Source organism: Budorcas taxicolor, chromosome 10 (assembly GCF_023091745.1).
Source record: "Budorcas taxicolor isolate Tak-1 chromosome 10, Takin1.1, whole genome shotgun sequence".
Lineage (NCBI taxonomy): Eukaryota > Metazoa > Chordata > Mammalia > Artiodactyla > Bovidae > Budorcas > Budorcas taxicolor.
The window spans coordinates 19,224,002-19,281,323 of record NC_068919.1 but is presented as its reverse complement, the minus strand read 5'-3'; the positions used below and the strand labels follow the sequence as shown (position 1 = coordinate 19,281,323).

The 57,322-nt window shown below is 46.1% G+C and overlaps 1 protein-coding gene across 1 annotated transcript; it reads left to right on the top strand.

Annotated features, from left to right (window-relative positions):
- The first annotated feature begins 16,868 nt into the window (after positions 1-16,868).
- CELF6 (CUGBP Elav-like family member 6) lies at positions 16,869-43,904 on the top strand. Its single transcript, XM_052646638.1, has 12 exons — positions 16,869-17,130; positions 20,924-21,006; positions 30,774-30,822; positions 41,263-41,391; positions 41,494-41,573; positions 41,734-41,877; positions 41,994-42,126; positions 42,218-42,364; positions 42,575-42,637; positions 42,891-42,971; positions 43,058-43,201; positions 43,777-43,904. Exons 1-12 carry the CDS (start codon positions 16,869-16,871, stop codon positions 43,902-43,904), a joined length of 1,443 nt encoding a protein of 480 aa, XP_052502598.1.
- The last annotated feature ends 13,418 nt before the right edge of the window (positions 43,905-57,322 follow it).

The window sequence follows — 57,322 nt, the reverse complement described above, 5'->3', positions numbered from 1 at the left end:
TGGACTTAAAGGAGATCAGCCCTGGGATTTCTCTGGAAGGAATGATGCTAAAGCTGAAACTCCAGTACTTTGGCCACCTCATGAGAAGAGTTGACTCATTGGAAAAGACTCTGATGCTGGGAGGGATTGGGGGCAGGAGGAGAAGGGGACGACAGAGGATGAGATGGCTGGATGGCATCACGGACTCGATGGACGTGAGTCTGAGTGAACTGGAGTTGGTGATGGACAGGGAGGCCTGGCGTGCTGCGATTCATGGGGTCACAAAGAGTCAGACTCGACTGAGCGACTGAACTGAACTGAACATAAGTTAGAAATCTGAGTGAAAACATTTGTGGAAATCCATCCAGGGGAGCAAAAGTGCTTCTGTCATTTTTATGTGCTTGCTGTGTCAGGGGCTGGTATAAGCACTTGTTCAGATGTTAATCCTCATCCCAACCAGTGAGGGAGATCAATATTATCCTCACCTGACAGATAAGGAAACGGACATAGACAGGTTAAATGATTAGTTCATGGTTACCTAGCAAGGCTGAGTCAGGCTTTGTGCACAGGGCCTATGGATCCAGGCTCACCTAGTTCATCCTAGCCTATCCTGTATCAGACCACCAGTTGCAGCCTCACACTGTACCAGACATCTTCCTGCTCTTGAACTCCACACTCAGACACACACCTAAAGCTGGGTACTCAATTATGTCTGGGCTCGAATCCATGTCCTCCCACTTTTCAAACTCTTCCTTACAGATGGTTCCATTCTTTCAGCACACACACATGTACAATCTCCCTTATTTTTAAACAAATTAAAAACTCTCCATCCTGCTTTTTCTCAGTCAAGTTGCGTGCAACAACTACAAGAATATATCTCCATTTCTCCACTTCTCATTCAGTCCTCATGAAGGCTGCTCTCACTGAGGTGCACAATAACCTATAAGTTGCAAAGTCAACATATCTCAGTAATTAAAATATCACTTGCCCTTTCCTTGTATTTTGAGATTTTGATCACTCCTTTGAAATTCTTTCTTCTCTGACTTCTGTGACACCATTCTTCCCTGAGTTTTCTCCTGCGTCTTTCATGATTGTTTCTTAGCCTGCATCACTGATGACTCCAGCAAAATCCAATTCCACACCCAATTATTTTTAAGGTTTTCCTCTTCTATACTTTCTTCTCAGTGATTTCATTTACACTCAAACAGATCTTTAGCTATATATATATCTATATGTACAAAGCTCCAAACTCATCCACTTCATGTCTGAAGCTCACATGCCAAGCAGAACTCATCATCCTTCTTCATAGCTCCCTGCTCTACTATACCACTATCTGCTGCTCATTTCAGCCAAAATCTGGGAATCATCTTTAACTACCCACATCTATCATAATAGACTTCTAATCTGTCACTAAGTCACACCCATTCTGTACCAATAACTCTTAGAGCCACTAACTCCTCTCCATCTGCACTGCCACTATCTTTAATAAGCCCATCACATGTTCCCTGAACTTAGAATAGGATCCTGATAACACCGGCCTCAAGTGAAGCTCCAATACTCTGGCCACCTGATGCAAAGAGCCAATTCATTGGAAAAGACCCTGATGCTGGGAAAGATGGAAGGCAAAAGGAGAAGGGGGGCAGCAGAGGATGAGATGGTTAGATAGCATCATCAACTCAAAGGACAAATCTGAGCAAACTCTGGGAGACAGTGAAGGACAAGGAAGCCTGGTGTGCTGCAGTCCATGGGGTTGCAAAGAACCAGACATGCCTTAGCGACTGAGCAACATCACACTTGCCTCAAGTCATCTTTTTAAGCTGCAAATCAGATTTCCTGCTTCTGCCTTTTAAAGCTATTTAGTTACTATTTGGCTGCACTGGGTCTTGGTTGCAGCACACAGGATCTTCGGCCTTCATTGCAGCACGTGTGCTCTCCTAGCTGTGGCACGGGAACTCTTAGTTATAGCGCATGGGATCTAGCTCCCCAGCCAGGGATCAAACCCGGGCCTCCCGCATGGGGAGAGTGGAGTCCTAACCACTGGACAACCAGGGGAGTCCCTCAATTTCATGCGTTTAATTTTTCAAAACTGCCTCCTTGTCTAATTCACTTGGCAGGGTATATAAGTCTCCCACTTCAAGAGGATGCGTGTTGAGTGCTCCATCATCAAGTCCTGACATTCTACCTGTATTAGTCAAGACTCCTTTAGTTGCAGGGAAATAGCTCAAACTGGCTTAAGCAAAAATAAATGAACAAATTAAAAATGACACTGCTTCATGTAACTGCATGCCTCATGTCACAAGAGTCAACAATTATATAATCCTTGGAATAAATTTAATGAAAGACATATAGGAACTTTATAAAGTTGGAAAAAAATTTTCAAAGATATTCAGATCTCTTTTGAAAGAACACCCGGATATAAATATGTAACATGTTCATAAATGAGAAGACCCAATATTGTAAGGATTTTAAAATGATCTGCAGATTCAGTGTGATTCCAATCATAATACAAATTTTATTATTTAATGAATAACAGTTTGTCCAAAATAATAACTGCACTGTTAATGATTATGATACCTTATGAATAAGTGAAACAAATGAAAGCAATGTTGTGAAGGATGGGAGGCAGAGATTGGGAACACTCTATTATAAGGCTCTTGTACTACTCATGAAGCAGTACAGTGTTTGACAATAGACTTGGATAAATTGTAAATGTATTTTATAAATCTTAGGATAACTACTAAAGTGAAAAAAGAAGTATAACTGATATGGTAAGAAAGCAAAGCATTCAAAATGTTCAGTTAAAACCGTAAGAGGCAGAAAAAGACTAGAAGACAAAAATGGAAACAATGAACAAGGGCAACAAAATGGAAAAGGGTAACAAATATGTTAGATAATCATCCAATTTTATCAATAATCACTTTAAACGTGAATGACCTAAATAAAAAAAAAATTGAATGGCAACCCACTCCAGTGTTCTTGCCTGGAGAATCCCAGGGACAGCGGAGCCTGGTGGGCTGCCATCTATGGGGTCACACAGAGTCGGACACAACTGAAGCGACTTAGCAGCAGCAGCAGAATCAGGGTAGTTCTGTCTTGAACTCCTTTCCTGAAGGGAGCATGTGCATATTAGCTCATCTCAGTGAATTCTGTTACAATGCCCGGCTTGATAAAAATCTGTGTGCTTTAAAAGCCCATCCCCCACCCCCCACCCCCCCCCCCGGCCCCCCCCCACCGGCCCCAAGTAAAAAGCCCATCCCATCCGCTTTGTTCTTATAAAGTTCCACCAAAGGAAATCTGTATAACAGAGGACTTTGTATGAATTGGTTCACTGTGCCAGTTCACTTCATAAATTGTTTCTTTAAAGATATGATTTTCTTGTTATAGTTCTATGCACTTATTATCTGAGTAACTGTTTAAATATACTTAAATGTTTTCCAAAAAAAAGAAAAAAGAAATTGAAAGACAGATTGTCAGAATGGATTAAAAAACAAGGCTCGGGACTTCCCTAGTGGTCCAGTGGCTAAGACTCTGTGCTCCCAAACAGGGGGCCTGGGTTCAATCCCTGATCAGGGAACTAGATCCCACGAGCTGCAACTACTGGGGCAGCCAAATAAACAAAATAAATACAAAGCAAAACCCAATTACATATCTACAAGAAGCCCACCTTACATATAAAGACACAGATGGATTACAAGTAAAGAGATGGAGAAAGACATTTCATGTTACAGTAATCAAAAGAAAGCTGGAGTAACTGTATTTCAAACAAAGCCAACTTCAAAGCAAGAAAAATTGTCAGAGGAGAAAAACGGGGCCAGCCTTCAACAGTACCTGAACCGTGAACTTCCAGATGTTCAAGCTGGATTTAGAAGAGGCTAAGGAACCAGAGATAAAATTGCCAGCATCCGTTGGATCATAGAAAAAGCAAGAGAGTTCCAGAAAAACATCTACTTCTGCTTTCTTGACTATACCAAAGCCTTTGACTGTGTCATGTAGTCATGTATGGATGTGAGAGTTGGACTAGGAAGAAAGCTGCGAGCCGAAGAATTGATGCTTTTGAACTGTGGTGTTGGAGAAGACTCTTGAGAGTCCATTGGACTGCAAGGAGATCAAAGCAGTCAGTCCTAAAGAAAATCAGTCCTGAATATTCATTGGAAGGACTGATGCTGAAGCTGAAGATCCAATACTTTGGTCACTGATGTGAGGAACTGACTCATTGGAAAAGATCCTGATGCTGGGAAAGACAGAGGGCAGGAGGAGAAGGGGATAACAGAGGATGAGATGGTTGGATGGCATCACCGAATCAATGGACATGAGTTTGAGCAAGCTCCGGGAGTTGGTGATGGACAGGGAAGCCTGACGCACTGCAGTCCACAGGTTCGCAAAGAGTCAGACACGACTGAGAGACTGAACTGAACTGAACTGAATACATACTACCCAAAGCAATCTACAGATTTAATGTGGATCTAAACTATCCATGACTAGAACAAATAATCTTAAAATTTATGTGGGCCATAAAAGATCCAGAATTACCAAAGCAATCCTGAAGAGAAGGACAAAACTGGAGGCATAACCCTCCCAGACTTCAGACAATACTACAAAGATAATCCTAATCAAAACAGTGTGGCATTGGCGCAAAAACGGACATATGGATCAGTGGAACAGAATAAAGAGCCCAGAAATAAACTCACACACCTACAGTCAATTAATCTTTGACAAAGTAGACAAGGATATACAATAGAAAAAAGTTTCTTCAACAAGCCGTGTTGGCACAGCCTCACAGTCACATGTAAATCAATGAAGTTAGAATACTCTCTCACACCATACAAAAAATAAGCTCAAGATGGATTAAAAACATAAATAAAAGACATGACATCATTAAACTCCTAGAAGGGAAAACAGGCAAAAGATTCTCTGACATAAATAGTAGCAACATTTCCTTAGGTTAGTCTCCTAAAGCAACAGAAATAAAAGCAAAACTAAACAAATTGGACATAATTAAACTTGCAAGTTTTTTTACAGCAAAGGAAACCAGAAACAAAACAAAAGACAACATACAAAACTGAATAAAACATTTGCAACTGATACAACCAAAGGCTTATTTCCAAAATATACAAACAGCTCATACAACTAAATAATGAAACAAGCCAATCAAAAAAACGGGCAAAAGGCCTAAATCAACATTTCTCCAAGGAAGGCATACAGATGGCCAATAGGCATGTGAAAAGATGCTCAATGTCAGTAATTATTAGAGAGATGCCAATCAAAACTAAGGTAAAACCTCACACCAGTCAGAATGACTATCATTAAAATGTCTACAAATAACAAATCCTGGAGAGGGTGTGGAGAAAAGGAAACCCTCCTACACTCCTGGTGGGAGTGTAAACTGGCATATAGTCACTACAGAGAACAGTAGGAAAGCCCCTTCAGTTCAGTTCAGTTCAGTTCAGTCGCTCAGTCGTGTCCGACTCTTCGAGACCCCATGAATCGCAGCACTCCAGGCCTCCCTGTTCATCACCATCTCCCGGAGTTCACTCAGATTCATGTCCATAGAGTCGGTGATGCCATGCAGCCATCTCATCCTCTGTCGTCCCCTTCTCCTCCTGCCCCCAATCCCTCCCAGCATCAGAGTCTTTTCCAATGAGTCAACTCTTCTCATGAGGTGGCCAAAGTACTGGAGTTTCAGCTTTAGCATCATTCCTTCCAAAGAAATCCCAGGGTTGATCTCCTTCAGAATGGACTGGTTGGATCTCCTTGCAGTCCAAGGGACTCTCAACGCCACAGTTCAAAAGCATCAATTCTTTGGCGCTCAGCCTTCTTCACAGTCCAACTCTCACATCCATACATGACCACAGGAAAAACCATAGCCTTGACTAGACGGACCTTAGTCGGCAAAGTAATGTCTCTGCTTTTGAATATACTATCTAGGTTGGTCATAACTTTTCTTCCAAGCAGTAAGCGTCTTTTAATTTCATGGCTTTAGTCACCATCTGCAGTGATTTTGGAGCCCAGAAAAATAAAGTCTGACACTGTTTCCACTGTTTCCCCATCTATTTCCCATGAAGTGATGGGACCGGATGCCATGATCTTCATTTTCTGAATGTTGAGCTTTAAGCCAACTTTTTCGCTCTCCTCTTTCACTTTCATCAAGAGGCTTTTTAGTTCCTCTTCACTTTCTGCCATAAGGGTGGTGTCATCTGCATATCTGAGGTGATTGATATTTCTCCTGGCAATCTTGATTCCAGCTTGTGTTTCTTCCAGCCCAGCGTTTCTCATGATGTACTCTGCATATAAGTTAAATAAGCAGGGTGACAATATACAGCCTTGAACCAGTCTGTTGTTCCATGTCCAGTTCTAACTGTTGCTTCCTGACCTGCATACAGATTTCTCAAGAGGCAGGTTAAGTGGTCTGGTATTCCCATCTCTTTCAGAATTTTCCACAGTTTATTGTGATCCACACAGTCAAAGGCTTTGACATAGTCAATAAAGCAGAAATAGATGTTTTTCTGGAACTCTTGCTTTTTCTGTGATCCAGCGGATGTTGGCAATTTGATCTCTGGTTCCTCTGCCTTTTCTAAAACCAGCTTGAACATCTGGAAGTTCACGGTTCATGTATTGCTGAAGCCTGGCTTGGAGAATTTTGAGCATTACTTTACTAGCATGTGAGATGAGTGCAATTGTGCGGTAGTTTGAGCATTCTTTGGCATTGCCTTTCTTTGGAATTGGAATGAAAGCTGACCTTTTCCAGTCCTGTGGCCACTGCTGAGTATTCCAAATTTGCTGGCATATTGAGTGCAGCACTTTCACAGCATTATCTTTCAGGATTTGAAACAGCTCAACTGGAATTCCATCACCTCCACTAGCTTTATTTGTAGTGATGCTTTCTAAGGCCCACTTGACTTCACTTTCCAAGATGTCTGGCTCTAGATTAGTGATCACATCATCATGATTATCTGGGTCGTGAAGATCTTTTTTGTACAGTTCTTCTGTGTATTCTTGCCACCTCTTCTTAATATCTTCTGCTTCTGTTAGGTCCAGACCATTGCTGTCCTTTATCGAGCCCATCTTTGCATGAAGTGTTCCCTTGGTATCTCTAATTTTCTTGAAGAGATTCTAGTCTTTCCCATTCTGTTGTTTTCCTCTATTTCTTTGCATTGATCGCTGAAGAAGGCTTTCTTATCTCTTCTTGCTATTCTTTGGAACTCTGCATTCAGATGCTTATATCTTTCCTTTTCTCCTTTGCTTTTCGCCTCTCTTCTTTTCACAGCTATTTTTAAGGCCTCCTCAGACAGCCATTTTGCTTTTTTGCATTTCTTTTCCATGGGGATGGTCTTGATCCCTGTCTCCTGTACAGTGTCACGAACCTCATTCCATAGTTGATCAGGCACTCTATCTATCAGAACTAGGCCCTTAAATCTGTTTCTCACTTCCACTGTATAATCATAAGGTTCATTTAGGTCATACCTGAATGGTCTAGCGGTTTTCCCTACTTTCTTCAATTTGAGTCTGAATTTGGTAATAAGGAGTTCATGATCTGAGCCACAGTCAGCTCCTGGTCTTGTTTTTGTTGACTGTATAGAGCTTCTCCATCTTTGGCTGCATAGAATATAATCAATCTGATTTCGGTGTTGACCATCTGGTGATGTCCATGTGTAGAGTCTTCTCTTGTGTTGTTGGAAGAGGGTGTTTGCTATGACCAGTGCATTTTCTTGGCAAAACTCTATTTGTCTTTGCTCTGCTTCATTCCGCATTCCAAGGTCAAATTTGCCTGTTACTCCAGGTGCTTCTTGACTTCCTACTTTTGCATTCCAGTCCCCTATAATGAAAAGGACATCTTTTTTGGGTGTTAGTTCTAAAAGGTCTTGTAGGTCTTCATAGAACCGTTCAAGTTCAGCTTCTTCAGCGTTACTGGTCGGGGCATAGACTTAGATTACTGTGATATTGTATGGTTTGCCTTGGAGACGAACAGAGATCATTCTGTCATTTTTGAGATTGCATCCAAGTACTGCATTTTGGACTCTTTTGTTGACCATGATGGCTACTCCATTTCTTCTGAGGGATTCCTGCCCGCAGTAGTAGATATAATGGTCATCTGAGTTAAATTCACCCATTCCAGTCCATTTTACTTCGCTGATTCCTAGAATGTCAACGTTCACCCTTGCCATCTCTTGTTTGACCACTTACAATTTGCCTTGATTCATGGACCTGACATTCCAGGTTCCTATGCAATATTGCTCTTTACAGCATCGGATCTTGCTTCTATCACCAGTCACATCCACAGCTGGGTATTGTTTTTGCTTTGGCTCCATCCCTTCATTCTTTCTGGAGTTATTTCTCCACTGATCTCCAGTAGCATATTGGGCACCTAATGACTTGGGGAGTTCCTCTTGTGGTATCCTATCATTTTGCCTTTTCATACTGTTCATGGTGTTCTCAAGGCAAGAATACTTCAGTGGTTTGCCATTCCCTTCTCCAGTCGACCACACTCTGTCAGACCTCTCCACCATGACCCGCCGGTCTTGGGTTGCCCCGTGGGCGTGGCTTGGTTTCACTGAGTTAGACAAGGCTGTGGTTCTAGTGTGATTAGATTGACTAGTTTTCTGAGTATGGTTTCAGTGTGTCTGCCCTCTGATGCCCTCTTGCAACACCTATCATCTTACTTGGGTTTCTCTTACCTTGGGCATGGGGTATCTCTTCACGGCTGCTCCAGCAAAGCACAGCCGCTGCTCCTTACCTTGGACGAGGGGTATCTCCTTACCGCCCCCGTTCCTGACCTTCAATGTGGGATGGCTCCTCTAGGCCCTCCTGCACCTGCGCAGCCACCACTCCTCAGGATGCTATTCCCGGCCACTGGACCTGGCCTCGGGCGTGGGTAGCTCCTCCCAGCTGCCGCCCCTGGCCTCGGGCTCGGGGTGGCTCCTCAGTTAAAAAACTAAAAATAGAGTTGCCCTGCTGCTACTGCTGCTAAGTCGCTTCAGTCGTGTCCGACTTTGTGCGATCCCATAGACAGCAGCCAACTAAGCTCTGCCGTCCCTGGGATTCTCCAAGCAAGAACACTGGAGTGGGTTGCCATTTCCTTCTCCAATGCAGGAAAGTGAAAAGTGAAAGTGAAGTCGCTCAGTCGTGTCCGACTCTTTGCAACCCCTCGGATTATAGCCTACTAGGCTCCTCCATCCATGGGATTTTCCAGGCAAGAGTACTGGAGTGGGATGCCATTGCCTTCTCCTAGAGTTGCCTTATGATCTAGCAATTCTACTCCTGAGCATATATCCAGAGAAAATTCTAATTTGAAGAGATACATGGAGCCCAGTGTTCATAACAGCAATATTTAAAATAGCCAAGACATGGAAGTAAACTAAATGCCTATCAACAGATGAATGGATAAAGAAGATGTGGGATATATTAATATATATATACAATGGAATACTACTCATCCATAAGAAAGAATGAAATAACATCATTTGCAGCAATATGGATGGACCTAGAGATTATTATTCTAAGTGATGTAAGTCAAAAAGAGAAAGACAAATACCATATGATATCACTTAAATGTAGAATCTAAAATATGATACAAATGAATTTATTTTCCAAATAGAAACAGATTCACAGACATAGAAAACAAACTTATGGTTACCAAAAAGAAAGGGGATGGGGAGGATAAACTAGGAGTTTGGGATTAGCAGATACAAACTACTATATGTGAAATAGAGAAATGGTAAAGCCCTTCTTTATAGCACAGGGAACTATATTAAATACACTGTAATAAGCCATAATGGAAAAATATGAAAAGAATATACATATATAAATGAATAAGTGAATCACTTTTCCATATACCAAAAACAACACAACATTGTAAATATATATATGTTGTATATAACACAACATTGTAAATCAACTATACTTCAATAAAAAATGAGAAAGAAGGGGACCATTATATAATGATAAAGAAGCTAATTCTCCAAGAAGACAGAATCTTTAAAGTGTATGCCCTAACGACAGAGTATACATGAGAGGAACATATATGAGGGGAAAACTTTAAAACTACAAGGAGAAAGAGACAAGTCCACTACTCAGCAGGTGAAAATTAATAGTGACTTAACTGAACTGAGCAGCACCATGAGTGAGCTGAATCTATACATTCCTCTCGAGTTCACGTGGAACTTTCACCAAGATACACTACATTCTGGGACATGAAACACACCTTAATAATATTAAACGACTGAAGTAATAAGATATATGCTCTGAGACCACAATGGAATTAAGCTAGAATAACAGAAAAATAGCCAGAAAATCCCCAAATATTTGAAAATTAAATAACATACTTCTGAATAACACCTGGTTTAAAAAAATCTCAAGAAAAAATTTAAAAATTTTTAAATGAAATGAATATGAAAACACAATTATAATCTGTGAGATGCAGTAAAATCACTGTAGAAATGTATGGTATTAAGTGTGTATATTTAAAAAGAAATATCTAAAATCAATAATCTAAGTTTTCCTTAAGAAACTAGAAACAAAATCCAATATAAGCAGAAAAAGGAAATAATAAAAATTAGAGCAGGAACCAATAAAATTGAAAAATGGAAATAGAGAAAATCAGCAGAAGCTTCTTTCAAAAGATCAATGAAATCAATAAACCTCTAGCCAAGCTAACCAATGAAAAAGGAGATAGCAATTACTTGTATCAGAAATGAAAGAGGGGTCATCACTATTGATTCTCATGGACATTAAAAAATAAAGGCAGGAGGGATGGGTTTAATCCTTGGTGTGGGAACTAAGACCCCACATGCTGCATGGTATGGTCAAAAGAGGAATAAGTAAAAAATAAACTAAAAACTTGAAACAGTGAAAATATAGGTAAATATGGTAGGTTTTACTGTTCCTCGGGGTTTTCCAAGAGGAAATTGTTTTTGAATAATATTGATGTGGTTTCCAAAGTGTATAGAAGACATAGTTATGACAATTATACATGAGGGAAGATAAAAGGAATTATGGCTTCCCTGGTGGCTCAGATAGTATAAAGAAGATGCCTGCAATGTGGGAGACCCAGGTTTGATCCCTGGGTTGGGAAGGTCCCCTGGAGAAGGGAATGGCTGCCCACTCCAGTATTCTTGCCTGGAAAATCCCATGCACAGAGGAGCCTGGTGGGCTACAGTCCATGGAATCACAAAGAGTTGGACACAACTGAGTGACTAACACACACAAAGGGACTTAAAGGTAGGTAGATTTTCTATACTTCACTTGAACTGGTAAAATGTCAATACAAGTAAACTTTGATGTGTATTTACAGTGTACCTAAATAAGGAACAATTAATCCTAAGGAAGACTGAAAAAAGAAAATAGAGAAATGAAGAACAGAGGGAACAAAAAGAAGACAGAAAATTAAGTGGCAGATTTAAAACCCTAGTATATCGATAACTATATTAAATGTAAATGGTCTAAATACAACAATTAAAAGACAAAAATTGATTACATAAATTTAAAAAGCAGAGACATTACTTTGCCAACAAAGGTCCGTCTAGTCAAGGCTATGGTTTTTCCAGTGGTCAAGTATGGATGTGAGAGTTGAACTGTGAAGAAGGCTGAGTGCTGAAGAATTGATGCTTTTGAACTGTGGTGTTGGAGAAGACTCTTGAGAGTCCCTTGGACTGCAAGGAGATCCAACCAGTCCATTCTGAAGGAGCTCAGCCCTGGGATTTCTTTGGAAGGAATGATGCTAAAGCTGAAACTCCAGTACTTTGGCCACCTCATGTGAAGAGTTGACTCATTGGAAAAGACTCTGATGCTGGGAGGGATTGGGGGCAGGAGGAGAAGGGGACGACAGAGGATGAGATGGCTGGATGGCATCACGGACTCGATGGACGTGAGTCTGAGTGAACTCCGGGAGCTGGTGATGGACAGGGAGGCCTGGTGTGCTGCGATTCATGGGGTCGCAAAGAGTCGGACATGACTGAGCAACTGAACGGAACTGAAATTTTAAATATGACCCAACTGTCGGGGGACGTTAAACTTTAAGGGATCCAATACGCTCTTCTTTCGTGTGCTGTTTCTCAAGGACTCACTATTCCTTATCAGTTCCTGGAAAACAGGAGCGAGCATGAGCTGCACGCAGGACTGAGACCATGAGAAGCGGCACCTGCTTGGATTCCTTTCAGTGACTCGCTTCAGTGACTCCCTTCAGTGACCTTACTCCAGTGAAATTTATTCAGTTATGCCCCTCTTACTCAGGATATGAAATGCTTTCTGGCCCTTTGAAGATTGTTATTTGCTTGGCTTTGTTTTTGCTCAATTTTTTTTTTTTACTGCCTAAAGCTGCCTTGTATGAAGATATATAAACATGTTTTTCTGCAAATAAAGCACCTTTGTTTCACTTGAGACTTGGGTTGCCTGCGTCCTTCTCGTCGACTCCAGTCCCTAGGTCCCAGTCTACAAAGACTGTGACACCCAACCATATGCTGTCACGTCAAATATAACAGGATCAGTAGGTTGAAAAAAAAGGATAGAGAATGATATACTACGTAAACATTAACCAAAAATAAATCAAGCATGGCTATATTAGTGTCAGATAAAGCAGATCTCAAAGTAAGAAACTTGTCAAGAACAGAGAATGACATTTAGTTCAGTTCAGTTGTTCAGTTGTGTCCAACTCTTTGCAACCCCATGGATTCCAACAGGCCAGGTTTCCCTGTCCCTCATCAACTCTCGGAGCTTGCTCAAACTCTTGTCCATTGAGTCAGTGATGCCATCCAACCATCTCATCCTCTGTCATCTCCTTCTCCTCTTGCCTTCAATCTTTCCCAGAATCAGGGTCTTTTCCAATGAGTCAGTTCTTCACATCAGGTGGCCAAAGTATTGGAGTTTCAGCTTCAACATCAGTCCTTCCAGTGAATATTCAGGACTGATTTCCCTTAGAATTGACTGCTTTGATCTCCTTGCAGTCCAAGGGACTCTCAAGTCTTCTCCAACACCACAGGTAAAAAGCATTAATTCTTCTGCACTCAGCTTTCTTTACAGTGCAACTCTCACATCCATACATGACTACTGGAAAAACCATAGCTTTGATGAGACAGACCTTTGTTGGCAAAGTAATGTCTCTGCTTTTTAATATGCTATCTAGTTTGGTCATAGCTTTTCTTCCAAGGAGCAAGCATCTTTTAATTTCATGGCTGCAGTCACCATATGCAGTGATTTTGGAGCCCCCAAAAATAAAGTCTGACACTGTTTCCATTGTGTGCCCATCTATTTGCCGTGAAGTGATGAGACTGGATGCCATGATCCTAGTTTTCTGAATGTTGAGTTTTAAGCCAGTTTCTTCACTCTCTTCTTTCACTTTCATCAAGAGGCTCTTTAGTTCTTCTTCATTTTCTGCCATAATGGTGGTGTCATCTGCATATCTGAGGTTATCGATATGTCTCCTGGAAATCTTGATTCCAGCTTGTGCTTCATCCAGCCTGGCATTTCACATGATGTACTCTGCATACAAGTTAAACAAGCAAGGTGACAATATACAGCCTTGACATACTCCTTTCCCAATTTGGAATTAGTCTGTTGTTCCATGTCCAGTTCTAACTATTGTTTATTGACCTGCATATGGATTTCTCAGGAGGTAGGTAAGGTGTCTATTATTCCCATCTCTTTCAGAATTTTCCACAGTTTATAGTGATCCACACAGTCAAAGGCTTTGGCATAGTCAATAAAGCAGAAGTAGATGTTTTTCTGGAACTCTCTTGCTTTTTCGATGATCCAGTGGATGTTGGCAATTTGATCTCTGGTTCCTCTGCCTTTTCTAAATCCAGCTTGAACATCTGGAAGTTCTCAGTTTGGATACTGTTGAAGCCTGGCTTGGAGAATTTTGAGCATTACTTTGCTAGCGTATGAGATGAGTGCAATTGTACGATAGTTTGAACATTCTTTGGCACTGCCTTTCTTTGGGATTGGAATGAAAACTGACCTTTTCCAGTCCTGTGGCCACTGCTGAGTTTTCCAAATTTGCTGGTATATTGAGTGCAGCACTTTCACAGCATCATCTTTCAGGGTTTGAAATAGCTCAACTGGAATTCCATCATTTCCACTAGCTTTGTTTGTAGTGATGCTTCCTAAGGCCCACTTGACTTCGCATTCCAGGATGTCTGGCTCTGGGTGAGTGATCACATCATTGTGGTTATCCGGATCATGAAGATCTTTTTTGTATAGTTCTTCTGTGTATTGTTGCCACCTCCTCTTAATATCTTCTGCTTCTGTTAGGTCCATACCATTTCTGTCCTTTATTGTGCCTGAAATGGTCCCTTGGAATCTCTTATTTTCTGGAAGAGATCTCTAGTTTTCCCCACTCTGTTGTTTTTCTCTATTTCTTTGCATTGATCACTGAGGAACACTTTCTTATCTCTCCTGGCTATTCTTTGGAACTCTGCATTCAAATGGGTATATCTTTCCTTTTCTCCTTTGCCTTTAGCTTCTCTCCTTTTCTCAGCTATTTGTAAGGCCTCCTCAGACAACCATGTTGCCTTTTTGCATTTCTTTTTCTTGGGGATGGTCTTGATCACTGCCTTCTGTGCAATGTCATGAACTTCCATCCATAGTTCTGAGAGACATAGGCACTCTGTCTCTCAGATCTAATCCCTTGAATCTATTTGTCACTTCCACTGTATAATCATAAAGGGATTTGATTTAGGTCATACCTGAATGGTCTAGTAGTTTTCCCTACATTCTTCAATTTAAGTCTGAATTTGGCAACAAGGAGTTCATGGTCTGAGCCACAGTCAGCTCCTAGTCTTGTTTTTGCTGACTGTATAGTGCTTCTCCATCTTTGGCTGCAAAGAATATAATCATTGACATTACATAATGATAAAAGAGTCACTCCACCAGAAAGACATAGCAATCCTAAATGTGTATGTACCAACCAAGAGAACTGCAACATATGTGAAGCAAAAACTAATAGAACTGGAAGGAGAAATAAATTCGCAATTACAGTTGTAGACTTAAACTGTTGAGAGAGACTTACCCCTCTCGCAACAGTTGAGAAAACAAGTAGACATAAAGTCAGCAGAGATATAGAACTCAGCACCACCATCAACCAACAGGATCTAATCAGCATTTACAGAACACTCCATCCAGTTACAGCAGAATATACTGTTGAAAATATTCTTTTCAGTCACCAACAAAGCGTTTACCAAGATAGATCATATTCTGAGGATCACAAAACCTCAACAAATGTAAAATAACTGAAATTGTACAGAGTATGTTCTCAAACTAGAAGTCCATAAAAGAGAGACAACAGGAAAATTCTCCAAACAGTTGAAAACTAAAAAAATAGACTTATAGAGAAAGTTTCAAAGAAATTTGAAAAAATACATCAAGCTCAGTGAAACAAATATTCTGGTAACCATTCCATAATCAAGTAATTACAAGGAATAACTTGCTAAAAGTAAAAAAAAAATTTTTTTTTAAATTTTTATTTCTGAATTTGAATATTGTAACATTTTTGTTGATTCCAGTTGGTACTTCTGCTCTTGAACAGTCATCAATGAAGACAGATTAGCAATGTTAATGAAAGAAGGCAAGAAAAAATTATGAAATAAACATATCTTATGAATTATTTATCTTTATTGTACTACTTGTGTCCAAATATCACTGACCCATCAAGAGAATACTCAGACATAAGCAAGCGCAATAAAAATTCCATCAGCTCTGATATTGCCAACTTTCCATCATATAAAAGCAGTTTTACACATATTTTTCATTTTTATTATGGAGTATTTGCAGAAATAAGAAATAAACATATTTTATTTAACAACTTGTAACTTGATTTATATCTTTTAAATATTTAGACACACAGTATGTGTATTTTCATTTCTTCTTTTGCCCTGGCCCCAGCAGATGTTAGGGATCGGCTTGGTGCTAACCTCCTTGACCCTCAGACCCTCAGCTTCCTTTTCTGGAAAAAAAGTGAGCTCACAGCATCAGGATGAACTAGGTGCGTGAGCAAATATGGCTATATAAGTTCCCTCACTCTCCTGAGGAGGAATTCATGTTCCAGGAGTGTTTTGGAGTTTTTGTTTTGTCTTTCTTTAAAATTTTATTTTTAGTTTTTGTGGGATCCGTGGGAGACGAATGTTTTTGAGTCTCGTGCGTAAGGTAGTTGTTGAGGAGAGAGCTGTGTGATAGGCGGGGTGGGATCTGCTCCGAGGACTGGCTTCGGTAGTGGGAATGGAGAAGAGGAATCCCCATCCACCCCCGCAGGAAACGCTCCAGTGATTGGAGGTGTGTGCCTGTGTGTGCTGGTGTGTGAGGAGAGGGGTTAGGGCTGACTCCCTCAGACATTACCACGCATGACAAAGCTACTTCCCCTCACGCAGCCCAAGGCGCACACGCACGATCCACGGCCACGCCCGCACATACTCTACAGACACAGGGCATCCTAGGGTCCGGTTGCCATGGCGAGCAGGAAGGAGCGCTAGAGCCCAGCCGCCCCTCCCGCCCCCGGCCGAACCCGGTCAACTCTATCTCTGATTGGCCGTTGCTTCCTCATTATGCAAATCATTTGCGTAGACCAGGCGGCCAGCTGCCCTTACGTCATCAAACACAGGGGCTGGGGCTCGGGGCTCAGCTCCGGGAGAGCTCGGGCGGGAGCCCAGAGAGCGCCGCGCGGGGACCTCAAGCCAGACCCCAGCGTCCCGCCGCCTCGGCCGGGCCTGCCCCGCCCCCTGCCCCGCCCCCTTCCAGCCTGCCCCACCCTTTCTACGCCCCTCCACCCGGACCCCGCCCCCTGTGCAGCCTCCCCCCCTGCCCTCTCCGCCTGGGTCCCGCCCCCTCCCCCCCGGCCCCCTCCACCGGTCCAGGGAGGGGACGGCGGGACAGGCGGGGACCGGCGGGAGGGCGGACCGGGCGGGGATATGGCCGCGGCGCCCGGAGGGTCTGCGCCGCCCGCCGGCCCCGGCCCGCGCCTGGGTTTCAGCACCGCGGACAGCGGCATCGGCATGAGCGGGCTAAACCCGGGTCCTGCCGTGCCCATGAAGGACCACGACGCCATCAAGCTTTTCGTGGGGCAGATCCCGCGGGGCTTGGACGAGCAGGACCTCAAGCCGCTGTTCGAGGAGTTCGGCCGCATCTACGAGCTGACGGTGCTGAAGGACCGGCTCACCGGCCTCCACAAAGGTGCGCGGGGTCAGCCCAGCCCAGCCCTGCCCAGCCCTGCCCAGCCCAGCCCCAATCCGATTAGAGTGAGGCCCAGCCCAAATCCCAGCCTCAACTGCAGCCCCAACCCAAGCCCTACCTAGAGCCTGTCCAACACCAGTCCAGTACCAGCCCACTTCAGCCCAATATTTCTCCCGGATCACAGAACCCTCAACCCAGAATTTTCTGACACCCTCCTTCTTTCTGATCATCACTCCGGCCCCCTGACGTGTTCTCTATTCTAACCTCAAACTCCCTACCCCTCGGCTCTCACACCCTAACAGTCTCCGCCTTTCAGCTGGACTTCGCTCCATCTTTCCCATCAGACAGCCCAAATCTAGGAATTTGGTAACTTATTCCACCTTCTAAGTCTCTGACACCCTCAGTCTCCCAAACCCTGGACCCAATCACTCCTGAATCACCACCCACCACCCCCAACCTGGTGCCAGCCCATTCAGGGATAACCACATTTACACACATTTTGGACTTGCACCCTTCATTCTTGCCTCCAAGACCTGGCAACATCTGGAGCCTTTTTTTGATTCAGATTGCTAACCTAAAATCCCACAGACCCAAACTGTCACCTTCTTCAGAATTCAGGCCCATCTAAATCACAAAATCCAATTCCCTTCCCAGGAGGCTCTCAGCACCAAATTCCACCTTCTTGCTTAGGAATAGCCCCAGACTCTCCATTCCCATCCAGAACCCCAACACTATCTTCTTCTGATCTGAGTCCAGGACTCTGACCTCAGCAGGAACTCCAACCATCTGTGCTCCCTCATCCCCCACATCTCAGGTATCCTCTCAGCTGAACCCACACTTCTTTTACCCTCTAATCTCCTCACTCCCGTGCCACATATTTGTCCCTTCCCAATCCTCTTTATGGCCTCCCAATCCTCTTTATGGCTTTCCCTTCCTCACAAGCTGGTCCTAGACCAGAACCTGTGGACCAGAGCCTCAGGGTGGGTCAAGTTGAAGAGGCAGAATGTGGTCTTCTCCCAGGCCCTGTTCAAAAGACAGGCACCATGGTCCTGTCCTGCCACACATCTTTCTTCCTGTAGGGAGAGGGAGGAGGCTTGTTTACATGCAGAAAAGTCTGTCCAGGCTGGGCTGGAGTAAGATGGCCAGAGTCACATGTCATACATGGGCACGGGAAGGAAATTATTTGAGAAGAATCACCTTTTTCTCTCCCCACCTTCACCATGCTGTAGTTTCAGGATTTGTGGAGTACGGGAGGGTCTCCAACTATCCTCCATGATCTTTCCAGGAGAGAAGTGGTGGGCCCTGGGTAACAGCTACATGTATTTTCCTAAGGGCTGAGAGCTGGAATCAGGCTGCCACCTTTTCAACTCAGAGGCTTTGGGGAGTTCCTAGGCACACTAATGTAGGAGTTTCAGGTATATGCCCATAGAGGATCCAGGACCAGCTATGTAGCAGTGCATCTTAAACCCTTTGGAGTGGGGTCATTTTTAAAGAGGCATGAAACCACAAGACCATACCACCCAGATCCCTTCTAATGCAGTCCAGTTGCCCAACTGCCAGTCCATCCATAGCAACTTATGGTCTTATTTTTTAGACATTTATTTCAGTATGTAAGTACAAGCTGGTCTTGCTGAGCAATCTGTGTAGTAAAGAAAGTGTATAGATTATCTTTAATTCTCACTCTTCTCACTCAAACACCATCAGAGTCTCTGAACTGTTCCCTAATCCTTTCTCTCGCTCCACTTAGTTCTAATTCTTCCTGTTTTTTTTTTTTTTTTCCATTCATCTGTCCCTCAAGCCATGCGTCTCTGTCTTTTTATCCTTCCATTCTTCCACTCCCTGTCCACACAGGGCTCCTTTTGGCAGCAACTAGGCCCCTGAGCCTTTCAGACAGGGCCCCAGCCCTGCTCAGTTCTGACGTCAGCTAATATGGTTTGGTGGTGGAAGATGGAGCAGGGATGTAAGCGGAATCAGGTTTCGGTGATTTTTTTCCCCAAATCAACCCACAACTCTTGAAGGCAAGGTTACTTTGCAAGGTCCATGGGGAGGGTCTCCCAATCAACATATTCCCCACCTTCTCCCCAGCAACAGTGACGTCCAAAAGCCAGAGTGACTCATTTTCTTTTAGATGGCTGAATACTGAAGGGGGCAGCCACAGTGCTTTGAAAACAAGCTCAGCCTAGAAATTGGAGATTCCAAACCCTGTGCTACCACTGGCATACTTTCTGGGCATCAATTTTCCTATTGATATGATAAGTGGTTGTTCCAGGAGTTCTCTAAGGTCTCTTTAACCCAGTGAATGGCAGGTATCTGCCCACCTTAAGAGGACAGCCACATAGAAGACAATGGATAAAATGTTCCCATTCGCCTTTGCAGTCTGCTGAGGTCTAAGTGGCAAACTGCACCAAGCTCCTAATGGTTTCCCACATCCACTTTCTCTTCCTTTAGTCTTTCTCCTTCCTTTACTCAGAAGGCTCTTCTTGAAAACACAGACCTAATGTCACAACCCTGCTTAAAACCCTTTAGTGGCTCTCCACTGTTCTTAGGACAAAATTCAAAATCCAAACTGAAGTTACAGATGAGCTGATCCCTGCATGCTCTCTGGCCAATCTGCCCCCAGTTACCAACCTTCAACCATACTGGCCTTCCATTTGTTTCCCCAACACACTGAATTCTTCACTCAGTCCTCATATGTACTGTTCTCTCTGCTTGAAATAATCACTACCCTTTCCATCACCTCGTTAACCCCCCTTTGTTATTGAGAGCTCAGTGTGTTCTCTGAGACATTCATTCCTCAATTGTGTGGACTTAGATACGTCTCCCTCATGATCCTTGACATGATTCCCATGAGGGCAGGAAATGTGTCTGTCTTGTTACCACTTTACCTTCAAGCCATCATAATATACAAGAAGAAGTAAGTATTCAATAAATCTTTTCTGAGTAAGTGAGTGTTCAATGACTTTTGGAACGGAAGAAGTCTTGGCCCTATGCTTCCTAGCAGGCTACAGGTTCTGAGGCCGGACAAAGAGTGGGTAGGACTGAACCTTTGGTTCAACTTAGACTCCTTCTCTCCCGCTTTAACTACTCATTCTTTTAGAGAAGTCAGATTTTATGCCCCATCAGATTTGGGGCATAAAAACACTTTAAGAGGCCCTATCCTGCAGTCCTGGGAGGGTTGATGGATCAAGTACTTTGGATAGGACTGGAAGTCCCTAGAAGCTCCTCTCTATAGGATGTCCTTAAACCAGTTCCATCTCCCAAGCCTCAAATCAATCCATTCCTTAGACTCAAACTAGGAGGAGGTATCAGGAAGGAGTTGTGGGGTCCTGGGCTTGGTTCCCAACCTTCTTCCTCCTCTTCTGTCTCCTCCCATCTGAAACTGAATTGGGAAGGAATTGAGGCTGATTCTTAGAGACTTTAGGAGTATGAATCCAAAAAGGAAGGGGGAGGTTGGGGTTAAAGCTGAAGGCAAAGCCGCTTAGGGAGTTTTAACCCCAACAGGATTTATGGTTGGTGTGGGGAGGGGAGATGTGGGATTGCATGAATATGTGATTGGGTGTCGGTGCACATGTTCCCTAGGCAAAAGGCCAGGAGCGAGTGAGGGAGCCAGAGTCTGTGACATGGGCACATGAAGATCCTCCCTTCAGAGAAGGTGGGAGGCAGAGAAGCTTCTCAGAAGCAGTACCCTTGTTGAAAGGAGAATGGCCTTGAGTTTGTCAGTGTAATAGGGTATTTCCAGGAAGAGTACCTGGGGGTTTCAGGAAACCCCCTGAGCCAGCCTCTTCCTCCCCAGGCTGTGCCTTCCTCACCTACTGCGCCCGGGACTCTGCTCTCAAGGCTCAGAGTGCACTGCACGAGCAGAAGACCCTGCCAGGGGTAAGTCCACCAGGGCTGGGGGGGTGGGAACCACCTCCGGCTGGGAACATGCCCTACGTGCTTGCCAAAGCAGCATGTGGTGGCTGGGCTGGGATCAGGAACTAGAAGAGTCATCTTTCTGGCAGAGGACTTACCTGTACCCTTAACAGCTACATGTTATATGTTATATTCAGTCTTCTGGTCCAAAGAAATGGGCTTGAGACTCTTGGGCCAAGTGTACCATTCCTATCTTTTAGGAAAGGCATTACTCTTGTGAGCTATGCTAGAATCTGTCCATGTTGGCTAAAATCATGGCGTTAGGTGTCGTTTGTCACTGGTGTGAGCATATTTGAAGATCCACAGGGGAGAGGCTCTGCTGGGCTGGTACCCCATTTCTTCGAGTTCTGGGGTCCTTGATGATCCTCTTCCTGTAATGCTGTTTTGGGTGTCTTGACTCACCAAGATTGCTTTCCTTCCACACCCCCAAACAGTTAGCTCAAGGTTAAGGTAGACCTCATTCTACAGGGAGCTAGGCCACTGTACATCAGTGGCACTTGATATGGCCTTGGCTAATGGCTAATTGCTGGGCAGAAGACAAAGCAGGACCTCCTGCTGAAGGAAGAAAGTGGTGATTGTTAGGAACTAGTGTTCCTAACACTTGGTGAACTAGGGTTCACCAAGAGCAAGGGTGAACTAGGGTTCACCAAGAGCAAGTCACACTACACAGTTTCTCTTGTCCAAGGGGTGACATGTCTACAGCAAGAATGCTATTGTCCTGGGCAGGCCAAACCTGGGAATATATCCAATTCCAGGCCTCAGGATTAAGAGGGTCATGAGCCTACCAGAAAGAGACTTGGATGGTATAGGGACATAAAATATATTATGGAATGATAATTTGAAGAATCAGGGATATTTAGCTGGACAGGGTTTAGTGGGGGCTACAATAGGGAGACATCATAACATAATAATTACAAATACTAGTTTTTGAGTCTCACAGACTGGAGTTGAATCCCAGCTCTGCCATTTAGCATTTCTGTGTCTTCAGATACATTACTTAGACATTCGAGCTTCAATTCCTCACCTATAGGGAGTGAGTAATACTAACGCTTAGCTCACTGGACTATTGGGGGGATTAACTGAGGCTTAGCAAGTACCTGGCACAGAGTAAGATCTCAATACATATTACTGCTGGGGTGGGTACCCGCCTTCAGATCCTAAAGAAGGATTTGGTTTTCTATGGGTGTCCCCATAGGGCAGGACCAGGATCAGTGGGGTATAAAAACCAGCCACATTAATTTCAGCTCAGTGTAAAGAATTCATTTCTCATCATCAGAGCCCTCCAGCAACAAAACAAACTTTAGAGAATTCTCTGGTGGTCTAATGGTTAGGACTTCACACTCACTGCTTGAGGTCCCCAGTTCAAGCCCTAGTTGAGGAACTAAAATCCTCCAAGCCGCATAGTGCAATCAAAATATGAAAATTAAATTACATTATTTTAAAAAAACAAGCTTTACTTAGGGCTGATCAAGCTGTTAATGGGGTGTCAGGTCCTAGAACCAATCCTTGTAATTGAAGGAACTTGAGCCTGGCTCTTGAAGGCTCAGTGTCAAGTAACACCAACGTGGGCCTCCTGGATGACTCAGTGGTAAAGAATCAGACTGCAATGCAGGAGACCCGGGTTCAGTCCCTGGGTAGAGAATATCCCCTGGAGAAGGAAATGGCAACCCACTCCAGTATTCTTGCCTGGAGAATCCCATGGACAGAGGAGCCTGGAGGGGTATAGTCCATGGGGTCGCAAAGAGTCAGACAACACTTAGCAACTAAAGTCCACCACCACCACCGCAACACCAACTTATCACCCTCACCAATCCTCTGTAGGGAGGCTCTGGAGCTAGACAGACCTGGGTGTCAATCCAGGACCTACCACTCACTAACTCTGTGACCTTGGGCAAGTCTTTACCGCTCTAAGGCTAGCCTTTCCTCCTCTGTGAAATTGAGCTTGTAGGGCTGTTATAATAATTAAATAAACTAAGTCATATAAAGTGCAAACCTTGTAAGTATTCAGTACAGGTCAGCTGATGGTAGTAGTAGTAACAGCAGCATTACTAGGAGTAATAGTAGAAGTCATTATGGATCCACCCTTGGGAGTAAATGACTTCTGTCACTAGAATTAAGAGTCAGGGAGACAAGTGATAAGGCTCCATATATGGGGAACATCATGGGAAAGGTGCAGAGACAAGAGGAACAGATGGGTGTGAAATGGGGCTGGGAGTGTAGAGGAGGGTCCCCACATAAGCACGGGCCAGACCGGAGAGAAGATCCACAGAGGGCAATGGTGGAAGGGGAAACTTTAAATCCCAGGGTGAAGGGTTTGGACTGTATCCTGAAAGCTAACGGAAGACACTGAAAAAACTAAGATGAAATCTGGGAGAACAAATCCCCCCCAGGGACTTCCCTGGTGGCCCAGTGGCTACGACTCTGTGCTCCCGATGCAGGGGATCCAGCAGAGGAGCATATAAGGAAGATACGGCACATATATATGATGGAATATTACTCAGCCATTAAAAAGAATGAAATAATGCCGTTTGCAGTGACACGGATGGACCTAGAGAGTGTCACACTGAGTGAAGGAAGTCAGACAGAGAAAGAGAAATATCATATGATATCCCTTATATGTGGAATCTAACAAGAAATGATATAAATGAACCTACAAAATAGAGACTCACAAATTTAGAAAATGAACTTATGGTTGCCTGGGGAAAGGGATAGCTGGGACACACTACTATATTCAAAATGGATAATCAACAAGGACCTATTGTATAGCAAAAACAAAAACAAAAAAAACTGCAGGGTATCTGGGTTTGATCCCTAGTCAGGGAACTACAGGGCTTCCCAGGTGGCACTAGTGGTCAAGAACCCACCTGCCAATGCAGGAGCTGTCGGACACTCTGGTTCTATCCCTGGGTTGGGAAGATCCCCTGGAGGAAGGCCTGGCAACCCACTCCAATATTCTCGCCTAGAGAATCGAATGGACAGAGGAGTCTGGTGGGCTGTGGTCCATAGGATCACAAAGAGTCGGACACAACTGACGCAACTTAGCATGCACATGCATGCAGGGAACTAGATTCTGAATACAACTAAGAATCCGTATGCTGCAACTAAAGATCCCACATGCTGCAGCTAAAACCGGGGGTAGCCAAATAAAAAAATAATAAAGAAAAAAATCCCCTCCTCAACCAGCCACAGGGCTCCACAATTGAAGGGGTACCTGGTGGACTCTATTGAGCTGAGGGCACCTGAGATCAGGACAGTGAAGCACTATGCTACTAGGGTGATTTCTGGGAAGGAAAAGAGAAATAATAACTAACATGTATTGATAGCGACAGTGTTCCTAGCACTTGACACGTTCAAAGTCATTTAATCCTCTATGAAGAAGGTATGGCATTCACATTTTATAGATGAGGAAATTGAGTCATGGAGAACAAGTGACTTGCCCAAGGTCGGGTAGTTACTGATGGGAAGATCAGGGCTTTGAGCCTAAGTAGTCAGGCTCCAGAACTCATTCACTGCACTGTTACCTGAGCCAGGCTGGTGGCAGACAGGGGTCAAAGGTTCTAGAGCAGATGATGACTGGGTACACCTGGCCCCTCTGACCCTGTCATCCTCAGGCTTCCAACATGGCCCTGACTTCCTCTGATACTGCCAGGATTGGCTTGATTCACCCTCCTCAGCTTAACAAAGTGAAAATTAATATTTAATTATTCTCCTAAATGAAAATCGATGGCCTTGTTGGCTAGCCCCAGCATTGGCCGAGCCATCCATCTTTCCTCTGGGCCTGCCAGGGGCAGCAACGGCTTTAGTCACCTGGCCTTGGGGCCCACCAGCATGGAGGGGGAAGGTGCCCAGCTTCCTATAGGCTCAGGGTCCTGGGCACACCTGCCACCTGCTGGAGAAGCAGAGATAAGACTTGAATCTGGACTCCTACAGGAGACAGTCACACTGTCACTGTGGGGTTAGGAAAAGCTGGGTCAAATTCAAAGAGAAAGCCTGAACCCCTAGGAGAAATTTCATGGTGTCTGCCCAACTGGTGCCTCCCCCAGCCCCTCTCTACCACCTATTAAAGCTTGGCTCCCAAATCAGGACTCCCTTCAGACCTCAGTGGTTGTCCCAGCTTCTGCAGCCTCTTCCCCAGGAAGCTGGAGCGGCTTCTTTCAGCCTCACTTCAGGCTCTGGAATCCCCCTGGAGAAAGTGAGGCCCAACCTCGGGCCTGCCTTCCAGGTTTCAGAAGGTGCCCCCTCCCTCACTTGTCTCTCTTCATGCTCATGATCTTTTCCCTGGGCATCCATCCCTTCAAACACTGAGTACACTTGCTTTTGCAGGTTTTGTCCTGCATGAAAGAGCTTGAGTGAAAAAAGCAAATGGGGGCTGCAGTCTAGCCATGCTCTGTTGACCCAGCCATGCTCATGATCATAGGACCGTGTCAGCCCCGAAGGGGCACATTCTTCCTAATTTGTCCACAGTATCTAATTTGCCTGTCTGTATCTCACACAGATGCACTGTATGTGCTAGCGCCTGCTCATTGCGTGAGCTGGCGCCTTTGCCTTCAAGGAGCTTCCAGCCCAGAAATAACCCACTGCACCTCAGTGGGGTTTACCTCTGGGCACATAAAAGAGGCATCAGGAGTGGAAAGGGCGGAGCTGCCATCTGAGCTGAATCATGATCATCACGTTTGAGGGCCTAGAAACCTAAAAGACAAAGGCTACTTCTGGAATCCTGGGGACAGTGTGAGAGCTGGCAGGGAAGGTGTCCAGTGGAGATGGCTAAGGCTCCAACTGAATGGAGAGGATCACATGTACAGGACAACAGGGGAGGCAAGACCAACAGGTTCAGGCTCCCAGTCTTAGGATCTCGGGCTTTATTGGAGGCTTACAATGGGGAAGTGTGAGTACATTTGGTGCAGGGAAGAGTGAGGGACTGGTATTAAAAGATCACTCTGGATATGGTGTGAGGCTGGCTTGGAGAGGAAGCACTGCTGGAGGCAGGTGACCCTCTGGACACCGTTACTTGAGTGCAGGTGAATATGACACTGGCCTGGAGCTGGGGTTGAGGCAAGGATGGAGGAGAGGATGGACTTGTGATCTGTTCAGAAAAACCATACAGACCCTAGAACGAATTGGACTCGGGAGTGGACTGAATTAGAGGAAGGGGGTGAGGCGGAACAAAGTGCTGACAGTGGTGGTTTCCTTTTTATCTGTTCAGCTCTCTCTTGCAACCATGACACCTCTCTTAGACCCACCAGGAGCCCCTTCTCTGGGGAGGTTCCAATAAACAGTCTTCCCACAGTGAGGGGAAGGGGCTGGGGGTATCATGAGTGCCGAGTGGAGGGAATAGCTGGCATCAGGACAGAGAGTCTGAAGAAGGCGATGCAGAGTCCAAAGGCAGGAACTGTAGGCGAGCCAAGCAGGGAGGAGGAGTAAGGTATGGCCTTCCTTGCTGCTCACAGGGGCAGAAGGATCAGGACCCAGTGTGTGTCTGTGCTGCTGCTGACCTTCTCCATTCCATGACCTGGAGTGGGTTGTTCTCTCCTTTTTCTGACATACTCTCCCTTGACTTCCCCTCCAGGGCTAGGTCCTGAAGCAGACATAGGCCTGGACTTGGGAAACCCAGGGGAACAAGTGTTCAGCCAAGGGCAAGAGCTCCCCTGAGGTCCCATGACAAGTGCTTGACCAAGGAGGCAATGCCTTCTTTTCTTCAAAGGGGAATCGTGGGCACTTCACCCCATTCCCACATCCCTCCCCTGGCTGTGGAAGGAATGAAGCAGGGCAGGGTTGCCCAGGTAACTCATGCGGGCAACTCTCTCCTTCAGTCACAGACAACATACCCAAATCCTGGATGCCCTCCCCAACCACTTCCCAGTGGAGACTGAAGGTCAGAGCCTAGGGGAGCATTCCTTTTCCCAACTCAGTCATCACCATCTTGGGCTCCTGCCCTGCACCTCCTACGTGCCAAACTACCAACTTCCCCAACAGCTAAGCCAGAAACCTGTAGGTCAGAATTTCCTCCTCTCCCTCATTCCCCATATCCAATACTTTAGTTCAGTTCATTCTTCCTCAACATCTCTTGAATCTGTCCATTTCCTTCTGCCCTGATCCAGGTCACCCTCAACCCTTACCTGTATCACTGATCTTCCTGCCTCTAAATTTTCCCTTTTCAATCCTTTCTCTGCATAATGACAGTTCATGGGATCCTTCATAAGACAGATTCTTCCCCTGCTTCCCTGGATTTCTGCTGCCTTTGAAATACAACAAACTTCCTCATCATAGTTTTTACAGCCTGCCCCAATCTGGCTTCTTCTGACTTTTCAATTTCATATCCTTCCATTTAAAACACACACACAAAACAAACAAAAAACGTATTACATCTGGTCCATCTACGAAGATCTAGCTTTTGTCACTTACACTACACCCCTTCAAAGTAGGATCATTAATCCCCTTTTACTAATGTGGCTACTGAGGCTCAGAGACCTTTAAGTAAATTGTACTGATGAAGCCAGGATCTAAATCCACATCTATCTGACTGGGAGAAATTTGTACTACCTTAGCCCCCTAGTGGCTCAGCTGGTAAAGAATCCGCCTGCAATGCAGGAGACATGGGTTCAATCCCTGGGTTGGGAAGATCCCCTGAAGAAGGGAAAGGCTACCCACTCCAGTATTCTGGCCTGGAGAATTCAGTCCAGATGAGAAAGTTGAGGCTGGGGGAGGCTATACAGTCCATGGGGTCACAAAGAGTTGGACACGACTGAGCGACTTTCACTCACTAGCCCCCTCAATGTCAGGTGCCCACCTGGAAACCCTTACTCCTTCGGACTTGCGTCTCTCTCTCCATACCCCAGCCATCTGGAATGTTCAGCCTCCAGCCCTGCTCCTCCCATGATGGCCCAGTGACCCCAGTGCTGCAAGACCCAGCTCAAATCCTGCCTGCTCCCCAAAGCCGTCCCTGAGCCAGCCTCTCCAGCTGGAGTCAGCACTTCACCTTGCACCCCTCCCCTGGTCCTGGCCCCTCTGTGCCTCATTTGTGTTCATGTCTTCAGAACAGAGTTGAGCAACTCAAGGGAAAATCATGGACTTCAATGTCAGACAGACCTGGGGGCAAATCCCAGCTCAATCACCATGTGATCTCAGACAAGTGATTTAGCCTCCCCCAGCCTCAACTTTCTCATCTGTACTATGGGAACAATGACATTCTCTTGTAGAGTGTTTGGAAGGAATTTAGAGACAGTGTATATACAGTGCCCCCAGGAAGGGCCTGGCACACAGCGGGCTCTTGGGAAATGGTGGCATTATTTTACCCTTTAAGGACAGGGTCCCAGGGTCATTGCTGTCTCCCCTGAAGGGCCCAGCTCAGGGCTCTTCAGAGTTCTGAGAATACTGACAACATGGCTGAGTGGTGGAAAGTCTAGGTGCTCAAACTCTGAGACCTGCACTCGGCCAGGTCCACGTGGGATGTTTATGTAGCGCCTAATGCCCACTCTCCATCAAAGAGTGGTGCAGTGGGGGAGGGGGGACGGGACATCCTCCAGAGCCCCAGTGAGCTCCATCTCCCCAGAAACCCAGCTGGGGAGGCAGCTGCCATGGAAACTGCTGTCACATGTGCTCATCACTCTAGGCTCCAGAGAGAAATTCTTAGAATCTATTTAAGAACTAATAAAATAATGATGGGCTTGCTCACCCTCACTGCCCCCCGCCCCAGGCTTCTCCCCTTCTGCCACACTCCACCCTCCCTTTCCTATGCTCCCTTCCTGACCCCTATCCTCTCAGTTCCTTCTCATCTCCACCAGTATTTCTCTCCTTGCCCCTTGCAGGTCCGTCTTACTCTCTTAGCGTTTCTGTCTTCCTGTGTCTCGTCATCTCTCCCTGTGTCCCTGCTCTCCATGGCTCTGTCTCTTGGTCTCTCCTCCACAGTCACAGGTGGCCATGTCCAGGGAGGGGTCCTGTCCCCCCGGTCCCTGGTCCAGGCCAGTCCAGACCTGTCCAGCTCGCCCTGATCTGCTTGGATTGATCTGTCATCCCCTCTAGACTGCAGCCTGAGTCCTGTTGGCGTCTCGGCCCCCACCCACAACCTGGGCCACTGCACGTGCTCCACCACCAGTGGGCGGGTGTGTCAGAGCGCATAAGAACCTGAGTCCTGGGCGGGAGGGGGATTGTGCTGTTTCAGGCTTGGCCTGTTTTCCTTTTTTTTTTTTTTTTAAAGCCCTCCCCACTCCCCCCTCCTCCAAATTTGATCCAAAGGAAATTGCTCAACTGTGACTGCCAGGGTGTTACCATGGTTACTGGGTAGCACTTGTGGCTATGGTAACAGGAAGCTGCCCGTTGTCTCAGCAACAAGCACACTGGTAGAGGATGGAGTGGCCCCTGATTGGTGCAGAAGCATTGCATTTCCTGAGGGGAGGGGGTCAGATCATCACCTTCTCAGGCCAGATGGGCATCAGTACCCCTTCCTCCACGAACAGGAAGGCTGCGGTTCATTCCTCCCAGCACTCAGCTGTCTGCCCCCCCAACAATAATTCCTCACGTCCTACGCACCCAGCTCCTGGCAGTTTACAAAGACCTTTTGCGTCCCCATTATCTCATGTGATCCCCACAACACCCATGAGAGGAAGGTGAGATGGGGATTCAATCATGAATTCTCTCAGGGTGGTTGGGGGATGGGAGTGGGTGGGGTGTATATCGAAATCACCTGGGAGCGTTTACCAATGAATGATACAATTCCCCCAACTTGAGAGTCTGATATGGTTCCCGGGTGATTCATATCTACCCCTGATCAGGGAACCCCTGAATTAGAAGGTGAAATCGGTTGGTGGGGGAAGGGAGGGAGGAAAGAAGGAAGCTGCTTTCCAGGTTTACAGCTTGGATGACTGGAAGGATCAGGTCTGGGCAAAAAGATGAGCTCTGGTTTGGGTGTGTTCAGTGGAAAGTACCAGTGAACTTTCTAGTCGGGGTGTCCAGCAAGCAGCTGGCCAGAAGGGGCTCAAGCTCAGGCGGGAGGTCCAAGCTGGAGACACAGAGCTCTGAGTCATCCCTGTGGAGACAGGAGCAGAGGCTGTGGGTGTGGATGAGACTCTTCAGGATGAAAGGGAAGAGTGGGGTGAGTGGGGCTGAGGATGGCACCCTGGAGAAATCCAGCATCCTCAGGGGTAGAGGGTGCCCAGAGAGAGGACTGGGAGGGTGAGTGTAGACTATAGTGACACAGAAGCTTGGGGGAGGTTTTTCTCATTTGACAAGTTGAATCCAAGCGAGGATGGCTTACTCTAAGTCATACAACCACTAAACGGCAGAGTTGGGGGTAGACAACACTAAATCTTGGTTCCCAGATTGTTTAAATGACACATAGAAAGTATATTCTCAGTCTTAGACACAAACCACAAATCTGCAGTATCAGTTCTACCCTGCTACCCAATTCCTCTCATCCAGAGGAAGTCCAGGAGCCAGAGGGACAGGCCTCACCTGGTCTGTGCAGAGCCCAAGGCAGGAGAATCTCTTTAGCCTCCACATTCCCTCCTCTACTTGCCCTGAGCTTCCTATGGCCTAATCCTCAGGCTTTAGCACTTTCTAAAGTCCTGCATTTAAGGGAGGAATCTTGGAGAAAATCTATAATTCCTGTGTGAGAGTGGTGGGGTATAGAGTGGTGGGGTGAGGGCTTAGATCCTGAGAAGTCCAGGGGTGGAGAAGCCGGGGCCCCAGGACTAGGCGGTCGTGCTGATGGGGTGTGTTGGTCCGATGTCTTTCAGATGAATCGTCCTATCCAAGTGAAGCCGGCTGCCAGTGAGGGCCGAGGAGGTAACTTGCCTGCCTGACAAATCTCAGGGTATCATCCACGTCGGGGATGGTGGGCCCACTCCTGAAGTCAGGCTTACCCATGTTTTATTGCCAGAGCCCCCCTCCGCCTACCTTGGATAAGGGGAACAAGTAGGGAGGGACCAGATTGCTCAGCCCCAGAAACAACTCAGCCATCCCAGATCAGACTGAGGAGGGATGGGGTCCCAGCATCCCCAGACCCAGAAGAGGGAGGAGATAGAGGCTGCACATAGAGGAAGGGAGTTCTTGCCACCTTGCCCCTGGAGAAAGTTCATTCTTGTTTTAACAGGTGGAACTTCCAGATTTGTTTGAAGAACCAGGCTAGAGTTATTCTCCTTTTCCAGGTTCTTCTGATTACAGAAAATCCAGTCCATTCTGGGCTGGAGCCACTCATATTCCTTCATTGCCTTTGGAAGAAGATGAGGCTGGTCAGACAGATTTTTCAGGCCATATTAAGAAATTTGACTCTATGTTGAGGACCATGGAAAGTCTTCAAAAGTGATTTTTTTTTTAGCTGCACTGTTTCATAGTGCAGAAAAAAACTAAAGCTCCTTAAGAACAGAGGATTTGAGAGCCTGTGCTTTTTGACAACCAGCCACGTTATGGCCAGCTTCTAAGCTAGAAAAGCAAAACTAGCTTCTGGTGTCAGTTCTTGGTGTCTTTCTTGCCCTTGGGTGTTAAATCATTCCAAAATATCTGCCTGTAGCCCTCCCTGACATCTGCTGACTCTCTCTGATCTCTGATTCTGGTCTCTGATTTCTTGATCTCTGATTCTCTGCTTCTGGTCAAGATACTACCATCCCACTTTGTCTAGAGAAGCTATTTCCAAGCTTCCTTCCTCCCCCTTCATACACACATCCTCCTTTTCTATCTCATTCTTTCCAGACTGGTTTTTGAGAAGTTCCAGGCTGCACACCAAACCTCTGGTTCACTTGTCCCAAGAATTTCTGCTTCTTGGGAAACTGTTAGGCATCACGGCCAGTGTTGGCCATCTTCTCAGCCCTGCTCACAAACACTAGACAGTCCCACAGCTGAGAGACCACCTGAGAGTATTTGAGTAAGCTAAGAAGCAGACAGGTTAGACTGTAGTTTGTTCAACCATCCAACCAATATCTTTTGCGTAACTTACTCCACATTAGGAATGCAAGGCAAACCTGCCTCCTGGCCTCATGAAGCTCTGGAGGTATAAGGGGATATAAACAGTAAAGGAAGGTATTATTCAGTGTGATCAGAGCTTTTCAAGTCCTGGGGGTTGTGGGGAAACAAACATGGGGCACCTAACTTAGTCTAGGAGGTCGAGGTGGGCTCCCAGAGGTAACACTATTTAAGCTGAGACCTCCAGGATGAACAAGAAGTAGCCAAAAAGAAAAGGGAGGAGCAAGGGAGCAAGTACGTCAGGGAGAGGGAAGCTCATGTACAGGGCTCAGAAGAACACGATGCAACTTGGAGTGTGGTTCAGGAACTGAATCCAGGACACTGGGGACACATTTGTTGCCTGGAGTCTAACACATCTTACCAGGATGAGGGCCACTGCCCAAAGGAGACCGCCACACCAATAATGCTTCTGCTTAGCCTGGCCCAGATGTCTTGGTCATCTGGGCCCCTAGCAGTGGCATTAGTGTGAGTTTTATAACTTTCCTCCTCCTTTTTGTACAAATGTTTCCAGTGTAATATCACTGACAAATTCTGTATATATGGCATTTCACCTCTACACCTGTTCAGATTCTGAGCAGCTCAAGAGAGCAGGAAAAGCAAATCTATCTGAAAAGAGGTCTGCCTGGCAGTAGGATTCATAATTTTAAAAAGAAAAATAGTGAAAGTTTTAGCGACTCAATCATGTCCAACTCTTTGTGACCCCATGGACTGTAGCCCTTCAGGCTCCTCTGTCCATGGGGATTCTCCAGGCAAGAATACTGGCATGGGTAGTCATTCCCTTCTCTGGGGGATCATCCCCATCCAGGGGTCAAACTCAGGTCTCCTGCATTGCAGAAGGATTCTTTACCATCTGAGCCACTGGGGAAGCCCTTTAGTAGTCATGTGTAACATAGATATTTCTTGACAAGTGATGGTTTTTAAGGAGCATATATTCCAAAGGCATCTATGGATAATCCTTCTTATAGTTTTGGATGACCAGATCTCTCAGTTCCTTCCTGCTCCCACTCAAAGTCACCAAATGTTCCCTGATACACATTTGGGAGAGAGGAGGCATATGTACTAAGTCTTGCAACAGTTGGGTCTTTATAAATATTTTACTTTTCCAGTAACATTGGAAAAGACCCTGACTCATTGGAAAAGACCCTGATGCTGGGAAAGACTGAAGGCAGGAGGAGAAGGGGATGACAGAGGATGAAATGGTTGGATGGATATGAGTTTGAGCAAGCTTCGGGAGCTAGTGATGGACACGGAAGCCTGGTGTGCAGCAGTCCATGGGGTTGCAAAGAGTGGGACACGATTAAGCGACTGAACTGAAACTGAAGTATTTTACTACTAACTGATCTGTTAAATACTAATCAAAATGTGCTCCTTCTCTTCAGTGCTATTGTGTATCTCTTCAGAAGCTCTCTGCTGAATTTTAACACAAATTAATGCTTTAGAAATGCAATTTTTAAAATGGTATTGAGTTTGAATTTTGAAATGTAACATTTGACACCAATGTAGTACAGCTTGTCCCATTTAAATCTTATCTCTGTGATCCCAGTTCTATAAACCTTCAGAGTTAATGATCATACCTGCCCTGATATAGGTAAGCCTGTGACCTTGCATATTTTTAAATTATTCCTGAAATTAAATCCTTTGTATACAGATGATTAATGACTTTTATATCTGACAAAAATACTGGTATCAATGCAGACATAATCTGAGGGGTATCAAGGCAAATATAATCTTCCAAAACTTTGTCATTTTTTTCTGGAAGAGATTATTAGCTTTTTTTTCCCATAAAACAGGGATCACTAACTCAAATGCTACAGGAGCCAGGTAAGTAACCCTAAATGGTTGAGACTGTCATGATTTAATTTAAAAATTTCCCTTTAATATATTAAATGTTGGCAGCTAATTCCAGTTTTAAAAGTGCACCAGCACTGTGACAGCCTAACCCTGACCTATCAAGCTAGCTTCTTTGGCCCAAAGACTTCCATTTTCCCTCTGCCATACAGGACTATTCTACTGTGTACACATGCATGCGCTTTTTGACAAAAATGGTCACTTCACACACATTCTATCTCTTGAATTTTGATGCCAATGCAACAGAGTAGTATTACTATTATTTTTAATCAATAGACATGAGGATTGTGGTTGAAATAACCTATATTTTACTTTATTTTTTTATAACTTCTATTGTAGGTCTGTTTTATTTTCACTTCCAGCCAATGTTGTAGAAATCAGATTGTTAGCACAGCAGGGGAAAGCCTGGATAGAAGTAGACTTGTTTTCATTGAAAAAAATGTTTAAAGCAAATTTATAAAAACATTTTTCATAATAGCTTGGAAAGATGCAGAGATGTTCTGTCTTCTTTCCACTATAACATTACCTACAACATCATTGTTCTTGAAACTACCCATTTGTTCTGAGACTGAACAGCTCCTTATGAATCTGAATGATCATAGGACTCTCTGTATAACCATGCTCTACAGGTCACAGACCCATCTCATGAACTTAATTCTGGCGTCTTCTTCTTCCATGGCCATCTCTGGTAGCATTGGTGACACTTGGGGTGCATCCAAGTCTTCATGGACTACATTACAGCAGCATTTTAAAAAACTTTTTTGGCTACACCCCACAGCATGTGGGACCTTACTTCCCTGACCAGGGATTGAACCCACATCCGCCTTCATTGGAAGGCACAGTCTTTTTTTAAAAAAGTATTTACTTATTTATTTTTGGTTGTGTTGCGTCTTCATTGCTTTTCTGTAGTTGCAGCAAGTGAGGGCCACTCTCTAGTGCACAGGGTGCTCATTTCGGTAGCTTCTCTTGTTGTGGAGCACAGGCTCTAGAGGGCACAGGCTCAGTAGTTGAGAGCTTGGTTGCTCTGCAGCATGTGGCAATCTTCCCCGACCAGGGATGAAACCTGTGTCTCCTGCACTGGCAGGCAGATTCTTTACCACTGAGCCACCAGGGACATCCCACAATAGCCTTTAAATGTATGCCAGCCCTACGTATATGTTTATACAAATATACATAGTTTAATGTATGCCAGTTCCCATAAATTCTGCAGCCAAGTTCCGCACTATTCATTTACCCCGAAAGAGAAAAATGCATCTCCAGAGGCTGAGATCTTCTCTCTTAAGGGAACCTGAAGGCCCTGGCTTTCTTACTTGCCTCCTGGCTCTCTTGAATCAGGATGAAGAAAAAGTGGAGTCTCCGTTCTTTCTTGGTCTAAGTCCCTATTTTTCAGGCCTTCTCCTGCACTGTATTGTTTTTTAAGTGGGGCCCTGGGTTGGGAAGATCCCCTGGAGAAGGAAATGGCCACCCACTCCAGTACTCTTGCCTGGAAAATTCCGTGGACTGAGGAGCCTGGTAGGCTACAGTCCATGGGGTCACAAAGAGTTGGACACGACTGAGCAACTTCACTTTCACTTTCAAAACAGACATAAGATAATCTTTATTCTTTTTACCACTGTTAAGAATATAATTCAGTACTGTTAGCAACATTCACATTGCTGTGCAAGGTCCAGATCTTTTTCATCATATAAAACTCAGACTCTGTTCCCATTAAACATCAAGTTCCATTTCTCCCTCCCTCTAGCCCCTGGCAACCACCATTCTACTTTCTGTTTCTATGAGTTTTACTAATCTAGATACCTCACATAAGTGAAATCATACAGTATATGTCTTTCTGTGACTGGCTTATATCACCTAGAGTCTTCAGTTCTCATCCATGTTGCAGAATGTATCAGAATCTCTTTCCTTTAAAAAACTGAATAATATTCCATTGTGTGTATACACCACATTTTGCTCATCCATTCACTGGTTGATAGACATTTGGGTTGCTTCTATTTTTTGACCATTGTGGATAATGCTACAGTGAACGTGAGTGTATAAAATACCTCTTTGAGACTCTGCTTTCAAGGTTTTGGATGTATACCCAGAACTGGTATTGCTAGGTAGTATGGTAATTCTATTTTTAATTTTTTGAGGAGCTGCTGCATTGTCTTGCATTATGGCTGTACCATTTTACATTAGTGCACATACGTAAACAGTAGTCCACAAGGGTCCCAATTTCTCCACATCCTTGCCAACACGTATCTTCTTCCTTTTTTTTTTTCTTTTTTAAAATAACAGTTATCCTAATGGGTATGAGTTGCTATCTCATTGTGATTTTGATGTGCACTTTCTTAACTATTAGTGGTATTGGGCATCTTTTCATATACTTGCTAGCCATTGTATATCTTCTTTGGAGAAATGTCTATTCAGATCCCTTGCTCATTTTTTAAAACTGAATTGTTTTGTTATCATTGAATCATAGGAACTCTTTGTATATTCTGGATCTTAAACGCTTATCAGATATATGGGTTGCAAATATTTTCTCCCATTCTGTAGGTTGCCTCTTCACTCTGTGTCTTTTGATGCAGAGTAGTTTTAAAATTTGACATAGTCCAAAGTTTCTATTCTTGCTTTTGTTGCCTGTGCTTTTGATGTCATATTCAAGAAATCAATGCCAAATGCAAGGTCATGAAGGTTTCCCACTGTCTCTTCCAGGAGCTTTATCATTTTGGCCTTTATGTTTATGTCTTTGATTCATTTTCATTTAATTGTTATATATAGTGCAAGATAAGGGCCCAACTTCATTCCTTTATATGTAGATGCCCAGTTTTCTCCGCACCATTTGTTGAAAAGACTGGAACTCTAGTCAAAAATCATTTGACCATGTATGTTAGGGCTTATTTCCAGTCTCTCTGTTCCTCTCCATTGGTCTAAATGTCTCTTTTTATGCCAGTACCATACTTTGATTACTGTAGTTTTGTAATGAGTTTTGAAATCAGGTCTTCTGAGACCTCCAACATTCTTTCTCCCCCCAAGATTATTTGGCTATTCGTGGTATTTTGAGATTCCATATAAATTTTAGGATCGATGTTTCTATTTCTTAAAAAAATGCCATAGGAATGTTGATAGGGACTGCATTAAATCTTCAGATTGCTTTGGGTAATACTTACATCTAACAATATTAAGTCTTTCAATTCTCGAACAAAAGATGTCCTCCAATTTCCTTCAGTTTGTGCCTTCCCAAGTTCCTTCAGCAGTGTTTTATAGTTTTCAGGGTACAAGTTCTTTGGCATCTTTGTTTAAATTTATTCCTAAGTATTTTATTTGTTTTGATGCTAAGTGGAATCGTTTTCTTAATTTTGTTTTCAGCTTGTTCACTGCTAGTGTATAGAAGCACAACTGATTTTTTAAAATTTTATTTATTTTTGGCTGTCTTCGTTGCTGCACAGACTGTTCTCTAGTTGCAGTGAACAGGGGCTACTCTCTAGTCGTGGTGTGTGGGCTTCTCGTTGCAGTGGCTTCGCTTGTTGCAGAGCGCAGGCTCTAGGGAGTGCGGGCTTCAGTAGTTTCGGCATGTGGGCTCGGTAGCTGGGGCTCCTGGGCTCTACGGGACAGGCTCAGTAGTTGTGGAGCAGTTGGGGCGCATGGGCTTAGTTGCTCCATGGCATGTGGGATCTTCCCGGACCAGGGATTGAACTTGTGTTTCCTGCACTGGCATGCACATTCTTCACCACTGAGCCACCAGGGAAGCCCTGATTATTTTGTTGATTTTTTTTTATAGTGGAACTTTGCCGAATTTGTTTCTTAGTTCTCATAGTTTTCTTTTGGAATTAACGTCCTCCCTGATACTCATTAGATCTGATCAGAAGACTTTGTTTCCCCTGGATATTTCCTTCACTCATTTCCTAGTCTGCCTTGGCTAGGTCATTATGCTGCAGTCATTACTAAGAACATCAGGGCATCAAAGGCTGCCGTCAGCAGGATCTCCTGAGTTGGTAGTTGGATGGAAAGTTGGACTGGTAATTTTAGGGTGCATTTGGTGGTTGGTATCCTAATGTTGAAACTTCATCCCTGCACTGTTTCTACAATCATGATATCTCTCCAACACGGAAGTGAGTGGCTGGCTGTGAGGGGCCTAGAAGCCAGAAAGTTGTGCACCTCAAGAATTCCTTTGGGCCAACTTGAGGCAGAGCCTTTTTTCTAGAGCAGTGTCTTGAGACCCTTCCTGAAGAAGACAGAGGGACTGACTCTAACTCTGGGCTTTCAGCCCCATCATTTGCTACATTAGAATCCCTGTATGACCAGCTGCACAAGGTAGCTTTATGAAGATGAACCTCTAGGGTCCAAACAACTTGGTTTGGTTCAAAAAAGCATTGATAGAAAAGCAAGGAGCACACATTGGTTGCATCATGAAAAGGCAGTTATACTGTTCAACTGTGTCTCTTTCCAACTATGTCTCAACTCCACACTGATGCTATCTTCTAGTTCCATCCACTCTAGGAAAGTTAGGCCTCCCTGTCCAATATTTCCATCTTTCTACAGACCTGTCTACCACTCATGGAGTGCTTTTACCCAGACATTTCTAACCTACCTCTTACGGAATCCTCTTTTTTACCAAACTGGTATAGTTCGACCTAGAGGGTACTGAATATTCTGGGCTAAGTCCTGTCATCACCGACTCTCCAGGAGCATGCCTCAGCCCTCAAAATCTTCAGGGATGTGCATTTGGGGGCTACTCTCAGGGGGCCAGCCTGTAATTCTCTTTGACCAGATCTCTTAAAAACTTATCCCACCATTTCTGGAGATCATCTGATGCTAACACACACTGTGACCAGATCATCCTCCTGTCAACACCATCAAGGTTCCTATAAAGGGGCAAAGAGAACACTAGGATTTAGGATGATACCTGTGCAGTGTGCAGCATAGAGACCAGCCCATGGCCCAAACTCATTTCAATTTCAAATTCCGTACAACCCAGTAGCTCAGAACCATAGGGTCAGTGCCCTGTCATGGAAATGGAAATTTTTTTAATTTGGGAGACTCTCATTGGAAAAGAAGGATCAGAGAATTTCATGGTCTTTGGCATGAGCTGTAACTGACCACCATCATCAGAAAAGAGCAATAGGGGGAAGAGCAGATGAAGGATTGGACCACTGTCCACACAAACCTCTTTTCTGTCCTGGGGGCGCCTTCTCAGCCATGACATCTTTCTTCCTACCTAGGGCTACCTGGATGCTGTTTCATGTGGCATGACAGTTTACCTGGGTGCTAACATCATCTTGCAGATGCTACCCAATGTCACAACTGCACTGCAAGTTAGGATATTATGAAGCGCTGGGACTCTGAAGACCCCAGGATCTTCTCCAGCCCCTCCTGGGCCTCTTGTAGATGCATGGGCATACTTTAGTTTCATAGTTCAGAACAATAACAATCTCAGAGGGTTTGATTCCTTGACCAAATAGGGCCTGTCTTCCAATGTCAAGGCAAAACCACCATCAGATTAGTCAACAGAATCATGAAAGACCATTCCTGTCTTCTCAGGTTCCTGAACAGAATGATCCCAGATCCCTCTTCATATACCATGTGGAATTGTATGTTCTGTCTTTTAGGTCAGTGGTTTACAAAGGACTTTCCTTGGAGCCCTTTCTAGGGAGAACCAAGGGAAGATGAAGCCAGAGAAACTCCAGCCCTCCTCCCTCTTTTCTGGCTTTACTCCAAACAGTTCTACTTTTCTCTTATATGTTGAGCTTCATCCTGATCTTTTTGTTAGAATGATGGATTTCACAGCTTTTTAAAAAGGTGAGGAAGCCGGTGATCCATTCCAAGGGCACCCTTCTGTGGCTAACACACCCAGGAGTGAAGTACACCCACTGGTTTGTGTTCTTACCACAGAAGGTTGGTACCTCCACTCGAATTCTGGCCACAAGTACTTTATCTATCCCATCCCCATCAGGATTTCTGGGCAGTTACCCTCTGGACAGAGGGACGTGTTCTGCTGAAACATATAAACCACATATAATTCTTCTGTCCCATATAAACTGCAGCCCTCGCCTTTCATACAGACACAGCATTGACAGGCAGATGACCGATACCATGGTATTCAGGGCCGCCTAGGCTGAACCCCACACCATCCAGGTGAATATGGACACACACGTAATCTCCTTGTCGGAGATTCCCTCCACTGCTAATTTTGAGCAATCTGTTCTTCCTTTTCACTGTCACCCACACTTCAGCCTACAACCTTCATCAGCCTTGTTTCCAACAGCCTAGCCAAGCTGGCCAAAGAGAAAAGGAGTTTGGGATGGATTTGCTTGGGCTCCAGGATCTCAAAGGTGGAGCCTGAAGCCATATTCCCACCCAGTCCTTCTCTTCCAACTTGTATCACCCTGATGAAGCCCCCTCTCAAATTTAGACTTACCCTGGTGCAGAAATGAGAGGGGCTTTGAGCTGGACTCCTGGATAGTCCTCTTGCTGGATGTGCATCTAAGTCCTGCCAGCTCCAGTTCTGCAGCTTTCTTCAAGGGCACAGACCCAGCCCGCAGCCCCTTTCCTGGCATCTCTACCACTCCCATAGGAAGCGGCAACACAGAGGAGGATTCTCAGGTGGCTACTGGATCTGCAGGCAGAAACTGTTCTGCCTGGGGAGAACACCTGGGGAGAGATCAAGGCAGGAAAACAGGGGAAGTCAGGGAGGAGGCAGCAGGGCTCAGGGAGGGCCTTGGGGGCTCGGTGAGACGTAAGGGAGGTAAGGAAAGGGGTCACGGGTTCAGGAAGTGTAGTCGGGAAAATGCCAATGCTGGAGGATTAGGAACAGGAAGGGCACCCAGGCTGAGTTTGGAGCTGGCAGTGGGGGTTCATCATTCTAGTGCTCAAAAGAGTCTGGGGAGGCAGCAGTACAATGAGACAACTGTTTCTGTGCTGTTTTTTTGTTTTGTTTTGTTTTTTGATCCAGAATTTTCCTTGATTCCAGAGATTGCCAGCAGGCTTCTCCTTAGGGTGTACTTATCTCCTCCAGACCCAGTATGAATACTAGGACTCCTCTAGGACTCCCTCCCTTAATAGGGCTGAAATGGTCCAAAACAGCATTTCCCAAACTCTAAGAACATAAAGGGCAAGCATAAAATGGTGCATGTAGGGCTTTATCCAGCCAAAAACTATGGACTGACTCACTTCCCACAAGAGCAGCCATGAGTCGGAGTTTTTCCAGGACTCGGGTTTTCCTGATGGAAATCCCGAGTTCCTTTCCTCCAGATCCATATGAAGGTCATCCTGCCCCTCAAAAAACACCCAACCTTGTGGGCCCAATGAGTAAGGCCTTCTCATTTCCTCCTCTTCTTCCCAGAGCTAGACCGTGGTTAGCTCCCTTCCTAGGCTCCTCTGTTCCTCTGCAGAGTCCAAGAGGACTTAGGGTTCCCAGGTGACTCCTGGATTTGTCCCCAGAGGACCGAAAGCTGTTTGTGGGCATGCTGGGCAAGCAGCAGGGCGAGGAGGACGTCAGACGCCTATTCCAGCCCTTCGGCCACATCGAGGAGTGCACCGTCTTGCGGAGCCCTGACGGCACTAGCAAAGGTGACTTGAGCTGACCCCGGGACTTCCTGGTGACCCCTGCCTCACTCTGGACCACAGGACCCTTTGGCCTCTGTGACCTGAGCCACCTCTATCCTGCCCCAGGCTGTGCCTTTGTGAAGTTCGGGAGTCAAGGGGAAGCTCAGGCAGCCATCCAGAGTCTGCACGGCAGCCGGACAATGGCGGTGAGGGCGGGCGCCGGGGCCAGGGCGAGGCCAGCGGGGTGGGGGCTGGCTACTTCTCCCCACAAACCCGGGGAAAGGGCCTGATGATGAGCAAGGCACTGGGCCCAGAGCTGGAACTGGGGGTTAGACCGGTCCTTGCAGCCTCCTCTGTCTTACCCAGGGCGCCTCGTCCAGCCTCGTGGTCAAGCTGGCAGACACGGACCGCGAGCGCGCACTGCGGCGGATGCAGCAAATGGCAGGCCAGCTGGGCGCCTTCCACCCGGCGCCGCTGCCGCTCGGGGCCTGCGGAGCCTATACCACCGCGGTAGGTGCCTGGTCCTGGAGTACACGTGGCGCAGCGAGTGAGCCAGCCGCGGGCTAGGGAGCCCGAGCAGCTGCCCGCCACTGGTCCTCTACACTTGCCCTTCTTCCCTCCCAAAGATCCTGCAGCACCAGGCGGCCCTGCTGGCGGCGGCGCAGGGCCCGGGCCTCGGCCCAGTGGCGGCAGTGGCCGCACAGATGCAGCACGTGGCGGCCTTCAGCCTGGTGGCAGCGCCGCTCTTGCCCGCGGCAGGTACTGCGCGCAGGGGGCGGGGCCGGGCGGGGCCAGGGCGGAGCGAGCGTGGGGCGGTGAGCTGACTTTCGCACCTCCTCGCCACCTGCAGCCAACTCCCCGCCCGGCGGTGGCCCGGGCACGCTTCCGGGTCTCCCGGCGCCCATCGGCGTCAATGGATTCGGTCCCCTGACTCCCCAGACCAACGGGCAACCAGGCTCGGACAGTCTCTACAATAACGGGCTCTCTCCTTACCCAGGTGGGCCCCCTACTCCGCCCAGATCTCCGCCTCCCAAACGGAATGGGGAGTGGGGGCTGGGGGATGGTGATGGCAAGGCCTGGCTTCCCTAAGAAGAGACTCCTCCTTCCCTGCTGCCTCTCGTCGCCTCCCTCCAGACTCCCTGAATTCTCACCTAGCCCTGCCCGTCAGCCCACCTTCATTTAGGGTCTTGCGCCCCTCTCTCCCCAGCCCAGAGTCCCGGCGTGGCTGACCCCCTGCAGCAGGCCTACGCTGGGATGCACCACTACGCAGGTTTCACTTGGCGCTACGCGGCCTGGGAGGTTTGAAGGGCCCCAGAAAGTAACAGGGAGATTTGTGGGGGGCGGGGGGAGGGGAGGTTAGGCTCTGTTCTGAGGAGTCGACCCTCCATTCCCTCACCCTTGGACCCAGAACGACTTTTCTAGGGGTGGACTGGCTGAATTGGTCAAAAGTGGCCAGGCAGGTGGGGTCCTGCTTGAGGGATGGCTCCTGGGGGGTCACTGCCCGCTCCCACCTCTGTCTCCAGCAGCCTATCCGTCGGCCTATGCCCCAGTGAGCACAACTTTTCCCCAGCAGCCTTCAGCCTTGCCCCAGCAGCAAAGAGAAGGTGAGGGACAGGGGTCTGGAGATCAAAGCCTGGTGGGGCTGGACTTAGGACTCCTCCCCTGAACCAGCCTGCCGCTGTTCCTCCAGGCCCCGAAGGCTGTAACCTCTTCATCTATCACCTGCCTCAGGAGTTTGGTGATGCAGAACTCATCCAGACATTCCTGCCCTTTGGAGCTGTGGTCTCTGCCAAAGTCTTTGTGGATCGTGCCACAAACCAGAGCAAGTGTTTTGGTGAGTTGAGGCCCATCCGTGGACCTCTCCCTCCCCTAATTACGAGGCTCCCTAAAAACCCTAAGTTTGCACCTTCAGAAGTCAATGATTCCTAGAAACTGAGTGTATAGCACTCAGCAGGATCCCAGACCAGGAACAAGTCTATATCAGCTTCACCTGGGACAGTCAGATGTCTGGTAGATCTTCAACCAGGTTAGGCTTCAGAATCTGGCCAGGGCAAGTGGATGGGGGGGGGGGTGGGATCTGGAGTCAGAGAGCCCCTCCAACTGCAATTGCAATTCAGAGGATCAGAATGGGAGCTGTGGAGGGAGAGAGCTTTTTCCATGCCAGGAAAAAAACAGAGAAACACCCGCCGCCCAACACACGCACTCAGAATTACCTCCTGTCCTTCCAAGAATCACAGGAAACTCAGGCCACTTGTCCATGTCTGTATGAGCCTGTGTCCCTGTGTGTGTGTGCACACATGCAAACACTGAAGGGTGGAGGGGTATATGATTGATGGAATTGGCCTGAGGTGGGTGAGGAGAAGAGGCTGGGCAGAGTTCCCAGCTAACCTCTCTGCACATACCCTCCAGGGTTTGTTAGCTTTGACAATCCAACCAGTGCCCAGACAGCTATTCAGGCCATGAATGGCTTTCAGATTGGCATGAAGAGGCTCAAGGTTCAGCTGAAGAGGCCCAAGGATGCTAACCGGCCTTACTGATCTGCTCTTACTGACCAACCACGAAAGGTGAGTCCGTCGTGGACCCCAGGCAGATGCGTCCTGAGTGATAGAGGCACTCTCAACTTTGCTATTCCTTTTTGGGATGTTGAGGGCACCCACCTCTGAAAAAATCTGGGTGAGAAGAGCCAGGAGTTAGGAGGAATCCTCAGGTTGGGACTGTTTTTTTCCTTCCATCTATGAACTGAGATAAATTTAACATCATTCCTGTCCCCACAGCCTGGGAGAGATGATTACAGTGAGATCCAGCCAGCTTGTTCCATGCCAGGGATGACATGGGGACCTGTGTAGGGTGGGCAGGGGGTGGAGAATGAGACTAGGAAATAGATTTGTGTCAGCTCGTGAAGGGTCTCAAAGGCCATGAGTTTCGAATTTATCCTGAAGATGGTAGAGAATCACTGAAGAGTTTAAGCAAAGAAAGGACAGGCTGTCGGGGCTGGGATGATGGCAGTGAGCATGGAGATGAGGAGAGAAGCAAATACCCTGAAGATTTACGGGGCCTGGTGGTGACGGGGGGCAGATGACAAGCTCTCTTAGATTTCTGGCAAGGCCAGCTGCCTGTGACTTTTAGAGATTTGCTGTCTTAGAAGGTTCACAAGACCCTCCTTCTATTGAACTGTCCTCCAGGGAGCCCTCGGGAGGGGATGCTGGCCCACGGTGATCTGCCCAGAACCCAGAGTCTGGCTCCAGGGGGAAGCCTGAGGTCCAGCCACTCACCTGAGATGTCACGGATGGGGCAAGTTGCTCTGTCTTGCTCTCCAGAGTGACATTGTTCTTTTTCTCCTTTCTCTCTCCTTATCAATTAATACCCAATACTGGAAACTGAAGAGTAAGAAGAAAGGAAAAGAGAAGCACAGAAATGCTTGAGCAGCCCTTCCTGAAGGAGCAGCCGCAGATGGAGGTGGACCCTAGGCCAACGCCTGGGCTCAGGCCGCTTTAAGGATTGTTTTCACCAAGTGGGTTGTTCTGTGCCTGGGATGCAGAGCTCAGGCTGGCAAGGCAGCTGGGGCTGGCTGAGGAGTGACTGTCTAGGGAGGGGAACCAGCAGATGGCCTAGGGGGTGCCAAGGGCTTCTCCAAAGGGAAGCCCAGATCTACTTCTTTCAAAATCATATCATTCCTTAGAGTTTAGGGACCAAAGGACTATTGCTTTTTTAAGAATATATATATATATATATATTAAACAAGAAAAAAAAAAAACAAAAAAAAATCACAAGGGAAACAAAAGAAACAGTATAGAGTCTAATAAAAGCTGCCTTTAAATATCCCTAGGAGACAGGGTGAAGAAGACCCTTGAAGGCCCCAGCCTAGGCAGAGGAAGGCTGTGGAAAGATTATTCTGTGTCTCATTCCCTCTTAACCTCCCAACCCCACCCCAACACCTTTTAAAATAATTAAGGACTTGAGGTCTGTGTTCCTAAGCAGGTAACAAGAGAGTTATGGAAGGCAGTGAGCCCAAGAGAGCATCCCTGAACAAGCCTTGATGAGGAGCTCTGGCCTGCCTTAGTCTTTGCCACCCTGAAAGGCCTCTTAAGCCAGCAGGAGTGGGAACCTGCCTTTCCTTCTTGACAGCCTTTCCCATGGAACCTCTGCTTCCCCAGTTAGGATGAAAGGGAGTTTGGACCACCCCAGTCTTTCCCTTCCCTGTCCAGACAGACAGAGGCCCTGCCTTTGGCTGAGCTGAGACACCTCCTGTTTCCCCTCACCTTGAGCCAGCCCCAGTGTCCCCTTGCTCCAGACCACCTTCTGTCTCTAAGTCTAAGTCTACCCACCTGTAAAGTAGATTCAGGATATATATAGAGGGCTGTGACCACAGACTTGGAAGATTCGCTACTGTATATACTGCCATTGAGAGAAGGGGATAATTTTCAATATTGTAGAAGCTTCAGAATTTAGAGGTCCCTCTTTACCCAGGACCTGGGAGGGAAGTAGATGTTTTGCCAAAATACTTCTTCATTCCTTTAAAAACTACATCTTTCCTATGCAAGAGTGTCTCACATGTGCTTATCCGAGGTGCTTCTAGATGGTGAGCAGTGTTCAGCTTAGAAGTGGTGTGTGCTCTGTCTGTCTGTCTTTGTCTGTCTGTGTATCCAGTGGGTGCCATATAAAGCTGGTCAATGGTGGTGCTTCCTGCCTGCTTCTGTGAGATGGGCAAAAGTTTCGGCTTAGAACACCATGACTCACCTTGCCTTGGTCAGCCTTTCCTGGGCCCACAGGGCCTTGCACATACTGTTCCTAGGAGGATAATCTTTGCTCCACCCCACACACCTGGATCAGACTAGTCTGGGGCCCCAGCTGTGTGGTGGGCACTCTGGTCCCCAGCTGTTACTGAGGCTGGAGGCCTCTAATCTGGTGTCACATCAGACAATGAAGGACATGGCAGGGGGAGAGTTCCTCCTTCATAAGAGTTTCTAAGAAAACTTGTTCCCACCTGTTCCTTTGTCTTTGACTCATTTTTGGAGGGAATGGGATGAAAATTAATGTTACCAGGTAAGATGCCATATATACCAACAAATAATTTCCAGATGAGAGAGGAGCTAGTGTCAGGGGCATCTGTACACCAGCACAATGCTAACACACAGGCTAAGCACCCTGGACACAGATGGGAATATGTGACATCTGCACAAACAAACAGCTATTCACGTGGAGGCATAGAGGCCCCTCACTGCTAGGTGCTAAGCACGGTGCTAGGAGCTGGAGCACAGGTAACGTCTAAGCCAGTGCTCCCCAACCTGTTCTGGCACCAGGGACTGGTTTCACGGAAGATAATTTTCCCACGGATGGAGGAGGGATGGTTTGGGGATGATCCAGCATTACATTTATTGTACACTTTATTTCTGTTACTATTACGTCAACTTCTCCTCAGATCATCAGGCATTAGATCCCAGAGGTTGGAGAACTCTGCTTTAGTTAAAAAACTTGCTGATCCCTCTAAGCTCATGGGAGACTTATATAATGTCTAATGAGTTTAAACAACAATGGTGTTTGTTTCTCTGTTGTGTGTGCATGTGTAAGTCCAAATACTTTCAGTTGCAAGTGTCAGAAACCCAACTCAAACAAGCCAACAGGAAACTAGTTGGCTTACAAAATTGATAAATCAAAGGATGTACCTGCCTTTAGGTATGGCTGGATCTAGGCTGGATCTGGATTTAGGGGTTCAAACGACGATGTCTCCATCTCTTGACTCTGCTTCCTTCTATTTGGTGGCCTCACCAGTTCTAGCTCTAAAGACCTTGGGAGAACTTTGGCCAGAATGGACATGTGCCCACATCTAGGGTGGAAGAGTAAGCCACCATAATTGACTTCACCAGGACTGTGTAGAAGGGTGAAATGGCTCTTCAGAAGAAGAGAAGATGGGCAGATTAGCAAGGTGCATCCACAATATTCCAAAATCCACCTATATACTCTTCTTGACAAACATACAATGTCAAAAATATGCCTGCCTAACGATATAACATTCTTAGTCCTAACAAAAAACTACACACCCACTTCTCAATGGGAGGAAAAACCAAATCATGCCCAGTTGCTTTATTGAGCCCTCAGTGCAGGGTCCCTTTGTGATGTGCAGGTATTGATTAGGTCTGGATATAACGCCTTGTGATTTTGCAATCTATGGCTTAAAGATAAATGTAGCTACCTTGGCATAACCAATATGAAATAGTAGAGGGAAATAGGATAACCATTAAAAAACAAAAAACAATTCAATTTGGAATAGAAGAGAAAACAATGGTCACTAATCCATAGCATATAGCAGATCCATCCTTCTGGACAGTGGAGTGAGTTTCTTGGTCGATGAAACTAATTACTCTAGGTCCTTTCTTACTGGAAAGTATCTTCTTTATCCATTGTCCTTTACAGACAGCCTCAAGAAGATGCTCCTTCTGGAACTGAAGCTTCCCTCCTCCTTTTGGACATGGTGCATTGTGTGTGCATGTTCCGTTGCTCAGTCATGTCCTACACTTTTGTGACCCATGGACTGTAGCCCACTAGGCTCCTGTGTCCATGGGATTTCCCAGGCAAGAACACTGGAGTGGGTTGTCGTTTCCTCCTCCAGGGAATCTTCTTGGTCCCAGGATTAAACCTGTGTCTCCTTCACTGCAGGCAGATTTTTTTCTTTTCTTTTTTTTTTTACTGCTTGAGCCATCAGGAAAGCCCCCTTTGGACATGGGTTTGGGTCTAAACATTGTCTTAGACATTGTGTCTTCCCAGATCCCTGACCGTCAAGTGAGAAGTCTCTGCACAAATCCTTTCAAACTGATTTGATTTGATTCCTGGTTGCTCTCTGTGAGCTAGTAACGTTCATCAAGAATCTTGGTGAGTCTTTGTCCTTGAGTCTGGATCTGACCCTTGTGGTTTCTCTTAGCAACAGGTCACATTTGGCCCATTCCCCTCCCACTCAGCTTCATGGCTTCCACAATGGATGGTCTGTGATAATGTCAATCTTAACCTCAGTGCCTCCAGAAACATTACATATATATATATTAGTATATATAATATATTAATAATATTAAGTATATTACCTATATAACACTTGGCTGGCTCATGCTCCAGTAACCCTGACTCAGTTCAGTTCAGTCGCTCAGTCGTGTCCGATTCTTTGTGACCCCATGAACCATAGCACACCAGGCCTCTCTGTCCATCACCAACTCCTGGAGTTTACCCAAACTCCTGTCCGTTGAGTTGGTGATGCCAACCAACCATCTCATCCTCTGTCGTCCCCTTCTCCTCCTGCCCTCAATCTTTCCAGCAGCAGGGTCTTTTCAAATGAGTCAGCTCGTCACATCAGATGGCCAAAGTATGGGAGTTTCAGCTTCAATATCAGTCCTTCCAATGGACATCCAGGACTGATCTCCTTTAGGATGGGCTGGTTGGATCTCCTTGCAGTCCAGGGGACTCTCAAGAGTCTTTTCCAACACCACAGTTCAAAAGCATCAATTCTTTGGCGCTCAGCTTTCTTTATAGTCCAACTCTCACATCCATACATGACTACTGGAAAAACCATAGCCTTGACTAGACAGGCCTTTGTTGACAAAGTAATGTCTCTGCTTTTTAAGGAGACATTACTGTCTAGGTTGCTGTCTAGGTGCTGTCTAGATTGGTCATAACTTTCCTTCCAAGGAGTAAGCGTCTTTTAATTTCATGGCTGCAATCACCATCTGCAGTGATTTTGGAGCCCCCAAAATTAAGTCGGCCACTGTTTCCACTGTTTCCCCATCTATTTGCCATGAAGGGATGGGACTGGATGTCATTATCTTAGTTTTCTGAATGTTGAACTTTATAGTCAAAAATCCCTAAGCAGTATTGGCTCGTAGGCCTCAGCACCAAGGTGCTGTTCAGGACAGTAACCACAGAAGCACTGGTTCTGGCCAATCATCAGCTTGCTTAGCTCCTTTCCCTCTGGCCACGGTCCATATTACACTAAGGGCACATCACCAAAACCTTCCTGAGGGGAGTATGACAGTGGACATTGAATTGGGGGGACCCTCTGAGAATCTGTATAACTTGGGCACTGTGGGCAGAGTCTTCACCCTTCAAAAGGGCTCCTGGAATTTCTCTCTCTTTCTGGATGCAATCTGGGTGTCTGGATATAGACATATAGAGAAAAAACCTTTGGTCTAAGATAGGACTGACAACCTGTGACCTCAGAAGCAGCTCTGGATTTGCTGTGTGCTCTGACCTGGGGTCTCACCTCTGCCTCAGTGGAGCAGAACATGCATGTGATACCCTCCAAAAGAGGGTACAAAGGTCAGGGAGATCTCAGAATCTCTTTATCTTTTCTAGCTTGGGTTCTGTCTTTGGGCAGTCACTGTCCTGACTATACCTGCCTGTACTGTGACACAGCCAAATGCAGTAGGGATTCAGAGGCTGTTTGGGGCCTCTGGGCCTCCCTTGCTTTCTGGTGGCTCAGCGGTAAATAATCTGCTCACAATGCAGGAGACTCAGGAGATGTGGGTTCGATCCCTGTGTCGGGAAGATCCCCTGAAGGAAGAAATGGCAATCCACTCCGGTATTCTCACCTGGAAAGTCCCAAGGACAGAGGATCCTGGTGGGCTACAGCCCATAGGGTCACAAAGACTAAAGACTTAGTCGGACATGACTAAGCACACATGCATCCATGCTGGGCCTCCCTCAGCCAATGTATTTGCACAGCATGTTACACAGCCCTGTGTTCTTTGGGAGAACCCACGAAGGAAGACACTTCATGGGCTCAGGAAGCTCAAAGCCAATGCACACTCTACAACCACCCTTGGAGCTTGAGTCATGTGGGGTCCACAAAGAGCTGACCAAGTCTGTGCCAAGTGCAAACTCAGAAAAGGCAGAGACTCCAGCTCTTTTTCTCCCCAGCCCTGCCTTCAGGAACTGCCCTCACAGTAGTGCAGGCTGGGCTAATGGGCCTTTGATTGCCCACCTATAGCTGCTGCTGCTGCTGCTAAGTCGCTTCAGTCATGTCCGACTCTGTGCGACCCCACAGACGGCAGCCCACCAGGCTCCCCCGTCCCTGGGATTCTCCAAGCAAGAACACTGGGGACTTTTAACTTCCAGGCTCTAGCCTCCCGCCCCCTAGAGGCCTAAGAGCACAGAGACCCAGAAGGCACAGCAAACTGCAAGCCTAGGTTTGATTCTTCCCAAGGTCTTAGGTGCCCGGAAGACTATGTAGGGAAACACAAAGGGAGCCTGAGAAATTAGCCTCAGGTTCTCCTAGGGAGTAGGCCAGAAATGGCCTGACCCAGCACTCTTGGCTCTGGGACCCTGACAGGAATCCAGAGATCTGGGCTGGATTTCCTGCAAGTGAGCTGGAACTCCAATACTTTGGCCACCTGATGCGAAGAGCTGACCCATTTGAAAAGACCCTGATGTGGGAAAGATTGAAGGCGAGAGAAGGGGATGACAGAGGATGAGATGGTTGGATGGCATCACCAACTCAACGGGCATGTGTTTGAGTAAACTCCGGGAGCTGGTGATGAACAGGGAGGCCTGGTGTGCTGCAGTCCATGGGGTCGCAAAGAGTTGGACATGACTGAGCAACTGAACTGACTGAACTGAGCTGGAAAAATCAGTTGTGCCCTCAGGACATTCTTGCTACCCCAAACAGTGTTGGGATGGGGGCTTTGATTGTGGCTCCATATCTTAACCCAAGTGTTCTAGAAAGCAGAGTCTGAGGCTCACATTTTGGAGAGATGGAAACCCAGAATGGTGAGAAGGGAGGAGATGCGGTGAGGAAAGATGTGAAGCAATGCAAGACAATGTATCCCAGTGGTGCCTACTGTGTCACAGGAGCCCTGGGGAGACAGCCAGTGACTTGACAAGACTGTGCTGAAGCACAGAGTGTTTGCAAGGAGAAAGTGCACCTTGGATGGGTTTACCAAGAGGAGATTTGAGAGGGGATTTTCCCAGCTGTTCCCCTCTCACCACTTGATTTCTACTGGCCAAGGTGCACCCTGCAAAGGCCTGACACCCCTGCATTTTTGAGTTGCATCATTTGCCCCCTGGGTGGCTGCTTGGGAAGTCAGATCCCTTGCCGGCCACGAGGCATTTCTACCACAAATGTGGAAGTGGGGTGGTGGGCTACAAGAGAGAGAGAAGGAGGTGGCTGAGGGAGTCTGGAAAGGCGCAGCAGGTTTGTGACCAATGCACTTCACTCTCTCCTACAGGATTTTTACAGTCAAGGTTCCCAGACACCAGAGCCCTCAGGACTGTCTAAATTTTAAGTAAAATACACATCATTTAATTTGGGAGGGAAAAAAAGACACATTCAGGTGTGGCTTGGAGGATCAGGCCTTTTCTCTAGAACTTCCCAGACCCTAAGCTGCAGGATCTCCTGCAGGACATCCCTCCTGTCCACCCTTGTTCTCATTTGTTTTAGTTTGGGGCAGAGGATCCGGCTTTTATGATCTATCACACATGTGATCATCTAACCCTTGGCTGTCTAGCTAGCCAGTCACAGGCAAGAAAGGAACTCTAGACAAAGCTGCCTATGCTTTGGTTCTACTAGCAGGGAAGCAGATAAATTTCAGGACCTTACCAGAAGTCTTGTGAGAGGCGAGTATACTGCAACATCCAGATATTTGTCCAGGGTGTCCCTGAAATCTCCATCTAGGATGAATACATGACCCAAAGCTCCAGATAAAATAGAAGATCATTTAGCCAGCTGACTTGATACCACATAACAGGGATTTCTAACCTCCCATTCAACGATTGTCAGAGACCCACACTGTCTCCACTTCAGTTCCACCAGCTCCACATTCTGGAGTCTGTTGATTGCACACACCATTCCATTTGTATATTAGGACTGGCTGAATTGTAAGCAATAGGCACCCATAAAAACCAGCATAAGCAAGAAGGGAGCTGAGAAGTGTAGTGCCATTAATAACTTCAGGCAGGACTGAATTCAAGGGCTCAAACAAATGTCATCAGACCTCTTTCATTCCATCATCTCTCAAGGCCCTACTTCTCTTCGTTCTTTGTCCCATCCTCTTACTTGCCATAAACACACTTTCTCCATGTGATAGAGAGCTGGGTGCCAGCAGCTTCAGTCCCATGTGCTCCTGGCACCATGGCCTCAAAACCAAGAAAATTTAAGGGGAAGGTTATGATTGGCTCTCCTTAGGTCACAAAGCCTCACCTGAACTAATCATTTTGGTCAGGGAGATGGATTCCTCGACATGGCCTGCTGGGTCATGTATCATCTCTGTGGGATAGAAGCGGGGAGGGAGCAGAGGTGGCCCTGTGACTATCAGTCCCACTGAGGAGTCATAGGGTGTAAAAACACATCCTGCACGGTCTGCAAAAACGTTTCAGTTGACCTAGCTGGAGCATAGGACCCAGGTGAGGGAGTGCTGAGGGTCAAATAGGAGCCAGAGTCATGGAAATGGTACCGATTTTATCCAGAGGCCATAAAGAGCCATTGAAGAATTTTAACAGAGGAATGACATGATCAGATTTGGGTTTCAGAAAGATTCCCTTAGATTGAAGATCATCCTGCATTCTACAACTAAGACCCAGCATGGCCAAGTAAATAAATAATTTTTTTAAAGGAGAGATTGATTTAAGATGTATTAAGAGGTAAAATCGGTTCTGTTTACAGGAGGGTGGGAGAAATCTAAGATGTTTTCCTCTCTGGGTTCCGGCTGAACAAGTCACAGGTGCTATTTACTAAGCTAAGTATATGAAAGAAAGGCAACTTGAGAGGGAAAAGATGGGTTTGCCTGTGAGACATACAAGTGGAGTTGTCTAAAAGGCAACTTGAAACGTAAGCAGCAAAGAATGGAGATAAATATTCGGGAGTCCAAGTCACCTGCAGTCAGTGTGTCACACAGGACAATTTAAAGAGAAGCCGCTTCTTGAAAGGGCACTGGGTGGGTCATGGGATTGCCAAGCAGGACATGCAAGTTTGAAAAATAACTGAGAGCAATTGGAGGCCAGTCCACCAGAGCAAAAGCCAAAATAGATTCCAGACCAACCCAGTGAGCATATTGCCACTTCATCACCACTGGGCACTGGATGTCATCACCACCCAAACCCACACCGCTACAACCCCCAAGCACAGGACAGAGAATGGTGGCCACTGCCACCAGGATGCATTCTCCATGGTTCTATTTCTCGGAATCTTATATTCCAGAAGCTATTTTCCTGGGACCTATTTGGCCAAGCTTAGGTCACATGCCTCCGTCTTAGTTGCCAAAGATCTAAGAAAGCAAAGACCCAATCTTTTCAGTGTCTGTCATAGAAGGTGGGCTCTACTTACCTCCAAGACTTGTAATACAGGAAGGGTAATGAGATTCTGCAAAGCCCCGGATGATCAGGGCCTGCTTCAGGTGGATGCTATTGAGGTCACTGGAAAGAGTGATGAAATGAGAAGTGGGTGTTGACTGAACTGTATTTTTTATATTATTATTTAAATGGTGAATGAGGATGAGATGGTTAGATAGCCTCACTGATTCAATGGACATGAGTTTGAGCAAACTCTGGGAGATAGTGAAAGACAGGGAAGCCTGGCATGCAGCAGCCCATGGAGTCGCAAAGAGTCAGACATGATGTAGAGACTGAACAAGAAGTGGTAAATGACAGAAAAGAAATCTATTAAGGTAGTCATGAAGGAGCCACGTGAAATGTGGGAAGAAACTGGAAGAACACAGCCCATAGGAGCCAGTAGAGGGAAAGGACGCAGGGACTGCTAATCATGGATGTCAACTGACATCAGTGGTCAAATTATTATTGAGCCTGAATTTTTCCAATGGGTTTCGAAGCTCAGAAGTCATCTGTAACTTTGGTGAATGTTTTCAGTAGAGGTTTGGGGGAGAGGAAAATGACACTAGATGGAGAGTGTAAACTACTTAGAGGTTTGCTTGAAGACAAGAAAAAGGGTGGTGTAATGATCAGTAGTGTGTGGGGTTAAAATCGGAATTTTTTTTAGGTTGGGCTATGTGATCAGGTTTCTATGCTGAGATCAGAGAGTAGGAGAGAGGCAAAGCTGACTATCCATGAAAGAGGAATATAAATAAAGGAGCAAAGTTCCCAAAGAGACAAAAGGAAGTGAAAAACAAATGATAATGATTTTTAAGAGAAAGGATTAGCTTGGATTTGAAGAGAGACTTCATTACTTCTGAGAAAGAGTAGGGGAGGTTCAAATGTTTGGAGGGGGCTGAACATTAAGCCAGATTCCTCCACGTTGACTTTATTTTCTCTGTGAAGCAGAATGGGGGGTGGTGGAACAAGCTAATGTGTAGAAGGACTGTACACTCAGGGCACAGCTGAGGAGACAGTGAATTCGTTGTAGCTCTATATCATGTCCAGGATAAGTTTCCTTACATGATTTATTCTAGATAAAGGTGACTCATAGATTCCAAGGTCAGAGGGCCTTAGAAAGGGCCTGGGAGGACTTCCCTGGTGGTCCAGTGATTATGAATCTGCCTGCCAATGCAGGAGACATGGGGACAATCCCTGGTCTGGGAAGATTCCACATGCCGCGGGGCAACTAAGCCTGCACCATAACTACTGAGCTTGTGCTCTGCAACGAGAGAAGCTACCACAATGAGAAGCTGGCACACCACGACTAGAGAAAGCCAATGAGCAGAACAAAGACCCAGCACAGCCAAAAAGAAAGGAAGGAAGGAAGGAAGAAAAGGGGCTTGGGACATTTTCAGGAACCAAAGAGCTGTCTCATGATTTCTGGTCTCTGCCTCTCCAGTCTTCATTATCTCTCTGAGATAGCCTTTCTCCATTCCTCATAACATTGGATTGGCAAAAAAATTTCTTCAGGTTTTTCTGTAAGATGATATGGAAAAACCCACATGAACATTTTGGCCAACCCAATAGTTGGGATGGTGGATGACTCATGAGTTCCTATCTCTTCTGCTCAAGAAACCAGTTCAGTTGGAATCATAGTCTCTCAGCCTTAATCCAAATTTCCTAGGAGAGAACATTGGCTTAGCTCAGTTTGGATTAGGAATCCACTCACAGTTTGATAAACTGCAGCTGGGATGCCAGAGGTCACAGAAGACAAGTCTGGTCCTAGGGACTGGAGATCTGAAGAGTCAGTATGGAAATTTTAATTCCCAAAGAATAGGGCTCATGAGCTGAATTAACACAAAACAATGTCCACTCACATGCTCAGTGCTGGAGGACTGGGTGATTTCCTTTATCCAGTTTCATGACAGGAGAATAGAGAAGGCAGATGGCTGCTTGTGATTTTAAAGGGCAAGCATATTAGCAAAAATGTGGTTAAAGTAACTGACCACAGGATCTAGACTGGTTGGGAAAAGAAGTGAAGACAGAAAAAGACTAATCAAGTATGAGCCAGCTGAGATTCACGTGATTCACAATGAGTAGAAGATCTAGCAGTGTGAGATGGGAGGAACTAAAGAGGGGAAATCCTGGAAGGTTATGGAATACTAGATTTTGACATTTCACTCATGGGGACAGACCTCCCATGCTTACCCAAAATGCTTCTATTCAAACACTCCCACGAATACGCGGCTCTCCAAAGCTGTTCCGGGGCCTTTGCTGGTGAGTTGTTTGAAGGAGCAGAAACAACTCCTTCCCCAGCAACTCTGAACTTCTACACTCTGTGACTAAGGCTCCAAGTCCTGTTATTTTACATCCCTCAGTTTTTTCAGTTATTATACACAATAGGTGTAACTAACTAAAACGAAGACAGTGTTGGAGCACAAGCTGAGAGGCCAGGTGAGAAGAGGAGGGGCATCAAAAGGGAGAGGGAATGAGAAGGGAGATGCCAGGGATATTCAGATGTAAAAAGGTCACTGGGAACATTATGACTGAAGTCAGCTCAGGGGGGGTAGATATGTCATGTGTCCACATCACTCAGGGCCAACGCCTTCCTTGTGTGTGCTTGCTGTTGTTCAATCGATAAGTCCTGTCCAACTCTCTGCGACTCCATGGACTGCAGCAGACCAGGCTCTTCTGTCCTCCACTGTCTCCTGGAGTTTGCTCAAACTTACGTCCATTGAGTCATGATGTTATCTAACCCTCTCATTCTCTGTCGCCCCCTTCTCCTTTTGCCTTCAATCTTTCCCAGCATCAGGGTCTTTTCCAATGAGTTGGCTCTTCACATCAGGTGGCCAAAGTATTGGAGTTTCAGCTTCAGCATCAGTCCTTCCAATGAGTACTCAGGGTTGATTTCCTTTAGGATTGACTGATTTGATCTCCTTGCAATCCAAGGGACTCTCAAGAGCTGTCTCCAGCACCGCAGTTTGAAAGCATCAGTTCTTCAGTACTCAGCCCTCTTTATGGTCCAACTCTCACACCTGTCCATGACTACAGGAAGAACCATAGCTTTGACTATACAGACCTTTGTTGGCAAAGTGATGTCTCTGCTTTTTAATACGCTGTCTGGGTTTGTCGTAGCTTTGTCAAGGTTTGTCACACTTTGTCATAGTTTTGTCAAGGACCAAAATGTCTTTTAATTTCATGGCTGCTAAAAAAGGGAATGAGGAAGGTAAGTAGATAAAAGATAAACCTTTCCCTATTAGTGCTGATGGAAAAGAGGGGCATGTAGGGAGCCCCAAGACACCCAATTCTGATTAAAGATGAAGGGAGGTCTGACCATGTCTGAGGTAAACAATCATAATAACCACAGCTAACAGCTTCCATTTATGAAGTACATCCTAGTTACAGGTATTCTGCTGGTTACTCTATATATGTTCAGTTCAGTTGCTCAGTCATGTCAACTCTCTGCAAACCCATGGACTGCAGCACGCCAGGCCTCCCTGTCCATGACCAACTCCCAGAGTTTACTCGAACTCATGTCCATTGAGTCGGTGATGCCATCCAAACACCTCATCCTTTGTCATGCCCCTCTCTTCCTGCCTTCAATCTTTTCCAGCATCAGGATTTTTTCTAGTGAGTCAGTTCTTTCACATCAGGTGACCAAAATATTGGAGCT

Bases quoted from the DNA above. Each gene is read 5' to 3' on its own strand.
- CELF6 (XM_052646638.1), top strand. From the start codon at position 16,869: ATGGCCGCGGCGCCCGGAGGGTCTGCGCCGCCCGCCGGCCCCGGCCCG. The intron at 21,007-30,773 runs GTAAGTCCACCA...GATGTCTTTCAG, and splicing joins AGCAGAAGACCCTGCCAGGG to ATGAATCGTCCTATCCAAGT. The intron at 41,574-41,733 runs GTGAGGGCGGGC...TGTCTTACCCAG, and splicing joins ACGGCAGCCGGACAATGGCG to GGCGCCTCGTCCAGCCTCGT.